General features: G+C 45.4%; 3 protein-coding genes across 4 annotated transcripts; all 3 read right to left on the bottom strand.

The window, feature by feature from the left end:
* Window positions 1-26920: 26920 nt before the first annotated feature.
* Window positions 26921-39747, bottom strand: LOC124705495 (protein NRT1/ PTR FAMILY 5.2-like). The gene is made up of 4 exons (XM_047237203.1): window positions 39489-39747; window positions 35350-35567; window positions 28078-28649; window positions 26921-27953 (listed from the first exon to the last, which is right to left on the bottom strand). The coding sequence occupies exons 1-4, from the start codon at window positions 39724-39726 to the stop codon at window positions 27050-27052; spliced, it is 1932 nt and encodes a 643-aa protein (XP_047093159.1). The 5' UTR covers window positions 39727-39747; the 3' UTR covers window positions 26921-27049.
* An 891-nt stretch (window positions 39748-40638) lies between these two features.
* LOC124705494 (zinc finger BED domain-containing protein RICESLEEPER 2-like) lies at window positions 40639-44885 on the bottom strand. 2 transcript variants are annotated; one of them, XM_047237202.1, is made up of 3 exons: window positions 41692-43708; window positions 41555-41605; window positions 40639-40694 (listed from the first exon to the last, which is right to left on the bottom strand). In XM_047237202.1, the coding sequence occupies exons 1-2, from the start codon at window positions 43625-43627 to the stop codon at window positions 41601-41603; spliced, it is 1941 nt and encodes a 646-aa protein (XP_047093158.1). In that variant the 5' UTR covers window positions 43628-43708; the 3' UTR covers window positions 40639-40694; window positions 41555-41600. The 2 variants fall into 2 exon arrangements, with proteins under 2 accessions (XP_047093158.1, XP_047093157.1); XM_047237201.1 differs by lacking the exons at window positions 40639-40694; window positions 41555-41605 and adding an exon at window positions 44616-44885 and having other exon boundaries at window positions 41613-43628.
* LOC124647464 (protein NRT1/ PTR FAMILY 5.3-like) lies at window positions 44866-49750 on the bottom strand. Its single transcript, XM_047187408.1, has 3 exons — window positions 49485-49750; window positions 45322-45563; window positions 44866-45087 (listed from the first exon to the last, which is right to left on the bottom strand). Exons 1-3 carry the CDS (start codon window positions 49720-49722, stop codon window positions 44866-44868), a joined length of 702 nt encoding a protein of 233 aa, XP_047043364.1. The 5' UTR covers window positions 49723-49750.
* Between the last annotated feature and the right edge of the window lie 22339 nt (window positions 49751-72089).

The raw sequence follows: 72089 nt of genomic DNA, 5'->3' as shown, positions 1-72089 counted from the left end.
TCGATGCGATGGTAGCTCCCGTGGCCGAGTCGATGATAGATGAACTTCTTCGGATGGACTCAGAGTTCTTTATCAAGGGTTCTTATGCTGAACATAAAACAACCAGAGGCTTGTCCGTAGATAGTATCTTGGGATTTAATTGACTTGAATTATATTGGAAACCTTGTAACTCATTCTTTTTTGATTTCCCTCCTCTCTTTTTTTATATTTCCGAAGGAACTTATTGTATATTGCCGAGGCCCTCTATGTTGTTGAAGCCCCCGAGCCTAACTGGGCGAAAGTTGTACTATTTTTTCTCCTTGAAATCTATCTTTTCTGTTGTAATAAGACATCCTTGTTTTTCCCTTGGATGGATTGCCAATCTTCGAGTATCTTTGATGTCGAAGTTCTATATTTATATTGCGAGGTTTTTAGACCAAAGCACTTAAGATTTTTGATGTGTACACTATATTTATGATTGCTGGCTTCCGATTTTTTTATATTTGGCGAGGTATTAATGTACCAAGGCGAAATATTTCAATGAATCTGTATTGTATGTATTTTGAAACTTGGGTGTTGAGCCCCCGAGCGTGTCGAAAAATAAGAAGTATATCTCCACTATCTTTATTATATTGCAGCACCACGAGCCCGCCTCATTAAAAACCTTTCCCGGCCCCACTCGGTGCCTCGAAAAAGGAAAAGAGTGCGTCTGAAAACTCGTGGGCGTTTCAGTACATTGATGTTTTTACAAGGACTATATTTTAGCTCTAGGCGTAGAACCGCCTGAGTTGCGCCACGTTCCAAGGGTTTTGCTCCTCCACCCCTGTCTTCTTGTCCTTTATCCTGTATGCGCCTCCTCCGATTACTTCCGTGACGATATAGGGACCAAGCCATGGTGACTCGAGTTTTTCATGACTTTTTTGCGTGAGCCGAAGAACTAAATCTCCCACTTGAAAGGATCTTGGCCGCAAACGTCGACTGTGGTAATTCTTCAAGTCCCGTTGATATTTGGTGACCCTTGATAATACTTCGTCTCGAGCTTCGTCGAGTGCGTCTATGTCGTCTTCCAATGCTGTCCTTGAAGCTTCTTCATCATACGCTCGTGACTCTCGGGGAGTCGTGCTCTATTTCTATTGGTAGTACTCGCCTCCGCGCCATGGACCGAAAAAAATGGGGTTTCTTGTGTCGCCGTATTTGGTGTTGTTCGGATGCTCCACAACACACTTGGTAGTTCTTCGAGCCAGTGTATGTCGAGCTTTTTCTAGTGGTCCCAACAAGCGTTTCTTGATGCCATTGCGAGATAATGCCATTGGCTTTCTCGACCTGCCCGTTGGTTTGAGGATGTGCAACGACGCAAAGTGCAGCTTGATACCCACTTCTTTGCAGTAATCTTTGAATTCGTTGGATGTAAAGTTACCGCCATTGTCCGTGACGATGCTATGAGGCACTCCAAATCTGAAGACGAGGCCTTTTATGAATTTCTATCGCGGATGCTCCATCCGGCGAATTTATCGGCTTCGCTTCTATCCACTTTGTAAATTTGTCGACGACTACTAGCATGTATTCCTTTCCTCCCGGCCATGATTTGTGTAACTTGCCCACCATATCGAGTCCCCATTGTGCGAAGGGCCACGACAAAGGTATTGGTGCTAGTTCTGTCGCTGGAGAGTGAGGTTTTGCGGCGAACCTTTGACACGCATCGCAAGTCCTTACTATTTCTTTGGCGTCCTCGATTGCCGTCAACCAGCAGAATCCTGCCCGAAAAACCTTGGCTGCGATGGCTCGACTACTCGCGTGGTGGCCGCATATTCCTTCGTGCACATCCTTCGAATTACTCTTCCTTCTTCGGTGTTACACACCTTTGCAGAACACCTGAAATACTTCGCTAGGCCAGCTTCTCCTTTGATCACCGTGAAAGCTTTAGACCGTCGAATTACTCGCCTTGCTTCAACCGGATCGTCGGGTATTTCTTTCCTGAGGATGTATGATACATATGCTTGCATCCAAGGAACCTCGTACCATCATCACAAGCTCTTGTTCATCTTCATCCTCCGTGGTTTCGCGAGGGGTGTCGGAGTTTTGTCTTTTTTCTGCACCTTTTTTGGTTTTGTAGATCTCTCCGATATTTCTTCCCAAAACACTCCTGGCGGGACTGGGAGGCACTGCGACCCAATGTTTGCGAGGACGTCGGCTTCATCGTTGCTCAATCTACTGATGTGGTTTACTTCGCATCCATCGAATAGCTTCTCGAGTTCATTGTACAACTCCTTGTATGCTACCATGCTATCATTGACTGCATCACATTGGTTCATAACTTGCTAGGCCACCAATTGTGAGTCGCCAAAGATTTTTAGTCGAGTTGCACCGCATGCTTTCGCCATCTTCATCCCGTGTATGAGGGCTTCATATTCTGCTTCATTGTTAGATGCGTTAGGGAACGTCATCCGAAGGATATACTTTAATTTGTCGCCTTCAGGTGATATAAGTATGACTCTCGCGCCAGCTCCTTCTACTCTCTTGGACCCGTCAAAATTCATGGTCCAGGTTCTCGACAGTGTCCGGGGGTCCCGTGTTTTGCAGCTCCATCCACTCTGCGATGAAGTCCGGCAGTAACTTGCGACTTGATTGCTTTTCTTTTTTCATACGTGATGTCCCGAGGGGAAAGTTCTATCCCCCAAAGGGAGACGCGACCCGTAGCTTCTGGATTGTTCAGTATATTTGACAAAGGAGCCTCATTGACCACTATGATCGGGTGTGCCGAAAAATAGTGACGCAATTTTCGTGCTGTTGTGAACACTCCGTATGCTAGCTTCTGGTACTGAGGATACCTTTGTTTTGACGGCGATAAAACTTCGCTGACGAAGTAAACTGGCCTCTGTACTCCGTGGAGTTTTCCTTCTTCTTCTCTTTCGACAACCAGCGCCGTGCTCACCACTTGGGGCGTGGCTGCGATATATAACAGGAGAGGTTCCTTTTCCTTCGGTGCCACCAAGATTGGTGGTGTCGAGATTTTGCGCTTCAAATCTTCGAAAGCTCGTCGGCTTCTTCGTTCCACTCGGAATTTGTCTCCTTGTTTTATCAAAGCGTAGAATGGTAACGCTTTTTCTCCTAGCTCGGCGACGAATCTGCTCAAAGCTGCGACTCGCCCAGCTAACTGTTGTATCTCTTTCAACTTTGTTGGCTTTCTCATTGTTACAATAGCTTGTATTTTATCGGGATTTGCTTCAATCCCTCTTGCTGAGACTAGAAACCCCAAGAGTTCTCCCGCTGGGACACCAAAGGAACACTTCGTCGGGTTCAACTTCAGGCAGAACTTGTTGAGGTTGTCGAACGTTTCCTTGAGGTCCTCTATTAGTGTTGATCCTTCTTTTGATGTTATGACGACGTCGTCGATGTATACTTGCACGTTTTTCCCAATCTGTGTCGCCAAGCACTTCTGCATCATCCTCTGATATGTTGCTCCCGCGTTTTTTAGACCAAAGGGCATTATTCTGTAACAAAACACGCCATAAGGTGTAATGAACGCAGTCTTTACTTCATCTTCTTCTTTTAACCTGATCTGGTTGTAACCAGAATACGCGTCCAAGAAGGAAAGACGTTCGCATCCAGCCGTGGAGTCGATAATTTGATCGATCCTCGGGAGGGGAAAGTGATCCTTTGGACAATGTTTGTTGAGACACGTAAAGTCGACGCACATGCGAAGGACCTTAGTGTTTTTCTTTGGCACCATCACGGGATTTGCTACCCATGTGGCTTCGTGAATATCTCTTTGATAAAACCAGCTTCTTGTAGTCGATTGATTTCCGACAAGCATAGCTTTGCGGTTTGGTTCCGAAAAACGCCGCAAAGGTTGTTTGATTGGTCTCGCCGATGGATCCAAATTTAGGTGGTGCTCGGCAAGTTCCCCGGGTACTCCCGGCATGTCAGCTGGACACCATGCGAAGATTTTCCAGCTCTCACGGAGGAACTCGACGAGCGCGCTTTCCTATGCGATATCCATGTTGTTTGCAATGGATGTCGTCTTTTTCGAGTCCGTCGGGTGAATCTGCACCTCCTTAGAATTTTTCTCTCGTATTGAAAGTTGATTCTTTATTTGGCCTTCCAACGTCCGGCAGTACGTCGTAATCAGTCATACTTTTCGACGCCAAATACTCAGCTTGCATCCCGAAAGTTTCTGATAACCGATGGAAATCCTTGTCGCACTTATCCGCTAATGCGAAGCTCCCTTTGACTGTGATTGGCCCCTTGGGTCCAGGCAATCTCCACAACAGGTATGTATAGTGTGGTACTGCCATAAATCTAGCATATGTTGGTCGTCCCAACAAAGCGTGGTACTGCGATGGAAAATCCACGACTTCAAACTCCAGTTTCTCGATTCTATAAATTTCTCGGGTTCCAAACTGAACGTCGAGGTTGATCTTCCCCAATGGGTAACTTGGTTTCTCCGGTGTGATGCCGTGGAACCTTGTGTCCGTTGGCTTCAGGTTTGCTAGGGATATGTTCATCTTCCTCAATGTATCCGCGTACATAAGGTTTAAGCTGCCGCCACCATCTATGAATACTCGAGAAACATCAAAGCCCGCAATAACCGCCGGCGAATAAGTGCCGACCGCCCTGGTCGAGGAACTTGCTGCGGGTGATCCGCTATGGTGAAGCCGATGTCTTGCCCCCGACCAATTGAGGTACTCAACTCGTTGGTGGAGGCATTTTCTCTCGCCATGAACACCTGTCTCGAGATTACTTTTTGAGTTCTGTTGGACGGCCTTCCCTTCGAATCATCGACACCGCTCCGTTTGAGTTAGGATCAACATAAGGTGGTGGTGGAGGTGCCGCCGCTATTCTCGAGCCGATGCCGATTGTCGTCCGTAATCGCGGGAGGTGGAGGTAGATGAACTTCGCTCCCGGGCTCCCGAGGGTTTCTCCGTGCTGCTCGGGCGTGAGCGTTTTCCGCGCATCCGAACATTGCCTCGAAAATTTCGACAGCCTTTCTCGCAGGTGCCCCGACTCGTCTTTTCCCGTTGCTCGTTGAGGAAGAAGTGCATCCGGCACGGTCCGTTCAGCATTTCTTCGGGGACACGAAAGGTCTTGGAAACCTCGGCCCACTATTTTGTCTCGTTGCGGAGTCGTCCCTATTATCGCTTCGCTGCTCATTGCTTCTCCGATAATCATCTCTCGTTGTTTCCTCCCGTGTTTGCCCGAAATCCTCGCCAAAATTTGCCCCGGGGCGTCATAGTTTGGATACTCGCCGAGGAAATCGTCGCCTCGATTGATAATTTCGACCACGGTCCTCCTCCGGCGACCTCGTGTCGTTTATTGTGGACAGCGTCTTCTCCGTCCGCCCATCTATTTGCTATCTCCATCGGCGCGTATACTCGTTTTTGGATTGGTCCTTCCCAAGTCCTCGACAAAATCTCCACGCCTAATTCCTGCGACAAACGCATCTATTGCTCTCTCGTCGGATATATTTTCTCGCCGAGTTTTTTATGATGTTCCACCTTTGGATGTATTTTCTCATTGACTCATCCGGCTTTTGTCGACACGCTCTCAGCTCTTCTAACGACGCAGGTTTTTTGCACGTGGACCTGAAGTTTTTGACGAATACGTCCTCGAAACTTTCCCGCACTGTCGATAGACCTCGGCGGAAGTTTTTTGATCCAAGATCGTGCGGCTCCACTTAAGTGCACCTGAATACTTTGCATGGCTGTTGCTCTAGTTCCTCCGAGCTAACTTCACCGTCTCGAGGTAATCAATTAGCCAGTCCTCCGGATCTTGCAGTGCCGTCGAACTTTTTGAAGTGATCGTGCAACTTAAATCCCGACGGGACTCGAGTTTTTCGTACTCTCCTTGTGAAGCACGGCAGGCCGCACATATCCTCGTCGTTAAGCTCCGGGGATTGCCGATGATCCCTTCTGCTTTGTCTCGCTCTATCGACCCTTGCTTGTGCTCCCGTGTCTCTTGCTCCGCTTGGTCCTTCGAGAACCGCCGCTGTTTCCGCCGCAGGTCGTGGACTATTTTGCCTTGCCGCTCCTTCCGGGAGGCGTTGCTACGAACGCCGTCCCCATAGCTCCAACCCCTCGCTAACGCCATATTGTATAATGTTTCCCTTGGATCTCCCGGGGTGGCCTCGGATGCGAGGATGTAAGCTTGTGTCGCCATATACCCAGCTTTCCGGTGTTTTAGGGATAATATTTCCTCTTGTATCTATCGACATAAAGGACATGTCGGGGTTTTGAACCAAGTGCTCTCTTTCTCGCTTCGGGTATGTGTTGTAACCTTGATCTTCCTCTCGTTCCGAGCCTCCCCGTGGCTATCACCCGAAACTCTAGATTGTCCACTTAGATCTGCCCTTCTCCCCGCCGGATGCGTAGCTGCCTCCTTTCTCCCGTTCAACTCAGCCGTCTCGTTTTTCTATTTCTCGAGCAGTTCGTGCGAGCCTATATTGATAAGCTTGCAGTTCTTGAGCTGTAGCTGTTGTCGTCATTGGCTCCGAACCATCTAGGGCTTTTGCAGCTCTATCCCAGGCTGCTTGCGGAAGTTGAACTCTGACACGTGGTGTGGGCCCATCATATTTAGTGCCCATACCTCTCCTTAGATCCGAGGGATCGACATATGGATTCCCCAAATCGTCGAAAGCCTCCGATGTTTCTTCTTGATTTTCGATAGCATAAATCCGATGATACTTTGTACTCGGATCTATGTTGGGTTTGGTGACATCATTGTTGAGATTGATGAAGACCTTGCCCACCGTGATGGATTTGTCGATGAAGTCGTAATCGTCGATATCGCTTGAGCCATCGCTTATATATGAGTCCGCAGATGACTCAAACGATGTGTCGTCGAAGATCTTGGCGAGTTTCTCTCTTGCTCGATGCCGACGTAACGTGTTGCCGAAGTTTCTTCTTCTGACTCGGTTGACGATGCGTAGCTTGAAAAATCGGAATCGACCGCCGATGATCCCGACGAAATCGGAATTTCGACACGATACGATCCTTCCTTCTCGACGCGAAAGTGAAACCTTCCGAACGTCATCTCCATGGGCTCCGCCAGACATGCATATGCATCCAAACGGGAGGGTGGGTGAGGAACAAAATCAACAAGACCAAGCAGCCGATCCGTTTACCTCGATCCATAGTGTTGCTTCCGGTTGACGATGTTGCGCATCTTGAACGTGCCATCGAGATCGATCCTTACGCCTCTAATTCCCACAGACGGCGCCAATTGACAAGGGATTAACTTGTCAATGCCTATGGATTGTAGGCTAGGGTTTAGTTAGAAGTAGAGGGCAAGTAGATCTCGAAGGTTTCAGCTCGAAAAGTGCTCGACGATTATGAAAACTAGGGTTTGCGTACAATGATTCGATGATCTCCTCGTCCCTCGACTCCCCCTTTATATAAGAGGTGGAGCCGAGGGTTTCGTTTTGTACAAGTTACGTGAGTCCGGGACGGTTTCTAACTCATCCCGCCAGATTACAAACAACACTTCCTATTACAATTCTACTTTCCTTAATATATCTTAGGCTCTCGAACCTTCTTATTCTTCGGGTAGTGGGCCTTCATTAAACCCCAGGTACTATCTTTGGCAGGCCCATTTGGGATGCCTATGTCACCGGTGTCTTGGGGGCTTCCTGCCTCATACCAGGCGCACTCCTGGTGAGTTCAAGAGGAGGTCTGAGAAATGAAAGGAGAAAGAAGTTACCCGCAGGAGCTGCCAAAAGTGAAGGCTTAGACCGGAAAGGCGCGTTAATGAAGTTTACCCAGAGGAGGTCGGAATGGCATTCTGCTTCTTCTTCCGCGGAGGCCCGGTGCTAGTAACCTTCTAGCGCTTGGAAGCCGGCGCGCCGCTGGAACCAGCTTCGGGGGCGGAAGCCTTCCGATCTCGAGAGGCCGGAGGGTCTCCAACCTCGGCAGAGAGCGGAACAACGTGCTCCAACACCTGGCGACCTCGGTCAGCTGAAACCGGCACCGCAGGGAGAGCATAAGATATGGGAAGCGGGTCAAGTACCTCAAGGATAATGCAATCATCTTCCTCGCTGCCGGGATCATCAGCCCGGGCTCTTGAGGGGCGAGATGCAGAAGTATTACCAGAACTGGCGTTGCGGGTAGAGTCCATCCCATGCGCAGAAGTCATGAAAGGACTCGGGTCCTCATCGTCTTCGTGAGTGCGACTGGGAGTGTACGAGGCCGGTATCTCAGTGCTTATGCAGGGAAAGTTCTGCAACAAAAGGAGAAACAAATTAGAAGATAGTTTCAACATTCTGGAAAAATATTTCGGAGTCCCAAAGATATTACCTGGGGCGCTGGCGGGCATTGGCGGATGTGAGGCTCCAAGCCCCACCCCCACTCAGCCGGCATCTTTGTCTTACAAATTTGTTTGGCCTTGAAGACCACGTCAGCTCTAGAAAGCCGAAAAGTAGTTATCCGGGTGGGATCAAACCATCCGGTCATCTGGCAAATTTTGTGAGCACGACGCTACAGTGGGCGAACCCGGCGCGAGATAAATGTGCACACAATATCATCAGCGCAGAGGTCGGTGTCCTTCTTGAGCTTCTTGATATACCGGATAATCCGGTTGGTTTCGTCGTGGCTGTCCTTGGGGTTGAACCGCCAGTTAGTTCTAACCGGCTCATCGGGAACATACGCCGGAAGGTTGATCAAGTCAGTAGGGCCAGAATTCCTAACATAGAAGAAAGTTTGTTGCCACTTTCGGCAAGATTCTAAGCCGGAGAGCCTATAATAAGGGCTCCTCTGGCGGGGCGTGAGTACGCTCGCCCCGCACTGTACTATGGGTTTAGGAAGAGGGAGTTTTGGATCCTGGATCGAATTGATCCGGAGGTTGTAGAATCGAGAGAAGGTTTCGATGGTAGGCCAGAGGCCAACGAATCTTTCCATAAAAGAAACAAAAGAAGAGAGGTAGAAAACGGCATTGCCGGGAAGATGGTGGGGTTGAAGCCGGTAGAAGTCAAGAAAGGGCCGAAAGAAATCCAATGTCGACAGGCCAAAACCGTGCTCGAAATGGGCGGTAAAGACCACCACTTCGCTTGGATTAGGCACAAGCTCGCGCTCATTGCCGGGAATTCGGAAAAATAACTTCCTCCGGTATCTTTTGAGACCGGTACAGCCAATCTGTTTCCGCTTGGATCACGTCGGAGCCCCTCCAGCGGCCTCGCGAGAAAGCCGCGGGATTCGGGCCGGCTTCTTGATCCTGCTCGTCGGCTTCCTGCTCAATATTGCCGGCTTTGTGGTCCACAGCATCCTCCTCACCCCAAGATATCTCGGGCTCTTCGCTAATCCGGGAGCTACCAGAAAGCTCTAACTCGGATTCTTCGGATGCCATTGAGCTAAGATACCGGGTTACCTATTAACAAGTTTCACGACTTCTACTCGTTCGCGAAGATCTAAAGACAAGAAAAAAGGAAAGGGAAAATGCATAAGTACATCTACCGCATCTATGATGAACACGAAGAACGCGAAGGAAGAACAAGAGGATGGATCAAGGTGCACTGACCGTAAACGAGCGGCGGATGTTCCCCACGACGGCGCGGCAAAGGTTCACTGGAGGAGGTGGCCTCGGCGGCGAGCGGCGGCGTGGATGCTCGGATGCAGTTCTCGACTGAGGAGGGAATGGTGAGAGTGGTGAATGCGATGAATACGACAGCGAACCGTCGCCCTTATATAGGCGAGGGGCTTAGTAGGCCGAAAACCGTCCGGCCCACGTCCCTTCGGCGGTTGGGCCGCCACGTGGAACCGAGGTACACACGTTTTCTTCAGCGGCCACACGGAGGGCCACACGGATCAAATGCGACGTCATAAATGCGCGCGGGAGACGAGGGATTTGACCCTCATTGACACTGCAGTGTCAGTTACAGTGCGCATGTCACCGACAGGCGCGAGTATCGAGATATTTTAGAATCCAGTGATTCGAAATAAAGAAACATGATAAGATGTCCGTGTTGAAAATGCAGCCAAATGTGCTTGCTCAACCACTTTGATAGCCATTTGAAGACGCACCTACTCATGAGTGGTTTCATGTATGGATACACTCGATGGGTACGTCAAGATAATGACGAGGACGCCAATGATGGGGATGTGGATGGGCAAGACAATAACAATTACGAGGGGCGAGAAGGAGGGAACAAAGAAGCTCTCGAACATGATGAAGAAGAGGCACCCAGACATGGAGAAGAAGAGTCTGGTAGTGGAGAAGACACAGACACGTAGTCTCCATCGATGACGCTTTCTTCTGTCGTGCATGACCTTCAAGTCAAAGAACTGCTTCTCAAGGAGACGACTATCGTTAGAGTTGCTGCTAGAGAGAAATTAAAGCTTACGCAACTAGAGATAAACTCGAATACTCTAGTGTATGCAGGTTGCAGGCCCGAGGACTCCCATTTAAAATTAAAACTCAATATTCTGCAGCAGAAGTCAAAATTTAGATGGAGTGACATAAGCGTCAACAAACATTTGAAATTCTTGCAGAAACTTCTTCCCAAGGGGGACAAGATTCCGGCTAGTCTATAGGAGGCCAAACAAGTTGCATGCCCTCTTAATTTACCCCACGTTATACACTACGCATGCATTAATGATTGCGTCATTTATCGAAATGACCATGCAGACGAAACAATATGTCTGGAGTGCAATGTCGATCGATATAAGAAAAGTATGAAAGCTCCTCAAAAAATGGTATGGTACTTTCCTCTCGTTCGATGTTTGAAGCGGTATTTCGCGGACGTAAGGAAGCGAAGCTCATGCGCTGGCACGCGGAAATGAAGAAGGGACATTCTACATATGCTAAAGGGCGGAAACAAACCGTGTCAACACACCCTGCAGATTCATGCAACTGGAAAGCATTAGACATTCAATACTTAGGATTCAAGAAAGAACCGCATTGATGGATTCAGTCCGTTTGGCAATCAGAGCAGCACGCATAGCACCTGAGTCGTCTTTGTATTGATGTACAACCTTCCTCCTAGCTGTGCATAAAGAGGAAGTACATGCACATGATTATGCTAATTCAAGGACCGACACAACCAAGGAATGATATCAATCTATACATGCAGCTATTGAAGGAGCTAGACACATTATGTGCTGACGAAGGGGTAAATACATGGGACGCAATCGCAGAAGATTATTTTCCTATGAGAGCCGCATTGATCATGACGGTGCAGGACTATCTTGGCTAGGATATATCATGGGTCAGGTGTGACATGGATTCAGTGGGTGTGTCAGGTGCACGGATCATACGATGTATGAACAGCTTGGAAGAGATCCCGATTCTTCAAAAACCGTGTACATGGGGCATTGAAGTTTGCTACACAAGAATGACACTTGGAGAAAGCGTGGATATATGTTCAATGGTAAATATGAGCTCCGATGAATACCACCTAGGAGGAGCGGTGAAGAAATCGATACATTATTGAAAATTGGAAAGAGTTATCAAACCAAAACCAACTCAAACCAGGCGTACTCGCAGTGTATTGCAATTTGCAATTAGCGACACTCGGGAGGAGTCCCGTGGAGGTTGCGGCAAAGACCTATGGGGTCGCATGTGGAAAGCTAGGGCGGCAGGCGAGGAAGACAATGGGTAAGGTATCTATTCGAAAGGGTGGCGGGGGTGACCGCTCTAGGCGGTGCGCGCTGGCAGCAATTGTGGTAGCTAGGTAGCGGGCATGCTCTTTTCGGTGGGCTATATTTCATTTAAGGACCATGGATTTTTGAATTTACAACTAATTTTAATTTAATACTTCCTCCGATCCCTTTTAAATCATTCGGAGGGAGTAGTAATGTGCAAACTCTCACATCAAAATACCATATGCGGATATTTATCATTTTTGCATAGGCCAGATACATTCTAATTTATTCTTGCAAATTTGCACGAGTAAGTGTCAAGATTGTTTAAGTTTTTTTTTTAAACTTCAAATACCATGTTAAGGTTTTTGGATTTTTTCCCTCGAAGTGGATTTTTTTTCTCACGACTTTTTTATTATTTTATTTATCAAATATTTGACAAAGATCATACATCAAAAAACCTAAAGCCACCACACAACATCTACACATCCGACAATGAGTACAAATCATGCCAACGGGGCATTGTGCCCTAAAAACACGAAAACCTCTCATCAAGTAGGAACCGTGAATATCGCATACCGGAGACACCCTCTAAGAGAAAGGGAAGCGCTCATGCGGTATAACAGACTCTTAGCAAGTACGTCATACACACGCTATAGAAGTGATGATGTTGGGACTCCAAGTGCAGAATGTTGTGTCAGCAGAGTATTTTTCCCACAAGGGTAACTCGAGGGTTTATATTATTGAACTCTCGGGAAACTGGACAAAGAGTATTCTCTTCTCCCTTCTTCTAGCAATCATGCAAGTAAAATAAATTTCTTATGTCCCCAACTCCACCGTGTGGTTGTCAAGCACAAGATTTCGTGTAAGTAAATAAAACACAAGTAAAAATAAAACAAGTAAACTAAACTAGATAAAATAACTAACTAAAAACTGTAAAGGGGTTGACTGTTTTGGTGTTTTGGATGCAAATAAGAAAAGTAAATTTTTTTGTATTTTCGGATTAAAATAGTGCAGCAAATAGAAAACAAGATAAAAGCAATATAAATGTGTTTCTTATGATAAAAAGTCGACCGGGGTTAATGGCTTCACTTGACTATTCTTTCTTTAAGTTGTAGTGGACAAATAGTAAGTCAACAATGATATATGAGGGTGAAAATAATAGTATGCGTAATATCAGAATTATTATGAGCATCACATCCTAACCTAGAGATGATGCGACACAACTCTCTTATACTCCACAAGAAAGGGAAAACTTCATGCAATGTTATATTAAGAATTAACAGAGCATAGTCATAAGTACTTTGACATGATGTTTGAATATCAAAGATGCTACCTTTAACAAACAAGATCATCACTACTGTCACGTGACGAACATTGCACATGCATTCACTTTATCCCTAGTGAGGTAGCAAAGGAAAAGGCAAAGCCATAATAGATCATGAAAATATTGTCACTGTCCAATCGGTAAAACCATGCTACTCCACCTAATACACACATCACCCCACACACGCTCTTGCATAGATGTTGGATTAGAACAAATACTTAAGAATGGGGTACATAATATGCATCTATCAATATATCTTACACATAATATTATCAGATCTCATAGCACAATATCATAGAATAAGGATCCACCACATAGGTATTACAAATTTGGTCATAATCATGTGAGGCATCTCATATGGCACTAAGAACTATGAAGACCATGAGAGAAATAGATCAAGCTGCTTCCACAAACCCATAGTCCAGAGGTGGACTACTCTCCCTTGATCATGGTGATGATAATAAAGACGTTGGAGAAGATGGAGATCCCTCCTTCGGTGATCCTAGCGGAGTTTTCCCCTCCAATCTTCTCTGCAACACCCTCCGTTTTCGTGTTTATGTGTTTGTGCGATGCTCTCCTCCCGAGAACTCTTGGGGCCATATATATAGTGATTTTTATATCAAAATACGTCGGTGGGCGAAAAGATCACGCGGTTTCGATGACCGAAGCTCTTTCGGGCCTCAGGCCTCTACATGTGTGGTTCTAGGGCCCAAAGGTGCTTCTCTTGATGAAAAGTGACGCTTCAAAAATCTCAGGTCAATTTAACTCCGTATAGGTCTTTGAAAGTGAAAAATACAGAAAACAGGGTTTTCCTGCTCTGCAGGGTTATAAACCAAATAAAGGGGATCATTGATAAATCCCCATAAATCAATGTAAAACATGGTATTATCATCATATAGTTGCAAATATGTGGGAATTTAATATGATAAAGGACAAAGTTCATGCATGCATTTTACATGCATCAACATCCCCAAGCTTAACGTATGTTCGTCCCGAACATGAAGGTGATAAAACTAACATGAACTTTGGAGTTTATAATATATAGCTTCTAAATAATCATGGAAAGTATCACAAGATTCAGTTAATAAAGAATGGCAATAAGCAAGTGATAACTCTTACATTATACAAAGCATGCATAATAGTAAATAGTATTGTAAGAAACATGAATGATAAGTACTATGAATCATAAAGCATGCTTAGGAGAATCATATGTTGTTGGAAGACTTTTTGTCCTCGCTTTTTAGGAATATTTCTTTTGACTCTTGAACACAAGAAAGTTAGTACGGAATGTATGTACAAACCTCCAACAAAATAAAAAATAGAGAGCATAGACATGATTTTGAGCTATACAATTCATGTCAACAATAATAATAAGGATGGGGCACCAAATATATAATGTATGAAGATATCTATGTGTCATGAGTTTGACCTCTTATAAGTGTTTCCTCATTTTCTTGAATGCTAAGTACTACACCTCTTGTTACTCAACTTCGGGTTACCAAGACCTTCTAACATACATGTTTCAACCAAGTATCGCAATGGGGTACCTTCATGCCGCCTGTACAAAGGACCAAAGGAGATGTGTATCTCAACTATATGCCATCCATACCGAGACAACATGAACAACAGACATTGAGCATCCTCTCTAACCCTCTCTCACTTTTTTCTCATACTTTTATTTCTTTTCCTTTCTTTTCTTTTTCCACTCTTTTTTTCGCAACTCTTTTTCTCTTACTTTTCTCACTCCTCTTATTGAGGATGCTTGTTTCTGAAACTTTCACCATGATTAGGCATGGCTTCGGTTAGCGGCCCATTGCTCTTCTCTAACAATGCATGCCTACTTGCTTAAAATAACCTCCATTCATTCCACAAGAGATAGCCATCAACAAAACAAAATAAATGATGATCAACGCAGATGCAATACCCCAAAAGTGCAATGTTGAAAGACTTCCCGAGTAAACATGGTTACGGTCTAGCTCATTACTCATAATCAGTCAAATAACAACATGCATAGTGGTATTTCCTACCAAACCTTACTTTCTTATGAGCTTTAAATTACACAAAAAGAAAATTTTGAAAAGGTTGGAGGCAAAACACACACATTATAATTGGAATAGCAAGTGCTATATAGGTAGGTATGATAGACATTGTATTTGATTTGAGCTTTGAAACATGTCTATGCTTGTGTAAGAATTCAAATCTTTTGGCTAGCAAGAGGCCTAAAAGCATGCAATACTATCCATAGGCTATTCATTTATCATCAAACAATGATACTTAAAATTAAACATCTATGTATACTAGCAAGAAGTAGCACTGAATAAGGCACATAACAAAACATCACTCAATAAAGCATGTGAAACTAGAAATACCATACACAAAATAAATTTCAGCTTTTAGGCATTCCTTCTTTTCTTTTGTGAGCATGGAACTTATTTAACTTTGAACATCCAGAGATAAAGAGATTGGTCCGGTAGCTCATGCATATGAATTAATAACGACTCAATATGATGGTACTCTCATAAAATAAAACAAAACTAGACACAAATAAAACAAGGGCGCTTCAAGTTTCTGCGAAAATTCTATGTTGCTAAAAAAAACAGAGTTTAGAGGTGCTCAATTAAGAAGTTTTTGAATTAGTCTAGTAGGATGTAATGGAAATCACCAAGCTTATGATATTCATCATACTTAAATCATCTTAGTGTGATATTCCTCCGTTCCCTGTGAAAAAACTTCAACACAAACTTTTATGCCCATTCTTTTCTATGGGGTGATGTTAGAGGTACAAATAAATCATGTTTGCTGCTATTTTACTCAAGAACAAAATTATATCTTCATGAAACAGATATAACATAATGTTATAATCATTCTAGAATATCAAAAGTTTCAAGTAAAAATTATCTTGATACTCAAAAGAATGGATCTAACAAATTAAGGCAAAATATGTCTAGAATTTTTACTGCAGCAAAACTGCATTTTTGGCACGACTTAGACACCTCAGATTATCCAATTTACGTGCATATATAGGATGAAAAGTTACATCTACTGTGATTTTATTAAGATTTTAGGAGTTACCTGAAAAAATACAGAAATTGTGCACCAAAAAGTGTAGCGTAGAAATCAGCAACTCCATATTATGTTTGCAACTTTAAACATCCAAATTGGTAAAAACTTGATACTTTATTTAAAAACTAGAGATTAAACTAAAATAAAAAATAACATGCTAAATCAATCACGCAAAATAAAAACCAAATATAAAAATATCTCAGGTTGCCTCCCGTAAAGTGCTTTCTTTATAGCCATATAGCTAGGCTTACTTACTTTATTCAAGTGTCATGGAAAGTATGTGGTAGCATGAATGCTACCTCCTTATTCCTTGGAATGTGCTCCATACACTTCTTGTGTGGTAATTCAAACTTGCCCTTCTTTAGAATCAATGATAGCTCATGTTTTTCTCTGAAAAGGTCTTCCAAGGATTGTAGGACTAGAGGTATTTCTCCCCATGTCCATAACAATGAAATCAATAGGTACATATGCGATGTCTACGGGTGCTTATATTCTTGTAGACAGTGTTGGGCCTCCAAGAGCAGAGGTTTGTAGAACAGCAGCAAGTTTCCCTTAAGTGGATCACCCAAGGTTTATCGAACTCAGGGAGGACGAGGTCAAAGATATCCCTCTCAAGCAACCATGCAATCACGATACAAGAAGTCTCTTGTGTCCCCAACACACCTAATACACTTGTCAGATGTATAGGTGCACTACTTCGGCGAAGAGATAGTGAAATACAAGTAGTATGGATGTATATGAGTGGTAATAACAATCTGAATAAAATATGGCAGCGAGTAAACATGCAACAAAACAGTAAATAAACGGAGTTTCGATGTTTAGAAACAAGGCCTAGGGATCATACTTTCACTAGTGCACACTCTCAATATTGATCACATAATAAAACCACTCTACACTCTCTTGTTGGATGATGAACACCACTAATTGCGTAGGGCTACGAGAGCACCTCAATGCCGGAGTTAACAAGCTCCACAACATTCAATGTTCATATTTAAATAACCTTAGAGTGCATGATAGATTATTGCAATTACACCAAGTACTAACATAGCATGCACACTCGTCACCATCACACTATGAAGGAGGAATAGATCACATCAATACTATCATAGCAATAATTAACTTCATAATCTACAAGAGATTACAATCATAACCTACGCCAAGTACTACATGATGCACACACTGTCACCTTTACACCATGGAGGAGGAATAGAGTACTTTAATAACATCACTAGAGTAACACATAGATGAATAGTGATACAAAACTCATATGAATCTCAATCATGTAAGGCAGCTCATGAGATCATTGTATTGAAGTACATAGGAGAGAGATTAACCACATAGCTACCGGTACAGCCCCGAGCCTCGATGGAGAACTACTCCCTCCTCATGGGAGACAACAACGTTGATGAAGATGGCGGTGGTGTCGATGGAGATGCCTTCCGGGGCACTTCCCCGTCCCGCGGCGTGCCGGAACAGAGACTCTCGTCCCCCGCATCTTGGCTTCGCGATGGCGGCGGATCCGGAAGGTTTCTCGTACCGTGGCTTTTTTCGTATCGAGGTTTTAGGTCGAGGAGGCTTAAATAGGCGAAGAGGCGGAGTCGGAGGGCCGACGGGCGATGACACAATAGGGGGCGCGGCCCGGGCCCCGGCCGCGCCACCCTATCATCTCGGTGGCCCCGTGGCCCCCTCTCGGTTGCTCTCGGGTGTTCCGGAAGCTTCGTGGAAAAATAGGATGTTGGGCATTGATTTCGTCCGATTCCGAGAATATTTCCTTACTAGGATTTCTGAAACCAAAAACAGCAGAAAACAGCAACTGGCCCTTCGGCATCTCGTCAATAGGTTAGTTCCGGAAAATGCATAATAATGACATATAATGTGTATAAAACATGTGTGTATCATCAATAAAGTAGCATGGAACATAAGAAATTATAGATACGTTTGGGACGTATCAAGCATCCCCAAGCTTAGTTCCTACTCACCCTCGAGTAGGTAAACGATAACAAGGATAATTTCTGAAGTGACATGCTATCATAATCATGATCATACTATTGTAAAACATATGAGATGAATGCAGCAATTCAAAGCAATGGTAAAGACAATGAGTAAACAATTGAACCATATAACAAAGACTTTTCATGAATAATACTTTTAAGACAAGCATCAATAAGTCTCGCATAAGAGTTACTCATAAAGCAATAAATTCTTAGTAAAGGCATTGAAGCAACACTAAGGATGATTAAGTTTCAGCGGTTGCTTTCAACTTCAACATGTATATCTCATGGATAATTGTCAACACAAAGTAATATAACAAGTGCAATAAGTAAACATGTAAGAATCAATGCACACAGTTGATACAAGTGTTTGCTTCTAAGATAGAAAGAATAGGCAAACCGACTCAACAATAAAGTAAAAGATAGGCCCTTCGCAGAGGGAAGCATTGATTACTATATTTGTGCTAGAGCTTTTCATTTTGAAAACAAGAAACAATTTTGTCAACGGTAGTAATAAAGCATATGTGTTATGTATAAGATATCCTATAAGTTGCAAGCCTCATGCATAGTATACCAATAGTGCTCGCACCTTTTCCTAATTATCTTGGACTAACACGGATTATCATTGCATAGCATATGTTTCAACCAAGTGTCACAAAGGGGTACCTCTATGCCGCTTGTACAAAGGTCTAAGGAGAAAGCTCGCATTGGATTTCTCGCTTTTGATTATTCTCAACTTAGACATCCATACCGGGACAACATAGACAACAGATAATGGACTCCTCTTTAATGCATAAGCATTCAACAACAGATAATATTCTCATAGGAGATTGAGGATTAATGTCCAAACTGAAACTTCCACCATGAATCATGGCTTTAGTTAGCGGCCCAATGTTCTTCTCTAACAATATGCATACTCAAACCATTTGATCATGAAAATCGCCCTTACTTCGTACAAGACGAACATGCATAGCAACTCACATGATATTCAACAAAGGTAAAAGTTGATGGCGTCCCCGTAAACATGGTTACCGCTCAACAAGCAACTTATTAAGAAATAAGATACATAGCTACATATTCTTCACCACAATAGTTTTTAAGCTATTTTTCCCATGAGCTATATATTGCAAAGACAAAGAATAGAATTTTAAATGTAGCACTCAAGTAATGTACTTTGGAATGGCAGAGAAATACCATGTGGTAGGTAGGTATGGTGGACACAAATGGCATGGTTATTGGCTCAAGGATTTGGATGCACGAGAAGAATTCCTCTCAATACAAGGCTAGGCTAGCAAAGTTGTTTGAAGCAAACTCAAGTATAAAAGGTGCAGCAAAGCTTACATATGAACATATTGCAAACATTATAAGACTTTACATCGTCTCCTTGTTGTTCAAACACCTTAACCAGAAAATATCTAGACTCTAGAGAAACTAATCATGCAAACCAAATTTTAACAAGCTCTATGTAATTCTTCATTACTAGGTACAAAGTACATGATGCAAGAGCTTAAACATGATCTATATGAGCACAACAATTGCCAAGTATCAAATTATTCAAGACATTATACCATTTACCACATGCGGCATTTTCTGTTTCCAACCATATATCAATGAACGAAGCAGTTTCAACCTTCGCCATGAACATTAAGAATAAAGCTAAGAACACATGTGTTCATATGAACCAGCGGAGCGTGTCTCTCTCCCACACAAGCATTTATTGAGAGAATGAAAATAACAAAACGAAAATAAAAGCATACAGACGCTCCAAGTAAAGTACATAAGATGTGACCGAATAAAAATATAGTTTCAAGAGAAGAAACCTGATAATTTGTCGATGAAGAAGGGGATGCCTTGGGAATCCCCAAGCTTAGATGCTTGAGTCTTCTTGAAATATGCAGGGATGAACCACGGGGGCATCCCCAAGCTTAGACTTTTCACTCTTCTTGATCATATTGTATCATCCTCCTCTCTTGACCCTTGAAAACTTCCTCCACACCAAACTCGAAACAAACTCATTAGAGGGTTAGTGCATAATTAAAAATTCACATGTTCAGAGGTGACACAATCATTCTTAACACTTCTGGACATTGCTCAAAGCTACTGGAAGGTAATGGAACAAAGAAATCCATCCAACACAGCAAAAGAGGCAATGCAAAATAAAAGGCAGAATCTGTCAAAACGAACAGATCCGTAAAGACGAATTTTAAAGAGGCACCAGACTTGCTCAGATGAAAATGCTCAAATTGAATGAAAGTTGCGTACATATCTGAGGATCACTCACGTAAATTGGCAGATTTTTATGAGTTACCTACAGAGAATCATACGCAAATTCGTGACAGCAACAAATCTGTTTCTGCGTAGTAATCCAAATCTAGTATGACTTTAGTATCAAAGACTTTACTTGGCACAACAATGCAATAAAATAAAGATAAGGAGAGGTTGCTACAGTAGTAACAACTTCCAAGACTCAAATATAAAACAAAGTACTGTAGTAAAATAAAAACATGGGTTATCTCCCAAGAAGTGCTTTCTTTATAGCCATTAAGATGGGCTCAGCAGTTTTAATGATGCACTCGCAAGAAATAGTAGTTGAAGCAAAAGAGAGCATCAAAAGCAAGTATGAAACACTTTTAAGTCTAACCCACTTCCTATGAAAAGAAATCTTCTAAATAAACAAGTCATGTAGGCATAATGCAACAAGCATAGAAAGATAAAACAAGTATAACTTCAAAAATTTCAGCATATAGAGAGGTGTTTTAGTAACATGAAAATTTCTACAACCATATTTTCCTCTCTCATAATAATATCCAAGTAGCATCATGAGCAAACTCAACAATATAACTATCAAATGAAACATTCTTATCATGAGTCTCATGCATAAAATTATTACTCTCCACATAAGCATAATCAATTTTATTAATTATAGTGGGAGCAAATTCAACAAAGTAGCTATCATTATTATTCTCATCATCAAATATAGGAGGCATAGTATAATCATAATAAAATTTACTCTCCATAGTAGGTGGCACCAAAAGACCACTATCATTATAATCATCACAAATAGGAGGCAAAGTATCATCAAAGAAAATTTTCTCCTCGATGCTTGGGGGACTAAAAAGATCATGAAAACCAGCTTCCCCAAGCTTAGAACTTTCTATATCATTATCAACAATGGTGTTCAAAGCGTTCATACTAATATTACTACCAGGCATGCAAATAAGGTTCCATAGGTTTTTTAATTTTCGCATCAAACAATCCATGTCTCAACTCAGGAAATAGAATAAGAAGCTCATTGTTGTCCATTATGCCTAACTAGTGTAAAGAAGAAACAAAAAGATGCAATTGCAGGATCTAAAGGAAATAGCTTCGAGCACACACACAACGGCGCCAGAAAAGTACTTAGTTACCTGGGGCCGGAGTATGAGTGCCTTTTACCTTTCCTCCCCGGCAACGGCGCCAGAAAAGTGCTTGATGTCTACGGGTGCTTCTATTCTTGTAGATAGTGTTGGGCCTCCAAGAGCAGAGGTTTGTAGAACAGCAGCAAGTTTCCCTTAAGTGGATCACCCAAGGTTATCGAACTCAGGGAGGAAGAGGTCAAAGATATCCCTCGCAAGCAACCCTGCAATCAAGATACAAGAAGTATCTTGTGTCCCCAACACACCTAATACACTTGTCAGATGTATAGGTGCACTAGTTCGGCGAAGAGATAGTGAAATACAAGTAGTATGGATGTATATGAGTGGTAATAACAATTTGAATAAAATATGGCAGCGAGTAAACATGCAACAGAACAGTAAATAAACGGAGTTTCGATGTTTAGAAACAAGGCCTAGGGATCATACTTTCACTAGTGGACACTCTCAACATTGATCACATAATAAAACCACTCTACACTCTCTTGTTGGATGATGAACACCACTAATTGCGTAGGGCTACGAGAGCACCTCAATGCCGGAGTTAACAAGCTCCACAACATTCAATGTTCATATTTAAAAAACCTTAGAGTGCATGATAGATCATTGCAATTACACCAAGTACTAACATAGCATGCACACTCGTCACCATCACACTATGAAGGAGGAATAGATCACATCAATACTATCATAGCAATAATTAACTTCATAATCTACAAGAGATTACAATCATAACCTACGCCAAGTACTACATGATGCACACACTCGTCACCTTTACACCATGGAGGAGGAATAGAGTACTTTAATAACATCACTAGAGTAACACATAGATGAATAGTGATACAAAACTCATATGAATCTCAATCATGTAAGGCAGCTCATGAGATCATTGTATTGAAGTACATAGGAGAGAGATTAACCACATAGCTACCGGTACAGCCCCGAGCCTCGATGGAGAACTACTCCCTCCTCATGGGAGACAGCAGCGTTGATGAAGATGGCGGTGGTGTCGATGGAGATGCCTTCCGGGGCACTTCCCCGTCCCGGCGGCGTGCCGGAACGAGACTCCTGTCCCCCAGATCTTGGCTTCGCGATGGCGGCGGCTCTGGAAGGTTTCTCGTACCGTGGCTTTTTTCGTATCGAGGTTTTAGGTCGAGGAGGCTTAAATAGGCGAAGAGGCGTAGTCGGAGGGCTGACGGGGCGATGACACAATAGGGGGGCGCGGCCCAGGCCCTGGCCGCGCCACCCTATCATCTGGTGGCCCTGTGGCCCCCCTCTGGTTGCTCTCGGGTGTTCTGGAAGCTTCGTGAAAAAATAGGATGCTGGGCATTGATTTCGTCCGATTCCGAGAATATTTCCTTACTAGGATTTCTGAAACCAAAAACAGCAGAAAACAACAACTTGCCCTTTGGCATCTCGTCAATAGGTTAGTTCCGGAAAACGCATAATAATGACATATAATGTGTATAAAACATGTGTGTATCATCAATAAAGTAGCATGGAACATAAGAAATTATAGATACGTTTGAGACGTATCAATATGTCATATGCAATTCAAACAAATCCGTCGGAGATAAAGGAGTTAGGTGAGGCAACATCCCCTGTGCCCATTACATCATTTACTTTGCTTGAAGCCTTTTTGGTTGAATCATCAGCAAGTAATAAATCAATATAGCATTTTCCATATTTTTGAGATTAAGTAATTCATATAGCTCTTTTGATATGACAGAAACACTAGATCCTAAATCTAGAATGGCATGATGTGTTTCTTTGTCAATATATATTAAAATCTTGGGGATCCAAGCATCCCCAAGCTTAGGTGGTATCGTAGCCTCATTATTGTACCTCTCTGAATATTTTCTTTAGATCTTTAGCAAATTTCTCAAGTATAGCAATCAATTCAGGCAAGCTACATTTATCATGATCTAAGAGTGGTTCCCTAGATTCACTAAGCATTTTAACTTCTTCAATTTTCTTTTCCCTATTGTATAGCTCAAAAATCTCACATGCCTATCATCAAAATCATCTTCAGGAACTTTGGCTTTTTCAAGACTTCCTATAATTTTTACTTCTATGAGGAAACCCTCTAGCATCATAAAAGCATTTTGGGCTGTTAAATTCACGAAGCTACCGCCACTTTGATTATCAAGATACATTTTACAGGTGCTTCCCAATCCATTATAGAACAAGTATATTAGCATCCAATCCTTAAAACCGCTTTCTGTTACATATGCAAGCCCTCTAAATCTTTCCCAAGAATTTACTAGTAATTCATTTTTATTTTGCTTAAAGGAATTAATGATTTCTCTAATATGGCTTACTATTTCAGAAGATCCGAATCTTTCTACAAATGGAGCTTTAAAATTAAACCAAGAGCTAAAGTTCCCAGATGGCCATTTTTAAATCCAATCTAAAGCTTTACCACCAAGAGAGTAAGGAAATATTTTAACTTTGATTATATTATTATTTGTGTTCCTCACTTTAAGGGTTTTGCACTTTTCATTGAATCTTTTTAAATGCTCCATATGGCAATCATCAGGTCTTCCATAAAAGTGATGTTCATAAATGACTTTTACTACTTTAGGATCAATTTCAAAAGACTCAATAGGTATATCATTATCTTGAGAAAAAAATTCACACTAAAATGCCAATAAGTCCTTCTTTCCATGATTTTCAGACGATAATTACTACTAATTTTTATGCATTTTTCAATTTTTATGAAAAAGAACTAACAAGCAAAAACTAAAAAAAAGCAAACAAAGACTCAAAACAAGACAAATAAAATACGATGCAAAATCTAAAAGAGATAAGAGAGCTCACAGCGGTGTTACCTCCCCAAGCTTTGGTCAGACGCAGTTGTAAGAAGATTCTTGTAGGGAATACCTCTCACGCAGCAACCACTATGATGTAACTCCTTTCAGTTCCCCGGCAACGTCGCCAAAATATTTCTAGAAGTTCCCGTGGGAATTGCTTGGAGCTTCTCACGCAGCAACCATTGTAATGCAACTCTTTTCAGCTCCCGGCAACAGCGCCAGAAAATGTCTTGATGACGTTGTGACTCCAAATGCAGAGCGTTGTGTGTCAGCAGAGTATTTTCCCCACAAGAGTGGCTCGAGGGTTTATATCGAACTCTCAGGGAACTGGACAAAGAGTATTCTCTTCTCCCTTCTTTTAGCAATCATGCAAGTAAACTAAATGCCTTGTGTCCCCAACTTCACCGTGTGGTTGTCAAGCACAAGGTTTCGTGCAAGTAAATAAAACACAAGTAAAAAATAAAACAAGTAAAATTAGGCTAGATAAAATAACTAAGTAAACAATTGTAAATGGGTTGATTGTTTCTGGTGTTTTGGATGCAAATAAGAAAAGTAAATATTTTTTATATTTTCGGATTAAAATAGTGCAGCAAATCGAAAACAAGGTAATATAAAGGTGTTTCTTATGATAAAAAGTGGACCAGGATTCATGGGTTCACTTGACTATTCTCTCTTTAAGTTGGAGTGAATAAATAATAATTCATCAATGAGATACGAGAGTGCAAATAATAATATACGTAAGATCAGAATTAATATGGGCATCACGTCCTAACATAGAGATGATGCAACACATCTCTCTTATACTTCACAAGAAAGGAAAAAATCCATGCAATGTTGTATTAAGAATTAACAGAGCATATCCATAAGTACTTTGACATGATGTTTGAATATCAAATATGCTACCTTGAACAAACAAGATTATCCCTACTGTCATGTGACGAACATAGCACATGCATTCACTTTATCCCTAGTGAGGCAACAAAGGAAAAGGCAAAGCCATATAGATCATGAAAATATTAATTGTCACTATCCAATCACTAAAACCATGCTACTCCATCTAATATACACATCACCCACACGCGCTCTTACATAGATGTTGGATCAGAACAAATACTTAAGAATAGGGTACATAATATGCATCTATCAATACATCTTTCACATAATATGATCAGATCTCATAGCACAATATCATAGAATAAGGACCCACCACATAGGTATTACAAATATGGCCATAATCATATGAGGTAGCTCATATGGCACTAAGAACTATGAAGAACATGAGAGAAATAGATCAACCTACTGCCACAAACCCGTAGTTCAGAGGTGGACTACTCTCCCTTGATCAATGATGATGAAGACGTTGGAGAAGGTGGAGATCCCTCCGGCGGTGATCCCGATGAAGTTTCCCCCTCCATTATTCTCTGCAACAGCCTCCATTTTCGTGTTTCTGTGTTTTTGTATCGCTCTCCTTCCGAGAACTCTTCAGGGCCATATATATAGGTATTTTTAGGTCGAAATACGTCGGTGGGCGAAAAGATAACGCGGTTTCGATGACCGACGATCGAAAGAGGCTAGGTGGCGCGCCCTACATGTTTGGGCGCTCCAGCTATTCTATTTTGGGCCTCAGGCCTCTCCAGGTGTGGTTCCAGGGCCCAGGGTGCTTCTACCGATGAAAAAAATGATGCTCCAAAAATCTCAGGTCAATTTGACTCCGTATAGGTCTCTGAAAGTGAAAAATACACAAAACAGACTTTTCCTGTTCTACAGGGTTATAAACCAAATAAAGGGGATTATTGGTAAATCCCCATAAATCAATGTAAAACATGGTATTATTATCATATATGTTGTAAATATGTGGGAATTCAATATGATAGAGGACAAAGTTCATGTATGCACTTTACATGCATCAAGAAGCCATCACGTCCATCGAACCGCCGAGCAATCTTTAGGGTAAATATCCGAATAAACTTATGTCGTCGACGCCACCATGATGCCAGACAGCGCCACCTCCATATGCGCGTCCATCGTTGCACGCTGGCCGTCGAGACCCCGCTGCACCATGCCGCCGAGACTCGTCATTGTAGATGGTAGATGACACGCCGCTCCACCTTGGTCTCCCCGCGAGAGAAACACGTGGCGACGACGCCCAACCACCAAGCCATCCACACGTCCATCCAGCCGATGACTGTCTCCAAAGATGATGCTCCCACAAGTGTGATGTTGTAGACATCTCCATCATCCGATCCAGGAGGCGCCAATAACTTCCCCAACAAGGGCTACGATGTCCACGAGCGCCACCGTTAAATGGTGGCCTCCCCAAGAAGGCTTCTCCCGAAAACATGGAGCGAGAAACATCCCCACCATCGCCTCTAACGAGGAATACGATACCCACGGGCAAAGTGATCCGCTGCCGGGAAGCCGCCGCAAGGCTGCACCACCGCTCACCAGATCCCTTTTGCGCCGACAATGAAGAGAACCAAAGGTGGAGGAGGCCACATTGCTGCGTGACCGGTGCCATGGCCAGACACATCGTCCTAAGGCGCCTACTCAAGATCCACCGTGGCAACCACGCCTCCAAGCCAAAGTCGAGGGACATGCCGCCGCCGTCATCATCCTCCCGCACGGGCTTTGCCCAGCTGGATCCGGCGGCGACGCGAGGGAAGATGGGCTAGGTTTAGGGGGAGGGGCAGCTTCTCACGTTGTTTTTGGAAAATGGTGTCCACGTAGACCCATGTTCCACTAGCTATTTTTAGTGTTTGCTAATTTTGAGTGTTGTCATCCTTTGATTTTGATGTACAAATTCGAAATTCTGTCAGGGTCTACATGGTTTTGCCGTACGTGTATTATTTCACAGTGGTGGACTTGAATTGATGATTGACTTGGAGGAGATTTCGAAAGTTCAGAGCATAACGTCCGGTGCGCCTGCAGCAGGAGACGGCTGCATCGCCACTTTCCTCTGCTTCTCCCCGCCCCCGTCAACGACGTGGGTGACCTCGGCATTATACACGTACATCCGGCACACGGCGAAGAAGACGACGAGGTTGGCGCAGTTGAGCACCGCGAAGAAGGCGAAGTAGAGGTCCAGGCGCGAGGCGTTAAGGTTGTTCTGGATCCACCCTCCCTGCCCGTGCCGCCCCGTGATGTGCGCCACCGTCGACAGCAGGAGGCTGCTGAGGAAGTTCCCGATGCCGAGGCTGGTCATGGAGTAGGAGGTGCCGAGGCTCTTCATCCCCTCCGGCGCCTGATCGTAGAAGAACTCGATCTTGGCCACCTCCAGGAAGGCGTCGGCGACGCCCATGAGCACGAACTGCGGGAGCAGCACGAAGATGGAGAGCGGGATGGTCTTGCCGACCTTGCTGTCGAACACGCCGTTCTCGTGCGCCACGTTCAGCCGGTACCGGTCTGTCACCGACGCGATGGCCATGATCACGATGTGGAAGACGAGCCCGACGCCCATCCGCTGGAGCAGCGAGATGCCCCGAGGGTTCCCGGTGAGCCGGCGCATGAAGGGCACGAAGAGGCGGTCGTAGAGCACGACGGAGACGAGCATGGAGATGGTGACGAACCCCTGCAGGCTCGCCGGCGGGATCTCGAAGCCGTGGGCGCCCACGTGCCGATCCAGCGTCGTGCCCTGCTTGACGAACAGCGTGTTGATCTGCGCCAGCATCGCGCTCGGCACGAACGTGATGCCTAGCACAGGCAGCATCTTGAGCATCTGCTTAGTCTGCTCCACCTGCGTCACCGTGCTCAGCGACCACCGCGACGTGCTCCCGCCGGTCCTCACCGCCGCTTTGCTCAGCACGCTGCAGTCCCAAGCAATTAACGCGAAAGAACATCAATTAGTTAACGCGACTGGCCGAACACATGCGCATCATCAAGTGAGATGAGAATTGATCAAATCTAGTTTAGAGTTGCATGATCGAGCACCTAAAGTTGGGTGTGTACGGCAACGGGGACGTCTTCTTCTTGGCGTACTGCTCGGGGTCGATCTCGTGCAGGTCTCTTGGGTCCACGGGCGAAGGGACGCGGCACTTGCGGACGGCCGCGACGATCACCCCAGCCATCTTGGCGAACGAGCTCTCGGAGGTGGGCTTGTGGCGGTAAAAGGGCGTGCCGGCGGTGAAGATGGCGATGGAGACGGCGAGACCGACAGTGGGGAGCGCGTAGCCGACTGTCCAGCCGATCTTGTCCTGGATGTAGACGAGGACCGTGTTGGCGAAGAGCGTGCCAAAGAAGATGCTGAACATCCACCAGTTGAAGAAGGAGAGCTTCTGCCGGCGCTCGCGCGGCTCGTGCTCGTCGAACTGGTCGGCGCCGATGGTAGAGATATTCGGCTTGGTTCCGCCCGTGCCGACGGCGAGGATGTACAGGGCAAGGAAGAAGACGCCCAGCTGCACGTTCGTCGCCTTCTGGTCACAGTTCAGGTCGGCTGTGCCAACGCCGCATTTCGCCGGCTTCAGCGACGGCAGCGACACGGCCAGGGTCAGCAGGATCATTCCCTGCGTGAAACATTAGCGGGTGATGAGGATGGCCGTGAGTACACAGCAACGAATCATTTAGGCTAAAAGGCCACTTAATTGAACGAATTCATCGGTTTCTTCGACAATCTGTATATATTTAATTTAAAGTAGCAAAAAGTACATGATATAAATACATATAAGTTTTTTTTTGATATTATAAATACATATAAGTTGTCTCCAGCAATTACAAAATAAAATTTAAATAGCAAAATTTTAAGGTCTTCAAATTCTTTCTTCTTCTATGACATAATCCTGTACTTTTTTAAGGCATCCGAAAGCAAAAATCGAACCACAAATCTGTAAATACCAACAAATGGTTTTCCATAATTTTAATTTAAGCCGTAATGCCAACCCTAGGTGTACGTGCAATCATTAAAGTAGTCAATCAATATTGACAAGAGTACAAACGCCAGTATGCCAGAGCAAAATAACCGGGCAGCCTTGTCAACATCGCTGGAGAGCCGAGAGTACGAATAACCATTGTCGAGAACGTAGAAGCCGGGGGAAATATTGCGAGGACAACCACATTGCGACAACCATGGGAAAGATCCAAAATAGATCTGGTGAAGCAAGTTTTGATGACCCATTCCTAGAAAAACCGTAATCTTCCAACACTACCATTAATGTTAACAAGAAGATCTCATTGTTGAACAAGAAGCTAAAGATTATTTATTGTAGAGGTTATCATCTCCATTGAGGTCAGCATTGAGGCGGATGCAAAAAAAGAAGATGACTACCAAATCCCTAAAAAATACAATTTTTACTAAAAACACCACACATAGATCAGGTCTCCACCTCCCTGACCCAGACGAGATCGGCCGAGGGAGACGGAACCGATCTATAGAGGAGGCAGAGTTTGAGGCCGCAGCAGTTCTATTTCAAGGTTCTCTGGCTGAAATGGACTCATGGTTTTTGTAGGGAGAAACGAATTCATCGTTTACTGCTCGGGCATCTTAGATTCTGACATCCTGAATTAACCAAGAGTACGACCATCAAAAAAAAAATCTCAGCACGTTGGCATTCGTGGGCTAAATATTTTCTTATCTTTCGGCCTTGCTACCGCGGCCCAGGTAAACGTACTCTAGGGGCGGGGTTTCAACCTCCTTAAAAAAAAACAAATCAGGTGAACATACTCGCACAAAATCCCAATTAAATTTCTTTTCGTTCCATACATTTTCTAAAAATAAATCATGTTCTATAATAGTTTAATTCGACAGTAATTTGTGGATTATATAGACATTTTTGTTTTAATGATTTGATTATATTTAATTTTCTAGAAACTGTTTCTCTTTCTTTTCACACTCCATTTTTATAAATTAGTTCCAATTCTGAATCTTTTTGTGCTCCCGGTTTGAAACGTGTGCAAAATCACCTCATCTTGCCTATGTTTTTGTTTTGGCCGACTTTGTATAGTAGAGAGTCGCATTTGACAACTAGCAACTTGTAGGATGACTAGAAGGATAGTAGTATCTCAGTCCACCGAGGATTAAACCCCACATTGCGAATTCTCCCCATATCATTAGGTCAGATCATATGTGTTTTGGGAGGTAACACTTCATAGCCATGTTTATATCTGACTTCGTCGACCTTCAAATTCCGCGACTCTAGCGGATACTTTAAAAATATGAGTATGACGCTTAGAAATACACAAAAAAGTGCGTACTAAAAACTTGTGTTCACTCTAAATCAAACTTACATTCCCGCTACTTCTCAATCTAAGCATATTTCGAACATGCACATAAGAAACGCATAGTTCAGATACGTATATATTAAATCAATACAAACACAAGTTCAGACAAAAGTTCAACAGTAAAACAAAAAATAGTTTAACGATAAAACAACATAGTTCAACGATAACTAAAACAAGTGCAAACACAAGTTCATAAAACTTGTGTGTGCTGATCCGAGTGAAGTTCCTTCTTCTACTCCTTTTTTTGCGAATTTCCTTCTTCTACCCCTAGCCACGTTTTTGTGGTGGCGTACGCGCAAAGCCAAGACTCCCACATTGTAAATTTGCAGTACGGGAGGTCAGTTTTTGTGTATACGCAATTTTTTTTTTAGTACGGAGTTTTTTTATTATGTTTTCTAGGCCCCTCTTTTTGGCCCCGTACTTAACAATAGAGTTGTTTATATAAGAACATTCCCCATTTTACGTATCTGCTATAGTTCCTCTTAGCCGCTACATTTTTTAACAAAAAAAGGCCTCAAGAGGCCTGGAAGCTGCAATTAATAAGCGGCAGGTAGAAAATTACAAAGAGGCCCATTAGCATCTCTTGCTCTGGGAAACCTAGAATTTAAAGACAAGGTCTCAAATTTTACAAAAAGAACCCTAACACGGAATATTTGTAAGCAATTAGGTACTCGAGGTTCTTCTCCGACACACGCCAGTGACCTCCAGGCGCTGGCCGCGCCGAGATCCGAGAGAAAGATGCTCGTTGTTCTCTCCTACCCGACGTCGAGCCAAAACCGTCGGCCATCTCCGCTACTCCGGGGACGAACCACTTGGAAGCGCATCAATAGCGAGCTCCGGCGATTGACTGAAGAAAGCCTCCAGATGGAGGTTGAACTCCTGGAAGAGGGCGGCCAGTCAGCCATGATATGCAGGGGCAAGGCATAAGAGCATCCCCACTCGTCTCCCGGACCAGGCCCCCGAGCGCCGTTTTTCTCATCCGGACGGCGAAATTCGGCCCAGTCGCGCCCCCGATTCCTCGATTTCATCCGGATTTGGGCCTAAATCCATCCGGCGAGCCCACGCCATCCCCGGTCCCCCGAGGCGCGCTCGGGGACTCCGGACGAAGCGAAAGCGCGCGAAACACCGAGAAATCTCTCCTGCGCTTTCGCTTCGTCTTCGCCGCAGAGGTGGACCCGGCCGGTCAGCGGCAGACGCATCGTCTTCCGCGCGCAGTAAAGGCTGCCGTCGGTCAGCTCGCCGCGGACGCGTAGCATCCACGCGGCATTAAATCGCCGGCTCCAGCCCCGCCTAAATACCCCGCTCATCGCGACGCGTCGCACCACTCTTCCTCTTCCTCTTCCCTCGAGCCTCGACGAGATCCATGGCGTTCAATGACGAAGACGGCGCGGCCAACAACGGCTTTCCCCGCCGGTCGCTGCACGCGTGGGAGGGGCACCTCCTCCACCAGGCGGGGTACCCCTGCCCGCCGGACATGAGGCCTCCCGGCGGCGGGTGGCGGCTAAGTGCGGGCGGCGTGCCAATTCCGCCGCAGCCCCATGGGCACGCCCTTGACGTTGCCATCGAGGAGGTCCGACTAACATTGTCGGACCAGGACCGCGCCGAGCTACGCTACCACCCCGACAACTACACGGCGTGGAACTCCTACTTCCTTCGGCGGTGGGAGCAGGAGTTCGCCTCCTACGACGGTCCGCCGCCTCCGCCTCCGCGCAACAACACCGCCGGACGCAAGCGGTGGTGGAGCGTGCCGGGCCGGACGCTCGAGGCCGTCCTCGAGCACATCGAGGGCGGCAACTTCCCCCTTCTGACGATGCCCCCGCTGTCGAGGGCATCGGCCAGCCGCCGCCGGGTAAGCAGCTGGCAGCCACGGCGCATGGCTGCCAGTTCCTCGTCGTCCGGTTCGGCGTCGAGGTCGACGCCGATATCCAGGTCGGCGCCGATCTCCAGTTCGACTGCGCCAGTGAAAAAGGAGCCGTCTTCCCCGCCGAGCAACCGCGCGCGCGGCGGCGGCGGGATCATCATCCGCGAGCCCTCGACGGCACAAGGACGGCTCCTCCGCCCCAAGCGCGAACCCGACACCTCCGGCGAGCAGAAGCGCAAGCCGGCGAAGGTGAAGGTGGAGGAGGCCGAAAGCGCCAAGGACGCCGCCATCCTCGAGGCCGTCATGGCGAGGTCCCTCCAGGACCTCGTCCCCGCCGACAACGCCATGCCCCTCGACCAGGCCTGCGCCTAGTCGAGGGAGCAGTGTGAGAAGGAGGAGGCGGAGCGGCAGGCGAGGCTCCTCGACGACGTCGCTCGCTACCGCCGACCTGCGACTCCTCCGTCCGGCGTCCCCGTGCCCATCATCGACCTCGAGGAGTCCGACGACAAATGGTACAAGCCCTCGCCGTCCTCGCCGCGCGACGGTGGCCGGTGGGGAGACCCCGGCCAGGGCACCAGCAGGCAGGCGCCACCTTCCGATGATGGCGGCGACGGCGACGACGACTACACGGTGTTCTACCGCCATTTAGGCATGTAGAGCGTCGTGTTTTATTTAGTTTTATTTGTATCACCTGGCCGAATTCGAAATATAGTCGAATTCGGCCTCTATGTATGAACTTCGCGCTCTATATAGTAAATATAATTAAATTTAGTCTAAATTCAACCGTTTTAAGCCGTATTTTGTCAAGTTTCCGTTTTTCAAATTTAGACGGCCTCTTCGCCTGAGATCGCGGCTGGGAAACTAGTCCTTCCCACGCCAAATTTACGTCCAATCCGGACGTAAATTTCCCCGGATTTCGGTGTGGGACGGACAAACGAGTGGATATGCTCTAAGCGCCAGCACAAGTCAAAGAGCTCTCCAGAGAGTAGCCGCAGCATGGAATCCCCACCATATTCCTGCCTCAGAGAGAAAGACACCAGGCCATCTCCTCCCCTCGCCACCAAGGCCGGCCAGAGGAAGCCACCCCGCATCTGAGCTCCGTAGCAGGACATGGCACCAAGCAAAGTGCTTATTGAAGAAGGCCTCACTGGAGTTGTCGACGACGACTAGCTTCCGCCATGAAAGGTTGACGAGGAGCACCTCCAGCAACCGCCGGATGCCGCAGCGAATCATAAGACGAGTAGCCTCCAGAGGAAAGAGGAAACAACCTTATTTCGGAGGATGCCTAGCTCCATCTTCCACTCTGGCCACTACACCCTCCAGAAGAGCATGGCCGAGGGAACAACTTCCGGCTGAAGAGATCTAGCAGCCTACCCCCATTCTCCATAAAGGGTAAACCTAAACGAAGACTAAGCCTACTACTACAACCGGCGCCCTGCCTTTGCCTACTCCAGCCAGCATCACCGACGAGGGCGGCTCCGGTCTGCCCGGTGGCGCGGAGGAGAAACCAGGCGAGAGAGAGCTTCTGGAAAGAACGAGAGGGGTGGGGAAAGTGTCCCACCACAACTCTCTTAGCCTCTACATGAGTGTCCATACCCTATGTACATGTACGTTATGCTCTGCGTCCGGGCGTCCTCTCCGAGCTCACGTCCTGATCTGGAATCCTCTCGAAGCCCTCTTCCTGTCCCTTGGTCTGTCGTGTAGGGGCTTGGCCTACTGTCCCCGTGGCCGCTCCTGGAGCTTCCACCTTCCCATGGCTGCGACAACGGCCTCCCGGCCTCGCCGCCCTCTGCCCCCATGCTTGCTGCTGCTGCTCTTGCTCGCCGCTCGTCCCGACTGCCTCCTGCAGGGAGGTTTCGCAAGGAGAATGGCGACATGGTCATCTCGGGCGCGGCCTTCTCCGAGCCAGCAATGGAGACGCTTCATCCTCCCCTGCCGTGGGTTGGGCAAGCGTGGTAGTTGTGCTCACGAGCGTCTCCCCTCCCGCTCGTGGCAGCTGCGGCCCCGACGTCTGACCCAGTACTGGCTGGCGAGCTGTTGCAGCCTCGTCGAGCCCCGTCTTGGTCTTCTCCTGCTGACGACGATGAGGAAGGCGAAGAGGAGCTGGCCCTTAGACTCTTTCGCCTTTTTCGACTCCGCCATGTCCCCTAGTCCGCCCGGTCAAGGTTGGTGGCGGGCCTGTGGAGGCTGCACCTGCGGCCCCTCTGTGTCCTGGTTCGGGGATTCCGATGCTGCTAGCGCCGAGGAGGACGAGGAGGAGCTCGCCCCCCACTCGCCGCGGTTGGTTGCTAACGATAGTGAGGTCGGTGCAGGGGCGCTACCACGCCATGGTCTGCTTCTTGGGCGCCCACTGCGGACAAAGACGATGAGGATGATGAAGAGAGACTGGTTTCACAGACGGCACCGGATACCAAGTCCTTCAATGTTGTTGCTGATGTTGACAAGGTTGATGGAAAGGAGGTGAAGTGTGTGGCGGGCGAGCGTGATGGATGGAAGGAGTTGATGTTGCGGCGCGGTCCGCGCCACCCGGCTCTGCCAGCCCCGCCAATTGCTCGCCGTCATGTCCCTGCTTGGCTCAATGGTAGATGTTGCAGGTGCATAGCTCAATGGTAGATGTTGCAGGTGCATAGCTCCTGGTCAGCGTGTTGGGCTTTTCCGTGACCCCTTCAGTTGCTCTCGATGCCTTGAGAATGGTCCTCGGGCACGTGACTGTCTGTCTTTTTCGGCGTGGCGTTGGAGTCTCGTGTTCGAGTGTTTGTTAGTGTCGCTTTGTGGTTTGTCTGTGTGTGTTGTTGTGTTGGCTTGGTCCAGTTGCTGTAGATTTCGCCCGATTTTCTCATAAAAACATAGCACCCTCTACTCAATCTCAATTAATAAATGAGGCAAAGTTTTTGTCTCAGTTAAAAAAAAAAGTTATGCTGTGTGTTTCTCACATGGAAAAGTCCAACCATTGTGTTCGATGCACTCGGATGACTCCGAGCAAGAGGAGTTCTCTGAATCTGATAACGTTTTCAATCTGTTTTTTTCGCACACTTCCCGAGCCTCGAGCAGCCATGGCAACGGCTGGACAGGCGGCTAGTGTGACGCAGAGAGGACAAAGCGACACCGAGGTGAGATGAGAAACTTACGAGGAGGTAGATGACGGAGGCGACCATGAAGGTGCGGTAGCGGCCGAGGTGCGCGTCGGCGATGTAGGCGCCGATGATGGGCGTCATCCAGATGGTGCCCACCCAGTTGGTGACGTTGTTGGCGGACAGCACCGTGCCCTGGTGCAGCTGCTTCGTGAGGTACAGCACCAGGTTCGACGAGATGCCGTAGTAGGCCATCCGCTCGAACACCTCGTACACTGCCAAATTAACCAATAAGCACACACGATTCACACAAATATACAGACATTTTTTTCTCCAGAAAAGGCCACCAGATGTGTACTGTCGTTTTATTATGTCAACTGTAAAGAAAATGAATGCAGGCTACAACTGATAAGTGGGTGATATGTTGAAGAGAATTTGGACAATACACGCATCAGTAGGAGTATGAAAGGTATAGATAACGATAGAGATAGATAATCAGACTTTCAGAAGGGGTCTGCCTAGCAGATAGCTGCAAGAAGTGATCTTTGTATACAAGAAAGAAAGAGATGGCTTGCATATCATTTTGACTTTTTCCTCGTACAGCAGGGACCCGCCACGCGGACATTCCAGCGCTCATAGATCTTTGACCCACGAGGTAGCCATCACAGAATCAATCAAAAGAGAATAAAACAAGTTGATCGTGTGAAACAGCTTCAGGTACAAGACAAGATAAAATGCACTGTTCCGCAATATTATCTTCTGAAAGAGACTAGTACACCCGGAATTTATCAGCCAGTTTGGCCAATATAACTCGAAACAAACAACTACTCCAAAACTAAATTAGTTCGGCAAGACATCTTATAATATTAGTGAACAAAAGGAAGTATACTTTTTTTGTTTTTCTTATTAAAAGACAAAGAACTACTTGTAGTACATGTTACGAACTTATCGTCCTTGCCATGAACAACACACAAAACCCTAGCTTGTTGGAATCACGCTTCCTTCCCAAGAATAGGTCACAGGGGTTGTTTGATTAGCACAAGGTTATTTCCAGCCCCTATGTACGAGTCCCACCAGATAAGCCTAACAAGACAACGACTGCCTGCAAACTCTGTTTGGACTATACCACAAAGAAAACGTTTGCTTATGTCTTTGGAAGTGGGCTCTTTTACGGTAGGGATGAAGGAGGCTCAGCCGTCCAACTGCCCAGATCCGACCGCATAGATTGACTCATACTACTCTGGCACATGACAAGTATTTTTCCAGGCAAGTGCAACATTGTTATATTCCTGACAACTGGAGGGTATTTCGGGAGATTGAAGTTTGTCCAGTGAGCTGAGGTTCAGTCCCGATCCACCACAATCGCTCGCGGCCACGACTGCACTCGCACTCCACAGGGCAGATGGAGGCGAGCGGCGACTCGGCAGCAACCTGGCGATCCGCTTCTCCCGCAGGCTCATGCCCTGCTGCCGTCCCTTCCGCATCTATCTGCGCCACCACAACACCGACCTGCCGCGCGAGGAGCCCGAGGTGGACCTGCCGCTTACACACCACCGCGGCGAGGCTGCTGGTGCTGGGCGCGCGGACGAGCTGCGCCATGCTGCACCCGACATGCCGATGAGGGGCCCGAGGCGGACCTGCCACTTGTAAACGAAGCGGCGAGGCTGCTGCTGCTGGGCGCGCGGGCGAGCTCCAGCGCCAGGCTGAACGCCGACCTGCCGGTGACTTGCTGGCGAGGACCTCGACGTGGATCCGCCGCTTGCACACCACTGTGGCAAGGCTGCTGGTGCCGGGCGCGCGGGCAAGCTCCTGCGCTAGCTAGGCTAAATGCCGTCGCGTATGCCTGCTGCACCGCGGCCACTCCGGTGTCTGCTCCTCGATCTGACAGATGCAGTGAGTGGTAGTGATAGTTGGGGAGAGAGCAGGGCCTCACGTGGGCGGGGGCGCAAGCGCAATCACGTGCAAGGGAAGACATGGCGTGAGCAGGGGCGTGCGAGAGCGATGGCGGCTCTGTGCTGCGCTGGAGGATACCGAGTTATCGACCGCTAATCCTGGACCAAGCTGGCCTTTCAAGGGAGAAAAAGTAACGTCAATTGACTAAACTACCCCTGGCTCAAATACTACTCGACCTAGGGACAAGTAAATTGTACCGTAAAAAGGCTCTTGGAAGTGACACAAACGTATTGTTTCCATTTCTTTAGGGACGCACGACCATTGTTGCCTGCTCATACGATGACACAAATCATAACCTACTTCAAGTGACACACTGGAAGGATTAGCCACTCATATTTCACCTCCGGTATATGCTAAGTAAAAAAAAAATCAACTTGATGAGAATATTGCCTTTTATCGAAACATGCTAAGTAAAAGCAGAAACAAGAGCTTTACTGTGCAACCTACTAGGAGTATGTGCGGCCGGTCCGTACGGTTCTTTATGCACATTTCTCTTCCATTGACTCCTTCAATTTGTGACAACCACCGGTCTATATCCATCTACAGTTTTTTTTTTTTGACAATCAATACCACATATATTCATAGTAACAAATAGTACATGGTAGAGATACATGAACTGACTCCAACGATTACAAAATAAAGTCTAAAAGATAGTAACAAATCTTCGAGGTCTTCAATTTCTTTCTTCTTCCGAACACAATCTCGTACTCTTGTGAAGCGCAGCCAAAGATACATAACGAACCATAGACCTGTAGATACCGACGAAAGTTCTCCCATAATTTTTTGAGCCGCAATGCCAAGATCGCGTGCACGCACGCAACCATTAAAGCAGTCATACAACATCGGCAAGAGTACCAACACCAGTATATCGAGGAATAAAAACCAACTAGCTTTGTCGTCGTCGATGGAGAGCCGAGAGTACGAATCACCATTGTCGAGGACGTAGCAGTCGGGACAAAAACTGCGAGGATAATCCTCATCGCGGCAACAACGACAAAAGATCCAAAATCGATCCGGCGAAGCAAGATCCGAAGACCCATACCTAGAAAATTGTGATTGTTCAACACCACCATTGACGCCGGGAAGAAGATCTCGTCGCCGAACGAAAGTCCGAAGATCACTTATTGCATACGATGCCATCTCCATTGAGGGAAACCAACAAGAAGGCGGCTACCAAAATCCTAACATAATCTAATGAAAACAATACTTTTATTCAAAACTCCACGCATAGATCGGGTTCCCCACTCCTCCTGACGCCGGCGAAGCCGACCGGAGGAGGGGGAACCAATCTATGGAGGAGGATGAACTGGAGGCGGCTAGGGTTAGGGCGGCAGTATCTACAGTTGCTAAGCTACGGGCCTACGTCAATCTCTCATTGTGACTTGTCAGTGCAATCGTTCTTGCTTGTCAGGCAGTCAGCGTTTGATATATCAGGCCACTCTCACGCAATACTGCCGTTAACGCAGTGCAGACACAAGTGTATGGAGTACTTGGGAGTGGGATACTGCCACTTAAAACAGGGAAGGTCTGAACGAGATGGTTGCGAGTTTTTCTTGTTGAGAAAAATAATACTGCTATCTCTTATTCTCTATAGAAGATATTTAGAAATATAAATATTCTACAAAACCTATGTTGCAGAAAGAGAAGGAAAAAGTAAGCCAAAATCATCCATCCACAATTAAAATGGGTTGGCCTCATCTCCTTGAAAATGAAGTCATTCCTTGTATAGTCCAAATCGACGAGGATAAGAATCTCCGTAAAGAACGATAATTGCGAGTTGAGGGGCAAAGCATGTGGGGTGCCTCAAACGTTGCTATGCATACTTGTACCAGTTCCGATGATGTGGGGATCTTTCAGCTAGCACATGCATGACACTTCAGCTAGGACCGATCTAATCCAATCAAACCCAATCCTGTCAAACGATTTCCTGATATTCTCAGACCACGCCACACCTATATATTTATTATGCACGTCGTGCAGCCAGCAGAGATGAAAGATAAAGAAAAGAAAAACAAGCTGGTGGTGCTAAAGAATTGACATGACCCTCTGCCCTCGTACTTGTATTTCTATTCCTGTTCTGTTTCCTAAGAACACATGAGACGTCCACCACGGAGAATCCATGGCCGGAGCTGGACGGCGTATGAACAGAACCGGAGAAGCAAAAGGATTTTGCTGGAGAGCTAAATACAGTGAGAATTACAAGACTCGTGATTAGATCGATCCAGACGTGCATACTTGCGTACCTACGACGAAGGAGCAGGCTCGCCAGCCTCCTCGCTCGGACCGGAGGATGGGGTTGCCGTGGAGGTCGGTGGTGCCGTCCTGCGTGTACTCGCCGTCACCGCCGCCGGCCTCCAGCTTTCCCGCCATGGACGCCGGCCCTCTCCGAGCTGCGCTTGAAGCTGTGTGTGTGTGTGTATGGGAGGAAGTGAGGGAGAGATGGGTGTGAAGGGCACTGCAACTTGTTGAGGCCGGCTGCATGAGCTCCTGTAATTGTCCATTTATATAAGCCCGGTCCTCGATCGCGGCCTCGCAAGTGGCCAGGTTGGACTAACGGGGAATGCCAAGATGCTTGGACTGCGGGCTTTTCAGCAACGCAACAATAAACTGAAAAGAAAACCGGCCATTTGTTGGACTGATACGTCAAGGGGCACAGTGACAGTACCATATTGTGTTTTCTGTGCAGACGCCTCACAGCAACCGTAGCTCGATGCATAGTGATCGATCCGTCCGCGGAGATGCAAACGCGGCGCGTATTTGCGTTTCAGATGTACCGCTCGCTTTTCAAAACACGTTCATCCAATTAAGATCCACTCTAAAGCTGGCCCGCCCATCTCCAGTCCACGTTTCACGTCAAAAAATCCTAATCCATCCAAATCCTAGTTCATATTAAATTGGATATCCTATGTCCAATGGATTTGCTGTGAATGCATGAGCCACACCGTGTGAACGCTTTAACTTACATCATGCAACGTGTGAACGCAAGGTGTGAACGGACATGCAAGGTGTGAACAGACATGCAAGGTGTGAACGGACATTGCTTGTGCAAACGGAAACAACCATCTCTTCTTAATTCCGACTCTCAACCAGCAAGTCATGAATCCAAAAAAAGAACTGAAAACGCTAGAAACAAACAACGCTAAAAAAAAGAATGGAACAAACTATAAAACATTATCTGGAATTCTCAGAACCAGTAAAGGAAGAAATCAGTAAAATATTTGAACTCATCTGAAGTTCTAAATCAAGGCTACAGACAATAAAACATCAAAGATTGATGCATGGTAATAGGCTACAATCTGTACTAGAAAAAACAATAGCCGGGTCTTTCAATCTACAGAGTCCATACACTAGAATCACAAATTTTCACTTCTGAAGATCGGAGCATCGTGTCAGGATCGGAGCATCGTTGTGATCTCTGCCTAGATATCCAACACTCCCCTGGTGAGTACCTGCAACAAGTGATCCATTATTGTTTATATTCATCCAGCCCCTTCTAATTTACTCATATAAAGGTGCAAATGTTATTGCTAGTCCATTGATCTAACAATATGCATAGGGCTCTAGAACTTGCAGGTGTAGATGTCATGCCAAACATTATCTACAATCAAGAAAATTCAGAATAACGTATATTCAGAATTAAACCAGAATTAAATGGTAGATGTCGGAGGACAACAAGAAGTCGAACCATGAATTATGTCTCAGCCGAAGAAAGACCTCGCATGGTTCAACAGGGCACGGGTCCAGTCCTCACACAAATGAACAAAAGCTAACAAATTAATCTAAACCTAACACTCAGACATGTCAACATCACACAGAGTTTTGCCCATTAATTTCTAGATCCAAGACAAACGGTTGCCACTCAGGTTGGCAACTAAGAGTTTGGCCACTCAATCCCAAACGAGCCAATATTAGGGCTAAGCAAAACTCTGCAAGCTCTCACTGTGTTTTCTGACATAAAAAAGAAGTAGAACATTCGAAACACCAATTATCAGTCAGTTAAAAGGTTCTACATATATAGCCATATATACTAGATAGTAGATACTGGCCATAAGTTATGGTATTCTGTGCAGACTTGCAAGATAAAACAAAAGTGCACAGCCGTCCTTAGTGCTAGTGCAACTTGTCATTAACTATAACCGGATAGTACGTACAGACAAAAAATGGACTTGAGAAGTATGAAACCAATTGCCGGCTAATCAATTTGATGAAATGGGGAGCATATTGTACTAGTTATTCAATCAGGTAGTATCAGATGATGTGAACAATTATCTATAACAATCGAGAAAGCAATTATCTATAAGCAACATACCAGACACTTTTGTTTCAGCAAAAATCTCTTGGCGAAGCTCATCGAGTCAATCTATAAATTGATAAAAAGAAAACATTAACAACAGCATGTAATACATTAATTCAAGAAAGCCGATATAGTCAGTTTTTGTTTTTTACCATCATCTTCATCGTCGTCGTCCTCGGACAAGTATTCTTTCAACCAATCTTTGGAGCATATCAGTCCTTCAGCTGTTTCAGGGTTTAGAGAACTGCGATGTTTATTAATTATCATGCCTGCGGTACTGAATGTCGATTCGGAAGCCACGGATGATAAAGGAATAGCCAGAAAGTCCCGAGCCATCCTGGCTAGTACAGGATAATTCTCTACATTTCTTTTCCACCACTTCAGGACGTCAAAAGAATCATCTTCCCTAAGTGGAACCAATGCATCTTCTAGATACATATCAACCTCTGATCTTCTACGACGATTAGGGCGATGTTGCTGTTTGAACAAAGCAAATCCCAGCTCCAATTTGCGCTTTCCTGTTAGCCTTGGGAGCATATCTGCTGAGCCTCCCACCTCAGGTGATGAATTAATGTGGGTTCTGCGTGAAGAACTTTCCGCCATGTGTTCATAATGCTCATAGTATTCTGCAAACCAGTAACGGACATTGGCTACTCTCTCCTCAGATACCTCTTCTCCAAATGCTTCGGTGAAGCAGAATCTCAGTAGAACTAGTTTGTACCGTGGATCCAACAAGGAGGCAACCAAAAGAACTTTGTTAGGTTGATCCCAGTACTTATCAAACTTGGCCTTCATATCTTTGCATAGATCCTTCAAGAAATCATCTTTTGTATATTTTTCATCAACAAGTAATCCTCGAATTCCCCAAATCTCTTCTAAATATCTGTGTGATGTTGGGAATTTATGCATGGAGAACACCTTTGTTGCATCGGCAAAGTTCTTTAGGAAGTTGCAAACCCTCTTAGCCAGATTCCATTCCTCAACTGTAGGTCCTTGAATGTTTTGAACATCAGCATAGCTTGTGAGGGCTGCCTTATACCTCAGAGCTTCTTCAAGCATTGTATAAGTTGAGTTCCATCTTGTGGGAACATCTAGATGCAATCCTTTCTTAGGCTTATGGCCAGCCATTTCTGGAAGTAAATTGAAACTTTGCAGGCGAGGTCCGGATGAGTTTACATGTTTAACAACATCCCTGACAGGTTCAATTGCTCCCTTGATAATATCCATACCATCTTGGACAACTAAATTCAAAATATGTGCTGCGCATCTCACATGCAGATCTTCACCACCAAATGGCTTGTCCATCCAAAGTTTGGCCTTTAACTTATTCACTGCGGCAGTATTTGACGTGGCATTATCCAGAGTAATAGCAAAAGCTTTGTTGGACAAGTCCCAATCATGGAGACAATCCATAATTGTACTATGGATTGCAGCAGCATTATGAGGATATGGAACACTTTTAAAGCTGATTGTATGCATGTGCAGATTGAAGTCTTCATCGATATAATGAGCAGTCAGGCAAATGTAGCCAAGTTCTTGGACGGATGTCCACATGTCAGTTGTGAAACTAACACTAGAGCCAGAATTAGCCAAACTGTTCTGAATCTTCTTCTTCTCTTCATCATACACACCAATGCAGTCCTTTTTGAGAGTTTTTCGACCATGAACATTCAAACTTGGGTGTGCTGACTTCATCATTTTCTTGAAAAAACCATTTTCAATCTTTCTGAAAGCAATATTAGCACTGATCCAGAACTTGATCATGAAATCCCTTGTAACAGCTGGATCCACCACAAAACCACGTCCATCTGCAGGGTCACTCACAGGAAATATTGCATTTCGGTCAAGATCCTGTGGGAACTCTTGGCATCCAGACAAGATATGCCGCTTGAAGTGTGACACACCAATCCCTTGATGATACGACAATTTGGTTTGGCAATAAACACAGATAGCTTTTCCTTCATCAGGTAGCTCTTTGAAAAAATCCCAAACTCTTGATCTTTTCCTGCTTCTGCGATTGTTGAGCTGAGTCACTTCATCCGCTCCTTCACGAAACTGTGATTGCTCCGCAGTTTGACTGGTTGACATTCTGACAATTGAAGTATTACTACTGAGTATCAGAAACTTAAGATGCTCCAAGTGAGCAAACAATACCTGCAACAAGAGATCTATCACTGTTCAGATTTATAGACTAAACACCATATATATAGATTACAAAGACAGAGTGCTTGCTATGAATATAAACCCTCACACGAGAGCATTTACCGTGGCAAGGCAATGGATTTTGACTTATAACTACTATATTAAACCTTAACAAACATCTTTTTTCTGCATCCTTCTTGACTTAGCATTTCAGGACAGAGTATTGAAGATCATTTCTGCATTATTTCTGTTCACATAAAATCATTTTCATGACTCTTATTTGCATGAGTGAACACAAGAAGGTGCCAAACAGTAGATAATTATTTGATTTTTTTGTTGAAGAACACCAAGCTTTCGTATGAATATGACTCTTATCGTGCTGAGTGTTATGTTTTACCCAAGCTTTTCAATAGTTTGCCATTCAGATGCTACTCTGCAATTGTTTTCGTCGCTGAACCTGATACTTTACTTTGGTCGATACCAAATAACAGCAGCTGAAACCTCGGTAACACACTCACTTGTATACCCAGTACTCTGCATGGTGCACTGTTTACCAAGTGATGCCAGCTACCATACAGATCAAGGTACTCGCAGCACAGTTGACCTTAGTGGACACTGAATGCAAGTGCCCCTTGCTCCAAGTCTTTGTGTTAGCCCGCGCTCTCTTCGCATTTACCGGCTAATGGACACCTAGTATCGACAAAATAACAAGCTATTGCTAGAACTCTTCTTATTGGTAACTGAATATTGCTACCGCACATACATGTTCACTACATTGATGTGAATACAGAATAACGCCGAATTGCAGAATGTGAATACAACTTTGCAAGACGAATTGCAGGCAGCAGTGGATGCAGACTGCCAAGTACGTACACCAATTAGTGCAAATCAAGAACAAGAAAGAGGCCACCTTGACAGAGAAAAGGCAGCTCACCTTGAGCTAGGGGAAGGGGCGGGCTTCAGGGTCCTGGTATTGGTGGCCAGGAGCTTCGGGGTTGTGCAGGCAGCGGCGGAGAGGCTCGTCGGAGTCCGGGTGGAAGGGATGGCGGAGACGTCTTGAGGAGGAGGCGGCGGCTGTTAGGCTGTAGGCTCCTCTTCGGGCGTCGTTGGCTACCAACGGCATAGTCGGGGAAGGTAGTTCCGGCTCGCGATCGCCATCGAGTCTCCCGACAAGCTTGGAGGATCTACAGTCGCCGACGGGCAGGGATATATGGCGGCGACGGAGCGGGCGGAGGGCAGCGGCGAATCGGGCGGTTGCCGGCGGCGGAGGGGCGGCTGCCGAAGTCGTGGGGGCGGTTGCCGACGGCGGAGGGGCGGCTGCCGGAGTCGTGGGGGCGGTTGCCGACGGCGGAGGGCCGGTTTCCGGTGGCCGGCGGCGGAGGGGAGGTTGCCAGCAATGGAGGAGCCTTGGGGATTTGGGGGCGTTTTGTCCAGTGGATACAGGATGGTCAAAAGTCAAAAGCCCATAGGAATCCACCGTTATGGACCTGACGTCCAGTTCACGCCCATAGTCCAACGAAGCCCAGTCCAGTGAGGTCCGTGTAATTTCAGGTCCAAAGTCCGTGGATTTCGGGAATCCAGTTCCAGATTTAGCAACGGCTGGACAGGCGGCTAGTGTGACGCAGAGAGGACAAAGCGACACCGAGGTGAGATGAGAAACTTACGAGGAGGTAGATGACGGAGGCGACCATGAAGGTGCGGTAGCGGCCGAGGTGCGCGTCGGCGATGTAGGCGCCGATGATGGGCGTCATCCAGATGGTGCCCACCCAGTTGGTGACGTTGTTGGCGGACAGCACCGTGCCCTGGTGCAGCTGCTTCGTGAGGTACAGCACCAGGTTCGACGAGATGCCGTAGTAGGCCATCCGCTCGAACACCTCGTACACTGCCAAATTAACCAATAAGCACACACGATTCACACAAATATACAGACATTTTTTTTCTCCAGAAAAGGCCACCAGATGTGTACTGTCGTTTTATTATGTCAACTGTAAAGAAAATGAATGCAGGCTACAACTGATAAGTGGGTGATATGTTGAAGAGAATTTGGACAATACACGCATCAGTAGGAGTATGAAAGGTATAGATAACGATAGAGATAGATAATCAGACTTTCAGAAGGGGTCTGCCTAGCAGATAGCTGCAAGAAGTGATCTTTGTATACAAGAAAGAAAGAGATGGCTTGCATATCATTTTGACTTTTTCCTCGTACAGCAGGGACCCGCCACGCGGACATTCCAGCGCTCATAGATCTTTGACCCACGAGGTAGCCATCACAGAATCAATCAAAAGAGAATAAAACAAGTTGATCGTGTGAAACAGCTTCAGGTACAAGACAAGATAAAATGCACTGTTCCGCAATATTATCTTCTGAAAGAGACTAGTACACCCGGAATTTATCAGCCAGTTTGGCCAATATAACTCGAAACAAACAACTACTCCAAAACTAAATTAGTTCGGCAAGACATCTTATAATATTAGTGAACAAAAGGAAGTATACTTTTTTTGTTTTTCTTATTAAAAGACAAAGAACTACTTGTAGTACATGTTACGAACTTATCGTCCTTGCCATGAACAACACACAAAACCCTAGCTTGTTGGAATCACGCTTCCTTCCCAAGAATAGGTCACAGGGGTTGTTTGATTAGCACAAGGTTATTTCCAGCCCCTATGTACGAGTCCCACCAGATAAGCCTAACAAGACAACGACTGCCTGCAAACTCTGTTTGGACTATACCACAAAGAAAACGTTTGCTTATGTCTTTGGAAGTGGGCTCTTTTACGGTAGGGATGAAGGAGGCTCAGCCGTCCAACTGCCCAGATCCGACCGCATAGATTGACTCATACTACTCTGGCACATGACAAGTATTTTTCCAGGCAAGTGCAACATTGTTATATTCCTGACAACTGGAGGGTATTTCGGGAGATTGAAGTTTGTCCAGTGAGCTGAGGTTCAGTCCCGATCCACCACAATCGCTCGCGGCCACGACTGCACTCGCACTCCACAGGGCAGATGGAGGCGAGCGGCGACTCGGCAGCAACCTGGCGATCCGCTTCTCCCGCAGGCTCATGCCCTGCTGCCGTCCCTTCCGCATCTATCTGCGCCACCACAACACCGACCTGCCGCGCGAGGAGCCCGAGGTGGACCTGCCGCTTACACACCACCGCGGCGAGGCTGCTGGTGCTGGGCGCGCGGACGAGCTGCGCCATGCTGCACCCGACATGCCGATGAGGGGCCCGAGGCGGACCTGCCACTTGTAAACGAAGCGGCGAGGCTGCTGCTGCTGGGCGCGCGGGCGAGCTCCAGCGCCAGGCTGAACGCCGACCTGCCGGTGACTTGCTGGCGAGGACCTCGACGTGGATCCGCCGCTTGCACACCACTGTGGCAAGGCTGCTGGTGCCGGGCGCGCGGGCAAGCTCCTGCGCTAGCTAGGCTAAATGCCGTCGCGTATGCCTGCTGCACCGCGGCCACTCCGGTGTCTGCTCCTCGATCTGACAGATGCAGTGAGTGGTAGTGATAGTTGGGGAGAGAGCAGGGCCTCACGTGGGCGGGGGCGCAAGCGCAATCACGTGCAAGGGAAGACATGGCGTGAGCAGGGGCGTGCGAGAGCGATGGCGGCTCTGTGCTGCGCTGGAGGATACCGAGTTATCGACCGCTAATCCTGGACCAAGCTGGCCTTTCAAGGGAGAAAAAAGTAACGTCAATTGACTAAACTACCCCTGGCTCAAATACTACTCGACCTAGGGACAAGTAAATTGTACCGTAAAAAGGCTCTTGGAAGTGACACAAACGTATTGTTTCCATTTCTTTAGGGACGCACGACCATTGTTGCCTGCTCATACGATGACACAAATCATAACCTACTTCAAGTGACACACTGGAAGGATTAGCCACTCATATTTCACCTCCGGTATATGCTAAGTAAAAAAAATCAACTTGATGAGGATATTGCCTTTTATCGAAACATGCTAAGTAAAAGCAGAAACAAGAGCTTTACTGTGCAACCTACTAGGAGTATGTGCGGCCGGTCCGTACGGTTCTTTATGCACATTTCTCTTCCATTGACTCCTTCAATTTGTGACAACCACCGGTCTATATCCATCTACAGTTTTTTTTTTTGACAATCAATACCACATATATTCATAGTAACAAATAGTACATGGTAGAGATACATGAACTGACTCCAACGATTACAAAATAAAGTCTAAAAGATAGTAACAAATCTTCGAGTGTCTTCAATTTCTTTCTTCTTCCGAACACAATCTTGTACTCTTGTGAAGGCGATCAAAGATACATAACGAACCATAGACTCGTAGATACCGAACGAAAGTTCTCCCATAATTTTTTGAGCCGCAATGCCAAGATTGCGTGCACGCACGCAACCATTAAAGCGAGTCATACAACATCGGCAAGAGTACCAACACCGGTATATCGGGGAATAAAAACCAACTAGCTTTGTCGTCGTCGATGGAGAGCCGAGAGTACGAATCACCATTGTCGAGGACGTAGCAGCCGGGACAAAAGCTGCGAGGATAATCCTCCTCGCGGCAACAACGACAAAAGATCCAAAATCGATCTGGCGAAGCAAGATCCGAAGACCCATACCTAGAAAATTGTGATTGTTCAACACCACCATTGACGCCGGGAAGAAGATCTCGTCGCCGAACGAAAGTCCGAAGATCACTTATTGCATACGATGCCATCTCCATTGAGGGGAAACCAACAAGAAGGCGGCTACCAAAATCCTAACATAATCTAATGAAAACAATACTTTTATTCAAAACTCCACGCATAGATCGGGTTCCCCACTCCTCCTGACGCCGGCGAAGCCGACCGGAGGAGGGGAACCAATCTATGGAGGAGGATGAACTGGAGCGGCTAGGGTTAGGGCGGCAGTATCTACAGTTGCTAAGCTACGGGCCTACGTCAATCTCTCATTGTGACTTGTCAGTGCAATCGTTCTTGCTTGTCAGGCAGTCAGCGTTTGATATATCAGGCCACTCTCACGCAATACTGCCGTTAACGCAGTGCAGACACAAGTGTATGGAGTACTTGGGAGTGGGATACTGCCACTTAAAACAGGGAAGGTCTGAACGAGATGGTTGCGAGTTTTTCTTGTTGAGAAAAATAATACTGCTATCTCTTATTCTCTATAGAAGATATTTAGAAATATAAATATTCTACAAAACCTATGTTGCAGAAAGAGAAGGAAAAAGTAAGCCAAAATCATCCATCCACAATTAAAATGGGTTGGCCTCATCTCCTTGAAAATGAAGTCATTCCTTGTATAGTCCAAATCGACGAGGATAAGAATCTCCGTAAAGAACGATAATTGCGAGTTGAGGGGCAAAGCATGTGGGGTGCCTCAAACGTTGCTATGCATACTTGTACCAGTTCCGATGATGTGGGGATCTTTCAGCTAGCACATGCATGACACTTCAGCTAGGACCGATCTAATCCAATCAAACCCAATCCTGTCAAACGATTTCCTGATATTCTCAGACCACGCCACACCTATATATTTATTATGCACGTCGTGCAGCCAGCAGAGATGAAAGATAAAGAAAAGAAAAACAAGCTGGTGGTGCTAAAGAATTGACATGACCCTCTGCCCTCGTACTTGTATTTCTATTCCTGTTCTGTTTCCTAAGAACACATGAGACGTCCACCACGGAGAATCCATGGCCGGAGCTGGACGGCGTATGAACAGAACCGGAGAAGCAAAAGGATTTTGCTGGAGAGCTAAATACAGTGAGAATTACAAGACTCGTGATTAGATCGATCCAGACGTGCATACTTGCGTACCTACGACGAAGGAGCAGGCTCGCCAGCCTCCTCGCTCGGACCGGAGGATGGGGTTGCCGTGGAGGTCGGTGGTGCCGTCCTGCGTGTACTCGCCGTCACCGCCGCCGGCCTCCAGCTTTCCCGCCATGGACGCCGGCCCTCTCCGAGCTGCGCTTGAAGCTGTGTGTGTGTGTGTATGGGAGGAAGTGAGGGAGAGATGGGTGTGAAGGGCACTGCAACTTGTTGAGGCCGGCTGCATGAGCTCCTGTAATTGTCCATTTATATAAGCCCGGTCCTCGATCGCGGCCTCGCAAGTGGCCAGGTTGGACTAACGGGGAATGCCAAGATGCTTGGACTGCGGGCTTTTCAGCAACGCAACAATAAACTGAAAAGAAAACCGGCCATTTGTTGGACTGATACGTCAAGGGGCACAGTGACAGTACCATATTGTGTTTTCTGTGCAGACGCCTCACAGCAACCGTAGCTCGATGCATAGTGATCGATCCGTCCGCGGAGATGCAAACGCGGCGCGTATTTGCGTTTCAGATGTACCGCTCGCTTTTCTAACAGGCCCGCCTGACAGCGAGCCGTATCGATCACATCGCTTCCGCGTCGGTCGCTTTCGCGTCTACGCCGCAGCCTTCGCCATTAATAGCGTCGCTTCCTCTTCGGCAGCAGGACTAGTGGGCGACGGCTGGGCTTCTGCGTCGTCATCAATTTGCATCGTGTCCCGCGCGCGCCCGACCTTTAAAAGTCGACCGGCATCATCCCTGCCATCGCCCACACCACCGACACCTCCGCTCCCACCCGCACCACTGTGTGCCGCCGAATCACCATGGGGAAGAAGAACCACGACTTCGAGGCGTCCGACAGCGGCACCAGGAAGGAGGCGCGACCGAATAGGGTACCGCTTCCCATCGACGTGGCACGGCTCATGTGCCAGAGCTGGACGCCGTGCCACCGCTGGGGGTACGTGCACCTGCCTGGCGGCAGCTAGCGGCTCAGCCACCTCCGGGTGCCTGTCCCGCCCGTGCCTCTGCGTGAGCCAGAGAGGAGCGTCGAGATCTAGCGCAGGCGGCGGTACCTACCGCCGGACCTCCGCGAACATCCCGCCTTTGTCGTCGACTCCTACAGCTGGCGCGAGACCGAGGACGGTCCGAGGAGGCAGACGGGCTTCCTCGGCGACCGAGACTTCCCGTTTGAGCGGCCACCACCGCCTCGTCGTCGAACACAGCAGCCGCCGGCGCCTCCACAGGACGACAGCGACGACGAGGCCTGCGACGCGCTGGCCTACCACAACGAGGAGGCCAAGGACGAAAGCAACGACTTCGTCGCCGGCATTTTCCACGAATGGCAAGCGGCCATGGCGGAGGGCTGGAAGTTTGACTTCCCGGCGACGATGACCGACGATGAGATCGAGAGGCTCTGCATCCTCGTCTCGGAGGTGGACCGACCGGTGCAACCGCCGCTGCCCCGATATGCCACCGACATCATGCCGTCGGATCTCACGGAGGAAGAGGCCCTACAACGGGCGCTCCAGAACTTGGGCCCGCAACCGCCGCCTCCGACTCCACCTCCACCTCCACCGCCGGCGGCATCGGCATATGTTCCGCCGGTTGCCAACTGGCCGTGGCCGGTACCGAATTTCGTCGTGCTCGACGACGACGACGAGAAGTAGGCCCGGACGTTAGTTTTTATATTTTATATTTTTATTTCTTCACTATGAAAATTATGTTTTTATGTTAAAAAAGGCAAAACCCCCAAAAAAACGTATCGTGCCGCGTGGGCACCCCGACGCAAACGGACGCGTGGTCGATTTCGACTATTTAGACCGACAAAAACAGACACGCACAGACATTTTAAGCGTTCGAAATACGTCCCTCCATTAAAGATGCCCTCGTAGTGTAAGGATATTCCTTGGACGACTTATTCGCTCCGCACTAAGTAGAGTACTCAGGTTTCAAACTGTTTTGCCCTGCTGCGGATGTAACCATTAATTGGTGTTTACCGTGTGGTATCGAAAGCCTGCAGTTAAAAGGATAGATGCTTTTTTTTTTTGAAATGAAGGGCGTACCCCACCGTCTGCATTGTAATAGATGTATATTTTTTTATTAATTTATTTAATAAATGCCTGATAAAGATCATATATCAAAAAATCTGAAGTCACCATGCAACACCTACACATCCAATAACGAGCGAAGATCATACCAGCAAAGACTTATTCCCTGAAAACAATAAAAGACTCCCATCAAGAAACTTTTAGCGTGCACCTACACGCTACTGAGACCGTCTCCACCAACAACTGCTGGTTCATCTTCAAGTTCTAGATCTGCATAGCCCTGCCAGGTCTACCCTCGACGATAGTATGGCGCCAGAAGTGCCTCCACCCTGCACGCGTCCTCCAACACGCAACCTACGCCGAGGTTCTGTTGCACCATGCCACCAATACTCACCGTCGATGATGCGCAAAAAACCAACACCACTCCACCTTAAGGCCACTCGAGTCAGTATGCAGTTATGCACTCTAACGATGCCCTCAAGAGGGAGAGCGGCACCAATAGTGTTGCCAACGTCTGATCCGGAAACCCGGATCTAGGGTTTCCCTCGAAGCACCCGAGGCCTGGAAAAGGAAGCTGCAAAAAAGATGCCTTCGACAAAAAAAAAAAAAACGACGCCAAGCGGTGCCGCCATCATCCACCTCGGCTTTCACTGGCAGCCATGCAAATCCATACACGACACTGATTAGATCTCGATACAGCTACTGAGCACCATCATCTTCGCAACTGTTGGAAATATGCCCACGAGGCAATAATAAAGTGCTTATTATTATATCTTTGTGTTTATGATAAATGTTTTCATCCAAAGCTATAATTGTATTAACCGGAAACATTAATACTTGTGTGTTTTATAAACATAAAAGAGTCCCTAGTAAGCCTCTTATTAAACTAGCTTGTTGATTAATAGATGATCATGGTTTTCTGATTATGAACATTGGATGTTGTTAATAACAAGATCATATCATTAGGACAATGATGTGATGGACACACACCCATAGTAAGCATAGCATAAGATCAAGTCATTAAGTTCGTCTTGCTATAAGTTTTCGATACATAGTAACCTAATCCTTCGATCATGAGATCGTGTTAATCACTTACACCAGATGGATGATTTGATGACATCAAACACCACTTCGTAAATGGGTGGTTATAAATATGACATTAAGTATTCTGAAAGTATGAGTTGAAGCGCATGGATCAAGAGTGGGATTTGTCCATCCTAATGACAGATAGATATACTCTTGGCCCTCTCGGTGGAATGTCATCCAATTAGCTTGCAAGCATGTGACTATGTCACAAGGGATGATATATCACGGTACAAGTAAAGAGTGTTATCGGTAACGAGGCTGAACTAGGTATAGAGATACTGATAAGGGGTGACCCGATCTTCTTAGTAAGCACGGTGGTGGTGATGAACACACGATGAACACAGCGGAGATAACACGATGGGGAGGTGGAAATAACTTGTATGACGCCGACGAAGTCGCTCGATTGATTTCTGTCGCCAATGCAACATCTCTCAACCCTGCAAGATATTCGCAACTCCACACACTTGCGCACGTAGCCGCCGACCACAAAGCGGTAAATTGCAACCTTCTAATTCCCATGGAACAACAGATCACACAAAACTTTCAGTAGCGAAACACTAGATCGATGCAAATTGGTGTATAGATTCAATAGAGTTGCAAAGCAATCAACTATGAACTAGGGTTTATCTTAAACGTGGTCTGAACCTAATTTGGGGGCGTCCCGGGCACTTATATAGGGGTTCAGGATGACCAGAAATCGAGAAAATACATTAAAAACCGACCCAGATTGGGATCTGGTCAAGACTGACTCAGACACGGCCGGCCTGGGGGCCGGTCGACCGGGTCAGGGATTGGCCGGTCCGGTTTGGACCGGGCCAGGGACCGGGCTGGCACCGGGCGGGGGTGCCAGGCTTACTGGATAGTGCCCGGTTGGCACAGGTGTGAGAGCCGGCTGGTGCCGGGCTCATCCGGCGTGGCGTCCGGTTGGACCGGGTGTGGGGTCGGGCCGGCCGGCGTGGCGGCCGGTTGCTCCAGCCGTGGAACCGGCCTGGACTGCTTCTCCTCCTTCGCGTATGCCCCCCTCTCCTTCCTCGCGCGTCCATGGGATATCTTCATGTCCAGCTCCATGTCCAGCTTCATGTCCAGCTGCTCCTCTCCTCCTCATGCGATACTTTCTCCCTCTTCGTACCTCATCATACATAAGTAAAAGGACTTAGGCAGTATAAAGTTCTCATCGATCAAAATACCATTTAGGAACAAATTCACCTGTTGTTTGAGTAGCTTCGCACGAGCCCTTGTAAATTGTAATGGGTCCAATCCTAACTTCATTGGACTTGAGCTTCACAGCACTATCGTCTTCATCTTGTAATGACGGAGGTAGTGGTTCGGTAGGGATGTCCTCATCATCTCCCCCCTTCAAAAGGCATGGACCTCGACGCTCCAAGGTCTTCTCCGTCATATGGTGTCAAATCAGCAACATTGAAAGAATTATTGACACCAAACTCATTAGTTGAAAGATCTATAGAGTATGCATTATCATTGATCTTAGCAAGCACTATGTAAGGACCAGCACCACGAGGAAGCAACTTGGACTTCCGTAGCTTCGGAAACCTGTCCTTGCGAAAATGAACCCAGACCATATTACCAGGCTTGAACAACATCTCCTTGCGCTTCTTGTTCACCCTTGTAGCATTGTTCTTGCCTTTCTTCTCAATCAGGTCTTTAGTCTTCACATGAATCTTCCGTACAAAATCTGCCCTCTTTGATGCCTCCATATTGACTTTCTCATGTATGGGTAGAGGCAACAAGTCAAGTGGAGTAATGGGTTTGAAACCATACACCACCTCAAACGGACACATCTTTGTGGTAGAATGTACCGCCCTGTTGTAAGCAAACTCCACATGCGGCAAACAATCTTCCCACTCCTTCAAGTTCTTCTTAATCATGGATCTCAACAGTTGTGACAATGTTCTATTTACCACCCTAGTTTGACCATCAGTTTCGGGATGACAAGTAGTGCTGAAACGTAGCTTTGTCCCTAGCTTTTCCCAAAGTGTCTTCCAGAAGTAGCTCACAAACTTCACGTCACGATCAGAAACAATAGTCTTCGGGACTCCATGTAGACGTACAATCTCCCTAAAAACATGTTAGCAATATGCGACGCATCGTCGCTCTTGTGGCAGGCAATAAAGTGTGACATCTTAGAAACTCTATCCACTACCACAAATATAGAATCATGGCCTCTCTTAGTACGCGGTAAACCCAACACAAAATCCATACTAATATCTTCCCATGGCGTAGTAGGTGCCGGTAAAGAAGTATACAAACCATCAGGCTTCAGCTTGGACTTGGACTTGTTGCAAGTAATGCATCTCTTCACATACCTGTCCACATTCCGCCTCATCTTTGGCCAATAGAAGTGATCAACGAGCATGGGTAGCGTCTTCTCACGCCCAAACTGACCCATCAAACCTCCAACATGTGATTCCTGCAATAAGAGCAAACACAACACAGACGATTCTGGAACACATAGTTTGTTAGCTCTAAACAAGAACCCATTTTATATGTGATATTTTTCCATGCTTTACCAATAGCACACAAGCGATATGGTTCAGCAAAATCATGATCAGTAGCATACAAATCATATAGTATCTCCAAACCAGGAGTTTTAACATCAAGTTGAGTTAATAGCATATTTTTCCTAGATAGAGTATCAACAACAACAATATCTTTTCCATTCTTATGCTTAATAATGTATGGAAAAGACTCAATGAACTCAACCCAATTAGCAAGACGCCTATGCAAGTTATATTGAGCTTTCAGATATTTCAAAGCTTCATGATCAGAATGTATGATAAATTCATTTGGCCACAAATAATGTTGCCAAATCTCAAGAACTCTAATTAAAACATACAATTCTTTATCATAGATAGGATAGTTCAACTTAGCACCAGAAAGTTTATCAGAAAAATATACAATTGGGCGACCCTCTTGCATCAACACACCACCAATTCCAATACCACTAGCATCACATTCAATCTCAAATTGCTTATTGAAATCAGAAAGTGCAAGCAACGATGCAGAAGTTAACATACGTTTTAGCTCATCAAATGCATGATCTTGGGCTGCGCCCCACACAAATACAACACCTTTTTTAGTCAATTCATTCAAAGGTGCATCAATAGTACTAAAATTGGGCACAAAACGTCTATAAAACCCAGATAGACCATGTAAACTTCTTACTTGACTCACATTCGTGGGAGTAGCCCAATTTTGAATTGCTTCAATTTTAGATGAATCTAACTCTACTCCATGTTGACCCAGAAATATGACCTTATTTTTGCAAAATGTGCAATTCTCAAGATTACCATAGAGTTTATTATCACGCAACACATGCAAAACATGTCGAATATGCATAGTATGATTAGATTCATTGGCGGCTGTAAATTAATATGTCATCAAAGTACATAACCAAAAACTTGCCAATAAAATCACGCAAAACATGGTTCACCAGTCTCATAAAAGTACTAGGTGCATTAGTTAAACCAAAAGGCATTACTAACCACCCATATAAACCAAATTTTGTTTTAAAGGCTGTTTTCCATTGATCCCCCTCTTTCATCCTAATTTGATGATAACCACTACGCAAATCAATCTTAGATAAAACATCAGCACCACTCAATTCATCTAGCATATCCTCTAAACGGGGAATAGGATGACGACATCGAATAATAATGTTGTTTATCGCTCGACAATCAACACACATGCGCCATGTACCATCTTTCTTAGGAACTAAAATAACAGGAACAACACAAGGACTTAGGCTTATGCGAATATAACCTTTGTCGAGTAGCGCTTGCACTTGTTTCTTTATCTCCTTCGTCTCTTCGGGGTTAGTCCTGTATGGCGCCCTATTGGGCAGCGAGGCGCCGGGGATCAAGTCAATTTGATGCTCAATACCACGCAATGGTGGCAATCCTGTGGGCACCTCCTCCGGAAACACGTCACTGAATTCCTGCAAAACATGAGAAACACTAAGAGAAATAGGGGTCATGTCGTTAGAAACCAAAACCTCACCCTTGTACATGAGCACAAGAGGCCTAGTTGTAGGATCCTCACTAAATTCTCTCATATCCTCTTTGGTGGTTAATAGAACTAAGGAATTCACTCTCTCACTTTTCGTTATATCACTCACGGCATTACAATTTTCTCGCCTATCTATGGATGCATCCTCGAAGTTCACTTCAACTTTCTGACGAGATTCATTGACAATTTGATGTGGTGACATAGGTTGCAAGTTAATTTTCTTGCCCTTGAACTCCAAGTGATATGTATTGGAGCGGCCATTGTGTTGCACAGAACGGTCATAGAGCCATGGCTGACCCAATAGTAAGTGACACACCGTCATAGGAACCACATCAAAATCAATGGAATCCTTATACGGTCCAATCTCAAAATCAACACACACCATGTGGTTTACCTTCATCTCATCATTATCGCTCAACCACTGAATATAATATGGATGCGGGTGCGGTAGATACTTTAGTTTCAGCTTGGCACACAATTCCTTGCTTGCTAGATTGCGACAACTCCCGCCATCAATAATGACCTTGCAAGCTTTATCAGGACCAACTAGTGCCTTTGTTTCGAACAAATTGCAGCGTTGAGTAGATGCACTTGGCTGCACATTAAGAGCACGCTGTGACACAATAATAGTGCGATCTTCAGACGGATAAGCATCTACACCATCACTGTCATATCACTAGTAGAAAAAATGCCTTCCATCCCAACCCATTAGTCCCCAAATATTTTGACCCGGGACTAATGGGTCTTTAGTCCCGGTTCTGCTGTTGAACCGAGACTAATGCTCGGGACAACCGGGACTAAAGTGCTACGGTGGGCGGCGGCCAGGGAAAGAACCTTTAATCCCGGTTGGGGACACCAACCGGGACTAAAGGGTACTCCCGGTTGGTGTCCCCAACCGGGATTAAAGGTTTTTTCTTGATTTTTGGCTCCCCACGCACCTCCACCCCCCCGTGGATCGCCTTTTTTAGCACTGTAAAATAGAACATAAAATGATAGAAAATTCAAAAAAATAAAATGTTTTCAGATTCTTGTATGTTATGCAACCTAGTATTAGGGAAAATTAACAAATTGAATTTCCACTTTTTTTGCAAAAAAGTTTTGAAAAATGGTAAAACCGCAATAACTTTTGCATACGGCGTCGAAAAAACGTATAATATATCAAAATGATCGTGGGAAAAAGTTACATCCGAATTCACCTTGGTTTACCCGGTTAGCCAATTTTTAGATTCTCAAAATTCCAAATGGAAATACAAAAGCAGGAAGATTTTAGTTTTTGCTATAAATTATGGATTTTATATATTTTTTATTTTTTTTAAAACCTAAAATTAATAATTGCATCCTGCATAAAGATTACTTTCACTTTTACCCAATTTTTAGATTTTCAAATTTTTAGGTTTTAGGTTTGCCAAAAAAATTATTTAATTAATTAATAAAATTAAAAATAATACAAATTAAAAAGTTAATGTTTATTTATTTATTCAAGATTATTATTACATCATTACTTTTGTTTATTAAAAGAATTATTTGAAATTCAAACAATAAAGAAATGTGACATCGATCAACATGTTAATAGGATTGATATGATACTACTATCACATACATGCGCGCGGAGCACTTGGATGCGGAACGGGATGGAACTTGAAAGTTAAGCGTGCTAGTGCTAGAGTAGTGGGAGGATGGGTGACCGAGCGGGAAGTTTGACCACGAGTATGTAATTTGACTAGAGATAAGTGTAGTTAGAGATAGAGACTAAACTATGCAAATAACTGAAATAGTAGAAATTCTGAAAAAAAAGAAAAAAAGAGGGAGTGAAAAATAATTAGAAACCCAAATGAATTAAAAAAATTAACTCAAAATAGCCTTTAGTCCCGGTTCGTGTTACAAACCGGGACTAAAGGTCCTTCGCGCCGGCGCATGCCAGTCGCCCACGTGGCGGGGCCTTTAGTCCCGGTTCGTAAGCAACCGGGACTAAGGGGGGGGGGGGGCCTTTAGTCGCGCATAATTAGTCCCGGTTGCGCAACCGGGATTAATGGCCCTTGCGAACCAGGACTAAAGCCCTTTTTTCTACTGGAGCATCCGGATAAGCATCATCTCCAGTATCATACTCATTGTCCTCATTAATAATCATGACCTTGCGGTTAGGACAATCTCTCTTGAAGTGACCCTTGCCACCACATGTATGACAAGCCATATCATGATTACGCGCCATATTCATGCTAGAACCACTTCCACTTGCAGTGTGTTGGACACATTGGAGACTGGCTTGCTAGACGAAGTAGGAAACGTTGCAGGATGCGATGATTGCGCCGGCGCCGTAGAGGGTGGCGCCCTAGATGTAAAGCGCCCAGCTCGGGTAGCACGTCCTTTGATTTGCGCCTCTTCAGCTAACTGTGATTCAGCTTCTCTTGCATGATGTAGCAGCTAATTCATAGTAGTGTAATTATGATGACGGACAATGCCTTTGATATTATACTTCAGACCATGTAGAAAACGTTGCATTGTCATCTCAAGTGACTCACGAACACAGCCACGCTGCATAAGCATCTCCATCTCCATGAAATAAGTATCAACCATCATAACACCTTGTCTCAAGAGGGTCAATTATCATATATAGATCACAAATAATTAGTGGGAACGAAACGAGCTTGCATAATTGTTTTCATCTCGCGCCATGTAAGAACTGGCACTTCTCCATCTTTTGACGAGCACGTGTAATGCCATCCCACCAACGCAATGCATAGCCATCAAACTCTGAGGAAGCAAGCTTAATCTTCCTATATTCAGTATAGTTATGTAGGCGCCACAACTTCTCAATTTTCAGCTCCCAAGTGAGGTATTCTTCAACATCAGGACCTCCTTCAAATTTGGGTATTGAGAACTTTGGCTTACCCAAACCATCGTCTTGCGGTTGTGGAGGTACACGGTGGGCTCCGAGTTCAGCAAAGCCACGACCACGGTTACCACATCCAACACCACGACCCGTAGCAGCAGCAGGTTGTTCTTCAAAATCTCCATGAACACTGTCCCCTTCTTCTTCTTCTTCTTCTTCTTCTTCTTCTTCTTCTTCTTCTTCTTCTTCTTGTTGTTGTTGTTATTGGGTCAGGTTCTCAACAGCTAGAGTCAACGCTTGAATATTGCGCTGAATATCCGTCATTTGTTCTTGCATTGTATTGACGGTCTCAGTAGTGGTATCAAGCTTCTTGGTGACCTTTTGAATTTCAACAGTAAGTCCTTCGTCCTGTTCGCGGAATTCACGTCGCATCTCATTACGAAGAGCTTCATACTCCCTCCAAGTCATAACATCAGCTCCATCCTTCTGTTTCTTGTTAATAATTTTAGCATCACTAGAAGACATGGTTAGTAGGTTAGTGCACTAAAACAAAAATATGTGTCTCACAACTCACTCAAAAATGATAAGAAAAGGTAAATCTTACCGCTCCAAAGTGAATTAGTATTGCTTACCACTTGGATTGACAACTAGTGCACGGATGTAGCGAAGCGAATATCAAGGTATAAGAACAATCACACGACAAAGCAGGATATTTGTGGGGGTGTAGGTAGGCTACCTATTTGCACCAATAACAAGCTCTAGCGCTGATCGTAGAACAACCAATGATACTCACACAAGGCGATAAATGTGGCAATGCAACTATATGGATGAAAGTTGCAATGCACTCGAGAGACACTAGCAAAGGTCAACGAAATAGGCATAAGATTTCTCAACTACAGGTGCAGAAAAGTAAACTAGGCCTTCAATTGATCTCTTACTAGAAATTTACCTTTCTTTTTGGATTTTCTTTTCATTACACGCAACACTTGTAGCTCTTTTTGCTTCTTTTCTATTTTCTCCTTTTTTGTTGATTTTATGACTCTACTCTTTGGAACACGGCCAACAGAAATTTGAAAGCACCAAAACCGTAACAAGCAGCCTGTCGAGCGGTAAAACTAGTCTCTTGTGGGAAAGTTCCTAGTCATGTATATCGAAAGGCTGTGTATATGGTTGGGAACAAGCAAACTGTACACTATGTGGACTCGGAGCAACAAAAACTGCAAACTAGATGATAGTAGAAACACAAACCCTAACAATCAACTAGATGGAAGAAAAAGATACGCAAAAACAACTACGAAAAACAACTAAAACTCAAAATTGATGCAATCTAAGGCTATGGCAAACCCTAACCCTAATATTTTTGGCTTTTTCTGGATAGGAAAACACTCACAACTCAACTATGGGGTGGATTGTGGATGGCTTACCGAGGAAATGCTGAAATCTGATACCAAGATGATAAGGGGTTGCCCGATCTTCTCAGTAAGCACGGTGGTGGTGATGAACGCACGATGAACACATCGGAGATAACACGATGAGGAGGTGGATATAACTTGTATGACACCGATGAAGTCTCTCGATTGATTCATGTCGCCAATGCAACAACTCTCAACCCTGCAAGATATTCGCAACTCCACACACTTGAGCACGTAGCCGCTGACCATGAAGCGGCAATTTTCAACAGTCTAATTCCCAATGGAGTAGCAGATCACACAAAACTTTCAGTAGCAAAACACCAGATCGATGCGAATTGGTGTATATATTCAATAGAGTTGCAAAGCAATCAACTATGAACTAGGGTTTATCTTAAACGTGGTCTAAACCTAATTTGGGGGCGTCCTGGGCACTTATATAGGGGTTCAGGACGACCAGAAGTCAATAAAATACATTAAAAACCAACCCAGATCGGGATCTGGTCGAGACTGACTCGGACACGGCCGACCTAGGGGCCGGTCAACTGGATCATGGACCGGCCGGTCCGGTTTGGACAGGGCCAGGGACCGGGCTGGCACCGGGCTGGGGTGCCAGGCTTACTAGATAGTGCCCGGTTGGAACAGGTGTGAGAGCCGGCTGGTGCCGGGCTCATCCGGCGTGGCGTCCGGTTGGAGAGGTGTCTAGATCATGTCTGCATAGTTCACGAACCGTACAATGACACACTTAAGGTTCGATGTTGTTTAGTAGATATGGAAACTGAGATGGAGACTGAATATTGTTCGGAGTCTCGGATGAGATCCATGACACCACGAGGAGGTCCGGAATAGTCCTGAGAATAAGATTCATATAAGGAAATTCATTTTTTCGAGGTTCGAAAAAATCGGGATTTTCCGGTGTTTGACCGGAGGGTTTCTAGAAGGTTCCGGAGGGGACACCAGTGGGCCCACGACCCCGGAAGGGGCCACCTGAGCCGAGGGGGTGCAGCCCAGCCCTAATGGGTCAGGCGCACCAGCCCTCTAGGCCCAGGCCAGCCATACCCCTAGGGTTTAGGGGAAACCCTAAAAAAGGGGAAGGCTTGGGGGAAGAAAACTCTCCCCCCTCCTATGCGCCGACCCTAGATGGAGTGGGGCCAAGGGGGAACCCTGGCCGCACCCTACCTCTATAACTAGAGGAGAGGGGTGGCCTGCCACTTCTCCCTTCCCTCAACCCTAGCCGCCACCTCTACTCCCTCCCGCTAAATCTTGCTCCGGCTTAGGCGAAGTCGTGCAGGAATTTCTCCTCCACCACCACCCCCATGTTGTCGTGCTGCTGCGATTCCGAGGGTATCTACTACCTCTTCTGCCCACTAGAACGGGGAGAGGAAGGACTTCATCGACACGGTACGTGTGACAGAGTACGGAAGTGCTGCTGGATTGCAGCCCTCCGGAAGGATCGTCTTCATCAACCACGAGATCTGATCTCGTTAAGTCTTTGGATCTTTGAGGGTTAGTTCTCATCTATCTCGTTGCTTTTGCTTCATAGATTAGATATTGGCTTTTCCATAGATTGGATCTTGGTTTTATTCGTTCTTGCGGTAGATTTTTTTTGTTTTACATGCCACAAACCCTACAGTGGTACACAATGGTTGTGGGCGTTGATGCTCTTGTTGTCATTTTATTTTTGTGTACTTTGCATCTTGCGGGGTGGTGGGATGAAGCGGCCCGGGCTAACCTTACATGACCGCATTCATGATACTTGCTCCACGCTTGACATCCAACTTGTATTGCATAAGTGGCTTTGCGGGTTTCTGCCTCTCTCACCATAGCTAAGATCGAATTTACAATCTGCACTTGACAACACTTGTATCAGTATTGTGGTTCTTGTTCGTATGTATTTCAGATTTTACTCGAAAGCCCCAAACCACATAAAATATGCAAACAGTTTTAGAGGCGTCTAATTTGTTTTTGCAGGGGTATGTGATGTGATATGGCCATGTGATTGTGACTATATTTGATGTATGAGATGATCATTATTGTATTATGGCAACCGGCAGGAGCCTAATGGTTGTCTTTAAATTTGTTAAGACATGTGTGTCTATTCATCATGTAATAGCTTTATTCCAAGTAGTTGTTATAGTTACTATTAGTGATGGACAACCATGAAGCGTTTCCACTGACCTTGACGCCATGTTGGTGATGATGGAGATCATGTCCGTGCTTTGGAGATGGAGATCAAAAGCACAAGAAGAAAGGCCATGTCATATCACATATTATGAATTGCATGTGATGTTAGTCCTTTATGCATCTTATATTGCTTAGGTAGCGACGGTAGCACTATAAGATGATCCCTCTCACTAAATATCAAGATAATAAAGTGTTCGTCCTTAGTATGCACCGTTTCTAAGACTCGTCGTTTTGAAGCATCACATGATGATCGGGTGTTATAGATTTTATGTGTGTGTACAATGGGTGCAAGACAGATTTGCACATGCGAATACTAAGGTTAAACTTGACGAGCCTAGTATGTACAGACATGGCCTCGGAACACGGAATACCGAAAGGTAGAGCATGGGTCATATGATTGATATGATGAACATGTTGAATGTTCACCTTTGAAACTACATCTTCTCTCGTGAAGATCGGACTTGTTGTAGTGGATTTGGTTCGTGTAATCACTAAGGCAACGTGAGGGATGTTGTTTTGAGTGGGAGTTCACCTAGTTAATTTAAGAATTAAAATTGAACTCAATTTATCATAAACTTAGTCTAAAATCTTTGCAAATATGTTGTAGATCATGGCGGCCCCCACCATCAACTTTAATTCGTTTCTAGAGAAAGAAAAGCTTAAGAACAATGGAAGCAACTTTACGAACTGGTTTTGTAATGTGAGGATTATCCTCACTGCTGGACTGCTGGCCTATGTGCTTGATGCACCGCTAGGTGCCCCACCTGCAGAAACTGCTCCCGATGAGGTATAAAATGTTTACTTCACTCAGAAACTCATTACTCCACAGTTCAATGTGCCATCATGTACGACCTAGAATTAGAGCTGCAAAAGCGTTTTGAGAATCACGACCCTTGTGAGATTGTCCGTGAGCTCAAAATGATATTTGAAACTCATGCGGCCGTGGAAAGCTATGAAGCATCTGAACAGTTCTTTGGCTGTAAGATGGAAGAGGGCAGCTCCGTTAGCGAGCATGTGCTCAAGATGTCTGGGCGCGCGGAGAAGCTCCATGATTTGGGAATAATGATTCCTAATGCGTCTAGGATTCATTGTGTCCTCCAATCACTACCACCTAGTTACAATAACTTTATGATGAACTACAATACGCAGTGCATGAACAAGGAGTTGCCTGAACTCTTCTCCATGTTGAAAACTGCTGAAGTGGAGATAAAGAAAGAGAACCAAGTGTTGATAGTCAACAAGACCACCAGTTTTAAGAAGCAGGGAAAGCCTAAGGAAAAGGGCAACTTTAAGAAGGGCGGCAAGAAAGCTGATGCGCCTCCTAAGAAGCGCAAGGCTGGCCCCAAGCCTGATGCTGTGTGCTATTACTGCAAGGGCGATATGCACTGGAAGCGGAACTTCTCCAAGTACCTGGCTGATCTGAAGAGCGGCAACATCAAGGTATATTTCATATACATGTTCTTGATGTGTATCTTACTAGTAATCGTAGTAGTGCCTGGGTATTTGATACTGGTTCGGTTGCTTACATTTGTAACTCGAAACAGGAGCTGCGGAATAAACGAAGACTAGCGAGGGATGAGGTGACGATGCGCGTTGGAAGTGGATCCAAGGTCGATGTGATCGCCATCAGCACGCTCCCCCTTCATCTACCTTCGGGATTAGTTTTAAATCTGAATAATTGTTATTTGGTGCCTGCGTTAAGCATGAACATTATATATGGACCATGTTTATTGCAAGGCGGTTATCATTCAAGTCTGAGAGTAATGGTTGCTCAATTTATATGAATAATATCTTTTATGGTCATGCACGTACCTGACATGAATGGTTTATTGTTATTGAATCTCGATAGTAGTGATACATGTAACATCCCAAAAATTTCAAAAACAAAACAAATGAATTTCCCCTAGTTCCAAATTTTGGAACCAACAAAAACTTTTATTAAATTAAGTTTGATGCATAGTGATCTTGCTTAATACTTGTGCTATTGCCATGATTGCTTGTTATAGTAGTTTGAAATAACCTTAAACCCTAAACATCACCCCTCCTTTTCATCACCCAAGTTAAAATAAAATAAAATGAAATTAAATAAGAAAAAGGCATATGTGCCTATGGCTATTTTTGTGAAACTTTACCCTAAGCTCTTCTACTTTATTTAAAGGTTTGGAAAACATTCATACACCTTACCTAGCACTTATCAAACCTAATCCAAGTTATTTCCAAAAGAAATAAAAAGAAACTAAAAATGTCATAGAGGCATATGTGAGTAAAATGCAAATTTGTGAATTTGAGATCCTTGACCCTAAGACTTGTTGTGAATGGTGGGATCACTCCTATATACCTTTTCAACACTCAACAACCCCATTTGGTTCAAGCCAAGTCATTTTCAAACCCAAATGCAACATATGCATAGAGGCATATGTGACACATAGCCATTTCACCAAATTTTACCCTATGACTCTAAACCTTGACCAAATGATGTGAAACCATCTCTCAACCTAATATAACACTAAATTTACCCTAACCCATGTCCAAGTAAAGCAAGATCAACCATTTACAAGTTTAGTAAAATTTGACACCTCATCTCTTATGTATTAAGGCCAAATTTGCAAATCGTTGAACAAGACCATTTGAATTGGTTTCAATGGTCTTAAAATGTTTCTAAACTAATAAGAATCACATTAGAGTCAAGAAATATCAAATATTTTGGAGAGAAATCAAATGGTGAGATAATTCCATTTTTACTCACATACACATAACACCAATTTTGCAAATCTTCACCAAAGGCCACCATTGCTTGATCCCTTGTTTGTAAAAATCTTATATATGATAAACAAACACAATTGCATCAAAGAAACCAAAATCAAATCAAAGCAAAATTCAAAACTTACATACATATGATAATGGTCATATGTCCCCTTTTTATTTTCTTCACCACTTTGCACCCATTTATCTTCTGATTCCTCAACCAACCTTGGTCAACCAAAGCCATGTCATCCAAGACCAAGTGATGGTGAACAACTTTCATGTTGACCATTAGTACCGATGTTGACCAGGTTGACCGAGAATAGAGAAGACAAGTAGGGACTTTGAAACTATGTGAAGATGACCCACATTTTGAATTGTTGCAAAACTTCACCAAAATGAACACCACCACCACCTTTCCATCACATTAAATATAAGAATGAGATTCACCAAAAAGATTTCCAAAATTCCACAAAAAGCTTCATGCGGCCATTGTGTCGAGCACCTTGTGTGCACAATCTGGAAATTGTGTTACATGCTTATATCCATCAGATTTTTGCCTCAACCCCTTTCCATTTGTGATCATTGTGGTCCTTGTACCCCCTCTGGATCAAGCCATGACCTTGCAACCACTGGTGAACGAGAGAAATGATCACCATCTCACCATGCCGTGCTCATGCCATCTCCCCTGCCCAATCTCTCTCTGGTCCTCTCCTCACCTTTCCTCCTTGTCCTGGAGAATCTACCTAGCACCAGGACACCAACGGTACCCCGCCCTAGCTCACTACGGCTCGCCATTGGCCGGAACGCGCGTGCCCAGACACGCCAGAAAACCTGCCAGGCACGCGGTGAGCGCGCCCTGGCATGTCACTGGGCGCGCCAGAGCGCCACGCGACTCGTCGCCCTCGTCCTCCCCCTGCATGCCTACCTCTACCTAGCACTTCGCCAACCTCTCCTCTACGCCGTAGACATGCTCGCTGGCTCGCTCGTGCACCGTCGCCATCGCCATCATCAAAAATCTGCAGCGCATGTACTGCAAGCTCTCGACGATGATCCAGCATGCGCCCGTCCTTCCTCTGCCATCCCTTCACGCGCGCTAGCTCCGCCTAGCCGTCGCCTACACAACGCACTCTCTAGCTTGCCCCTTCGCGCCTTGGACAGCCATCGCCGTGGACGACCCCCACAGCACCCACGGCACCATCACCGCTCTATAAATAGAGACCTCCCACGGCCAATTCATTCACACCAGCACGATCGCCTCACCTCACTGGTTCGCCTCGACCACTTCCCCCATCCCAATTTAGCCGGAGTAGCTCCAATTGCACCGCCGACCACCGCCACCGTAGCTCAGCGACGCCGTTGATCTCCTCCACCCCAAGCCCTGCTGCGACCACCCTCTGCCTCGCCATCGTCTCCTCGTTCAATCGCCCGCCTCGCCGAGTCCTGCCAGCGCCCAGGTACGCCGCCGACGACCCCCTCTGCCGCCGGTAGGGTTTCGTCCCCGACGGGCGGTGTCGAGGAAGGTGATGAACCTCGTCCGTCGATCCCCCTTTTAATCGAATGGCGCAGCTCATCCCATACCGTTTCGGTGTTTTAAACACAATGACATGTAGGCCCCACCTTTGGACAGCCCACCTAGCGCTGAAGCATTACTGGGCCGGCCCGTTAAATTTTCCCGCGCAGGCCCACCTTTTCAAATTTGGAATAAATAGGCTTGGTCAAATCCTTTACTGATGCTGTGTTTCAAATTTAAATAGCTTTGAATCTACTCAACCAATTTGAACCAACTTTATCTTGTTGGAAAGCCCACGAAATGCTCTAACTAACCCCACTGGATTCAACCCCTTATCTTGTGTAGATTTTGAATAGCAAAATTAACAAAACAGATACTTTTCAGTATTCAAATAAACCCTAAAAATCAACCAATTTGAATTTTGAAGTGAATCCAATTGCAATAATTCACATTTAACAAACTCTAATTTATTATGTAAAAATATGATATATGTTCTGTATATGATCATGGGCTAGAAGCAGAATATTGTCTATGTAGTCAATACTAGCCCATTTAAACTATTTCAAATTTTAGGAATTTAAATCTATGAGGTGTAGCACCTCATTTAAATCATTCTCACAAGTGATATGAAGTAATGTGTTGACCTTTAAATGCTTAGGCTCATACTTGCTCACTTGTAGAATTTAAATCAACATAGTATTTAAATTGCAAAGGTTATTTAAAACACCTGAGATGATGAATCTCATTTAAATCCCTTTTCTCAAATAATAAGTGTGAAGTGTTGACCTTGGTCAACATGTGATCATCCCTGGTTATTTGAGAAGATTAAATCTTAAGAAGATTCAATAAGAGGAAATTATTTCTCCAAACCAAAGAGAAACCCTAGTTTCAAACTTTCAATGAGAGGAAATTATTTTCCTAATGTTAAATAAAGAAACCCTAGCATAATTTGAGAATAAATGTTAAGTAGTGATACTAGATCAATTGGGTGAGCCAATAAGGCTAATTAATATTACTAAAGTGTTGTTTGGTGATTGTATCCTCGTATTCGTTTATAGACGCTAGTACCGGGGACTATCAAGAGGAAGAGGTCTTCTACCAAGAGGAAGAGCAAGAAAACTTTGATCACATCACCAATCAAGGCAAGCTATTACCAATGCAAGCTAGACTAATGCAAGCTATTTTGTTTGCAAGCTAACACTCTTGCAAGGTTCCCATGTGCAAAGCTCTACAAGAGCAAGGCACCATTACTTTTATTTTATGCTTAAGGCTCCTATCCCAAGTTTTTACCTTACAAGCTTTATTTGATTTTATTTATCAAAGTTACTTTTTGATTTATGATTCACTTAGTTGAGTTATAGAGTAGTACAAGAGAATCACACTTAGCCTAGCAAGCTCCAAGATACTTAGCATCCCTCATAACTAGTGGCTAGTGCTCAATATTAAAAGTGACTACTCTATTTGGGAACTTGTGAATTGAAATGACTTTGAAAACCTTGGAATGATGAGTCATTCTATTGAGAGATTTTTGAAGGTGAATATGACTGGTGAATGACTTGGTGAATTTTACAAAAACACTGATGGTTGGGTTCGGATGCGATACCATTCCAATTTTACAAGTACCCCCACAATACCTGAATCTGGGTAAGGCTTAGCTGGAAACTTATGTATTTTAGTATGGGTTCCCTCTGAACAAGCGTCATCGGGGTTATGCTGGAAGCTGCCTCTACAAAAAAAGGAATGATGTGAAATGACGTGAAATGAGGTGAATGTCCGGCCCAAGCCTCGTGCGGCTCCCAGCTGACCATGTCTGTCTTCACTGGGAGGCCAAGCTCATGGGGAGAGGTGCCTATACTAGGGTTTGTAAATCAAAGGTTAGGATTGGCAGTCCGCGTACATGCGTACGATAAATCAGAGGCCGATTACCCCGACGAACTATTGCAATTGTTGTGGCACAAGTGTACACCTCTGCAGTAGTTAAACCTATTCGAATAGCCGCGTCCTCGGCTATGGACGGTTGGAAAGGCCATACTTGTTCCGTCATCGAACTTTTCTAAAAATATGAATGGTGACTTGTGATTTGAATTGAAAGGTGACTTTGACTTTGAATCACAACTGAGTTGTGGGAATGACACTAATGTTCCCACTTGAGTTATTTAAGCAAATGAAGAGGCTTTGATTATTAAAGTGTTTATGAAATAAAACTGGCTTTATGCAAATGAAACTAGAGCTTAGAACCCCCTTACTATAGTTGATGGTATTTTTACATTAGTATTAGTTTGCGAGTACTTTAAAAAGTACTCATGGCTGTGTCCCTGGCTATTCAAATGGCCAGACTATGAAGAGGAGTACCAGAACCCGGAAGAAGGACAGCAGGACGTCTACGACAACTAGGATCACTCCTGACGTCAACGCTTGCTCGTGGAATAGATGGACTACTACTACGCTATTTCAGCTTCCGCTATGTGTTATGTAATGAATAAATAGAACTTCTATTATTGTAATGAGACTGGATCATGTGATCCTATATTTGTAAGACGATTATGTGTTGTAATGAATGATGTGTTGTGATATCAATCTATTATGTCTCGCAAAAACAATATTCCTGGGATTGCGAGGAATGGCATAATAGGCATCTGGACTTAAAAATCCGGGTGTTGACAAGTTGGTATCAGAGCCATTGTTGACCTTAGGAGACCCTAGTTAGAATGGACGTCTGAAAAACTTAGTTTCAAAAAAACCAATGAAGTGAATACTTATAAAAACTTATTCTCACTCTTACCCTTGAGATCTTTTTCAAAGAAAGAAAATCCATGCTCAATTTTATTTGCAATTCTACATAAAAGTTTGCACACTTGATCACTTCTCTAACTTACTCATCCTCATTGCTCACAGATGAAGTACCAATGGGAGTTTTATCAGCTTGGTCACGGAGGCGACCTAAGGTTCGAAAAGGATTTGAAGCAACTAGTGGACTATCTAGAACACTCGTATCCCGAGTTCTTCGGAATACCCCTCAACAACCACTCCGGAGAACCACCTCGGTGGGAAGTTTCTACTGATCTACGAAGAAAGCTTGGAGCCCCTGTATGGGAAACCATCTGGTTTTCTGTAACGGGAAACACTTGGAAGGAAGGACTAATCAGAGCTATGGAAGAAGCAATTTTCCGTCTGTGCGGACAAAATGAGAACCAGATCAAGAACACTCGCTTCATCTACTACCCAAGACATGATCCCATGGGAAGACCGATGACCATGCCCCCGCACACGGAGATGAACCCCTATGTAGCACACCAGGACTTTAGGATGTACAAAACCCGCAGGGATTTGGACAACGCCCTCGCCTCTCGCCAAGCACATTACCCGTGAAGACGAAGAATTCCACCCTGAAGAGTAGTATCACCCCAGCACTTAAGTAGGTGTGAGTTGTATCAGGATCCCCTTGTATCGTAGAGCGAATGAATGGTTCTTCAAACCAACGGTGTGTTAGCCTTGTAATATGTGATGTTTGGTATGAATGAAAAAGTGTTGTTGGTTTTTACCCCCGCAACACTACTCAAGTTTTCAATTTATGAACTTTTTAAATTGTAACAAAACAAGCCATAGAAATTTCCCTCTTATCTTATCATCTACCTCAATGTTCAGATGGCCCCACCAACCCGCAACGCCACCCAGGATGCCATGATGCAACTGCACACGGACGATGATGGCGGACCGAGAAACCGAAAGAGCTGAACGCCGAAGCAAACGTTGCTGTACCTGCAACAAATAGCTCCGAACAATCAAGGCCACGGAAACAATGATCACCACAGGAGCAAAACTGAAGAACTTTCAGCACACCAACCCTCCGATATTCAACAAGACTGAAGAGCCCCTTGATGCTGATGACTGGCTCCAGACCATGGAGAACAACCTCGAAGTTGCGGGAGTTGAAGCCGCAGAAAAAGTACTGTTTGCCACCCACTACCTGTCAGGACCTGCCAGAGCCTGGTGGACAAGTGCCCGTGCAATGAATGCGGGGCAAATGATGACCTGGGAAGACTTCAAGTTGAAGTTTAGCAAATACCATGTGCCCCAAGGACTGATCAAGAAGATGAGAGACGAGTTCCGCGAACTCAAGCAAGGAAGAATGTCCGTGGTAGAATACCGCGACAGATTCCTCACTCTGTCAAGGTACACCCCGGATGAGACCGACACCAATAAGAAAAGGAAGGAGAGATTTCTGAACGGACTGCATGATGAGATGCAAACTGTGTTAGTGAACATTCCGTTCGCTGACTTGGAAGCCCTCGTAGACTCAGCCATACAGATGGAAGGAAAGCTGCATCAGGCCAATGAGAACCGCAAGCGCAGAATGATGAACCAGAGTGGACCCCACCATACCCAGAAGTACCGCAACAACTCTTCTGGAGGATTCACCCCAAGATACAACAAGCCCCCTGCTCAGAGTTATCACCCCAACTACACCAACAACAACGGAGGACCCCCGAAGCCCGGAGGTAACAACAACAACATCCACCACAACAACAACAACCACAACAGCAACAGCAACAATGGGAACAACAACAACACCAACACTGGCCCGAGGACTGGAAGCAATGCCATCCCCGTCACCCCGAAGGACAAGTCAACTGTGAACTGCTATGAATGTGGAGTTGTGGGCCACTACTCCAATGAGTGCCTCAAGAAGCTTAGCAAGATTGCCGCCAACACCGCTGCACCTGCTCAGCAACAGCGTCGCTTCGCCGGTAGAAGGAACCAGAACAACAACAACGGC

This window comes from Lolium rigidum, chromosome 4, assembly GCF_022539505.1.
Source record: "Lolium rigidum isolate FL_2022 chromosome 4, APGP_CSIRO_Lrig_0.1, whole genome shotgun sequence".
NCBI classification, from domain to species: domain Eukaryota; kingdom Viridiplantae; phylum Streptophyta; class Magnoliopsida; order Poales; family Poaceae; genus Lolium; species Lolium rigidum.
The sequence above is the reverse complement of the archived record's forward strand: the minus strand, read 5'-3'. Positions and strand labels throughout refer to the sequence as shown.

Bases quoted from the DNA above. Each gene is read 5' to 3' on its own strand.
- LOC124705495 (XM_047237203.1), bottom strand. From the start codon at position 39,726: ATGCAGCCGGCCTCAACAAGTTGCAGTGCCCTTCACACCCATCTCTCC. The intron at 35,568-39,488 runs GTACGCAAGTAT...TTAATTTGGCAG, and splicing joins AGCCTGCTCCTTCGTCGTAG to TGTACGAGGTGTTCGAGCGG. The intron at 28,650-35,349 runs GTAAGTTTCTCA...TGTTTCACGCAG, and splicing joins CCTCCGTCATCTACCTCCTC to GGAATGATCCTGCTGACCCT.
- LOC124705494 (XM_047237201.1), bottom strand. From the start codon at position 43,627: ATGTCAACCAGTCAAACTGCGGAGCAATCACAGTTTCGTGAAGGAGCG.
- LOC124647464 (XM_047187408.1), bottom strand. From the start codon at position 49,722: ATGCAGCCGGCCTCAACAAGTTGCAGTGCCCTTCACACCCATCTCTCC. The intron at 45,564-49,484 runs GTACGCAAGTAT...TTAATTTGGCAG, and splicing joins AGCCTGCTCCTTCGTCGTAG to TGTACGAGGTGTTCGAGCGG. The intron at 45,088-45,321 runs GTCGCTTTGTCC...CAAATCCCCAAG, and splicing joins GTTTCTCATCTCACCTCGGT to GCTCCTCCATTGCTGGCAAC.